Below are 72,089 nucleotides of genomic sequence, written 5' to 3' on the forward strand. Positions count from 1 at the left end.
CAAAGGGCTATACGAATGGGTTGCTGCTGTAGAAAGCGGATTATATCAAGCCAAACAGACGAGCGTAAGGCAGGCTGAATGTTTGGAATGTAAGGGAAAATCTGCAAAACTACAAACAAAACAAGATAGAATTATGGAACCCTTGCCAAATAGGAAAAAACTGAACCGAAATGCGCATTAAAAAATGCAAAATGAAGCAAGGAAAATTCAATCACAAATCGTCCCTCGGGATTTGGGCACTTTTTTCTGCTTTTCTGCTTATTAATTTATTTTATTTTATTCCTCTATTTTGCTTTAGCTTTGAAAAAGAGTAAACACGAGGCGCGCTTAAGTAAACATATATGAAAGCGTATATGTGGTTTTAGGATATTTGCGATATGCGAAACCCTTTATGGGCCATACGCGAACTGTGCAAATATGAGCCGGCATTAGGAAGTCACTGTGTAAGTGACCCAAAAGTAAATGAAGACGAGCAATGCTGGTAATCGTTCAGTCGCAGTTCAAGTGCTGTGCTAAAAATATTCAAAACAAACATAAATGCAAACAAGTGCACTCGATAATTGAAAGTGGTGGAAAGTCAAAAAAAAAATCAGCGCAAAAATTGCCTAAATCAAAAACAAACAATATCTCCATCGTTAGTTGGGACTAGTAAAAATAAATAAAAGTGAAAATTTCAAAGCAAAATTACCAGTTGCTAACGGTAAAATAAATATTTGGGGCTTATTACTACTCTTATTTATTTTTGCAAAGTAAAAGATTCAGTTACAGTTACAATCTCGCGAAAAATCTGCCTTGCGAACTTATATACACTTAGCAGTATACGGTTGTTCGACGATTTTTGTAGAGCGGCTCGCTTTATCGTATAATTTACTTCCCTTCACAAATTCGTTAGTATAAAGAAATTGTTTTCACGAAGCCTGGTTTTTTTGAATTACAAATTTCACAGATATTTTGTCAAGTATAGGAAAATTTATATATCAGACTCTAGTTTTTTAATATTATTAATTGATCTTTACAACTTGATCAAATTTGACTGGTTCTAATCACCTAAATATATTGTCCAAAATATTGCAGAAGTGTTTTGTAGTCTACTTTACTACAAACAAAAATATTTGAGCGACACAAAACCTTCAGTGAAGGTCGTGAAGTCAGTGAGAACAGTGTTTCAAAATCGTTATGTTGGCATCAGGGAGATAACAGAGGATCTCAACATCACTACCATTTTGGTTTATATTTTGGGTATGAAGTGTGTCGATGCTAGACTCGTAGAAAAGATCTCAATCTTTTGCAAAAACGAAGTTGAGTAGAGGTCGCAAAAGAGACGTTTGGCAATGTAGCTGAAGACCCTACACTCATAAAATGCATTATTACTAATGACGAGACGTGGGTTTATGACGTCAAAATTCGTCCAAGAATTTTGTGAATGCTTCAAAATTTCGCGGAAACCGAATAAAACCAAAATTCTCTGAAGGCACTTAAGGCTATTCTATCCAAGGCTTATAAAAAGTTTTTGCATTAAGCATTGGCACACTTATATTTGCTCAGGAGCCTATTTGGTTAGCAATAATAAAATTTTTATAAAAATATGTAAAAATAAATTTTTTGATTAGTCCAAGTCATATTTGATCAAATGGTATATGTCTTTTCTTTGAACTTATATTCGAATAAAACGCAAAGTCCCTGAGGGTTTAAGGGTTTTAAGTCTCTAACTATTTTACTATTAATAAGAATTAATTCTAACGATTTATAAAACAAAACATACCAATTTTAAATAATTATTACTTACCTTCAATTTTTACCCAAACAATTTTAGAATTTCATCTTTCATCACTACGAATAGCAGACAATCTTTATTTGTCGTATATCAAAGCCAGCAGCGCTTCTCCCTTTAAGCGTGAATAAAAGTGGCAAAAAAAAACAAGACTTTCGTTTGCTTGACTACTACTTGTTAACATTATTAAAAATAAATTAGAGGCAACAGTTGCGTCCTCACTTAGTTGGTTACTACGACTGATTCCCGCTTTGTGAGCGCAGAGACCGAAAAAGTCAGCAGCATATCCTGCGGCAGCATTTTTTCGTTTGCCAAAATCTTATATACACGTATTACTATTATATTTGTTTTATTTTTTATTTTTTCGGATATATTTTTAAATTGCCGTGTGCTTTTATTTGTTTAACGTTTCCACTTTCAAGTGGTTTTACATTGCATGTGTACGTGCTTAAGTGACGCAATTTGTGGCCGCTGCACGACTACAAGCATACATATGTATATGTATGTGTGTGCTTTAATATCCTTTTGTGCGCTTATTTGTTTCCCATCCCTTTGCTGCTGGTTGTTATGTGTTTATTTTGAACAGATTTGCTTTGCCTTTGAGTGCACGCCACTAATGGTCATCGACGTGGGTTCAAGTTAGTGTATATATTTTTTTGTGAATTTATTGCATTAATCAAAAGCAAATATTGCTAGATAAAGTAAATATATCAAATAATATGTTGGACAATTTTAAGTGGTATTATGTTACAGAAATTTGAGGATTTCGGCTCCGAAGTGTGCAGTAAGTTACGCCCATGAGAGTGGTAAAAGGTTGCTTGGGCTCTTAAATACATTGATTGATATGAATAGGGTACCAATGATAAGGAAGGTAAAAAATGTAGTCATCCTAAAAATGTTCAATAAATATTTTTAAAAAATAAAAAGGAATATATTTAATTAGTGATACTCGTGCGAGTGTCCCAGAAAAAAAATGTAGAATTCTTCAAGGCTCACTTTTAACGTTTTATGAACAATTTTAGTCCACTAGAGTGTTGGTTATTCAATATAATTATTCAGCTTAAAATTATACTAGTGGTCATTTTATAAAAAATCTTTCTAGAGGCAACGCAAAAGTCGTAAGTGTATACAGATTAACCCCTTGAAATATCCAACAAATTTAAAAACATTAAATTTAATAAACAAAAATTAGTTTGAACTGTGGGGGAGTACTTTTGAATATCACAACAACTCAAGGTCACCTTTAAACTTACTAATTGTTTAGCGAATTCTCTGAATATATTCTTTCCAATTTCGCCCTTAATCTAAAATACGTATATATAAATATGTGTTTCCTTTGCTTAAAAGCTCATGCACACGCTTATTTTCTAAGAGTTGCAGTTCTAAGAGTTCTTGCAAATTAATTGGGTCAAGGTGAAGTCGCGTGGGGAGTTCATATTCATGTTAAAGACAATATATACCGCAGGCCTTTCATGAAATACATTCTCGTCTCCCTCTTGCAATTAGCTTTGCTGTGAATTTTCTGTAAAGTCACGCACAAAAATTCTAAATGACTGTAGCAAATGGGTTAGTAGAATAAAGAATAAAAATATGAGTATATGCCATACATATGTAGAATAAAATTAGTATTCTTAGAATCAAAACATTTATATGGAGACATGCAACCAAGGTTTTAATTCAATTAGTCAATAGTGAGATTCGTTGGTACATTCATGCCATCGCCAACCAATTGACTACTGTCGAAAGAAATGTTGGATCAGCAACAAAGTATGCATAGCCTCCCTTAATACACAGGCTCCTTCATATATGTAGGACTCTCGCTAATACCATATTATTAAGCAAATTTGCATTCATTTTAAAGTTAGGTGCAATCAAATAAATTCATTATATATCGAGTGAATGACTCAAGTCTATTTGACATAGGATCAAATATTCACTGGTTTAAGTATGCCGTCAGGAAATGTGCTTACAAGGATAGTGCAATCATAAAATATCTTATGGTCAATCTAACAGAAGTTAGTTTAAGATCGTTCGATAAAGTTTCATTCTTTTAGGTCTCATACGATCTTAAGTCTCAATGAAATCGATATTACATATACGTTTATGGTCAATAAAGTCGAGATTGTGAACATATGTGCCTCTTTTAAACTGCATGATAATATTTGTTAAATATATGAGCACTACCACATGTTGCAAAAAAATATTAAGCTATATTGACATCACACAGTACAAGAGCAAACAAAGTAATTGCTAAATTCAATTGTAATCGTTCTAATTACTTAAGCAAATAAAATCCTTGTATTCCAAGTAATATAAAGCTGTTGCAAAAGTAATTTAGCTTTGTGCCTATCTAAAAATGCCTCAAGTAAGATTTCCTTGTTCTTGAGCTCATAATTTTAAATGATACAACAAATATAGTACTGAATTTAGCGACTAAACGACAATCAAGCCAGTATAAGCAATGAAAATAACAACAAACTAGCAGAGAGCTGAAAAAATATTTAGTTCCAAAGCTGGTCACATGACAGGACATTTACATACACTGTTAAGACATATACATAAAGGAGTTACATGTACCGCACTTGGTTTGCAGGAAACATCTCAAATTAAATCCGCGCGTAAAACACGAAAAAGGACATGCCGCAAGCCGTAATACGACTAAGCTGGATAATATGCTGAAGAAAAGAAAATCACACAAATATGTTTGTATGTCTGTAAATGTGTGCTACCTTACAACATAGCTTCTTACCTCCCCCAACCAATAGCAAGCGCCACTTTTATACCGTTACTTTTCTGTTACTCACCCACTCCCCTCACCACTTTAGCCACTGGCTGCATAACGGCAATGATAATTTTAATGTTTATCGTCTTTTATTGTCAAACAAATTATTTTTGATATCCTGCTGCAGGATATTGATGTCGTCGGAGCTCAACAAAGCATGCCACCAATACACATACATATGCAAATCTATGAATTTGAATGCTGAAGTTCGCAATAACAGTTACTGAGAATCACTTCAGCTGCTACCGGGCAACCGCAGCTTGAGGGCAAAAGCGAATCTTGCCCGAAAATCTACAGACCAGCGTGGGTTTATTTAAGGTAATTTGATTAAAGCAGTGCGGGTGGGATGGCCTTAATAGGAAAGCACAAAAAAATCCGAGTGGTCCCCCTTCTCTGTTTTTTTTTTGACAATTTTTGCTTCGTTTCGCCTTTGCAGATGTATATCTTCAGGCGCATAAAGCTCATAAAATCTAAAGCAGGTGACTGCCGACGCACTTCATAACTGTACATGAAAGATTTGCGTATGTGTGTAAGTCAGACTAGCAGTCAAAACAATTTAATGCTTGAATAAGAAATAATTTCTTTCGAACAACATTTTTTTCTTTTGCTTCTTCTTCTAGTTGTAAATTTTAGCGACATAAATGCAAAGAATGCGAGAAAGCGTTTTTTTTTTTAGTCTTTGCTATATTACTTCTTTTCAAACGTTCTTGGCGACATAAGCATTCACGCACATAGATTTAAGGCAATCGGTATTTGCCTATATACCTATAGAACCATATATAAAATTCAATACACACACATATATACTTGAGTGCATACTTAATTTATTACATTTTATGGCATTATTTTTACTCTTGCTAGCTAACCTCCCCTTCTGCAATGCGCGCTTATCTTCATTTGATCGGAAAACCATCTTCATCAGGAAAAGCTGATAAGCAGGAGAAGCATACACACAGGCGCATACAGCGCATCAATACACTTTTCATTTCATTAGCTTAATTTTGCGTGCTTTGCTATATCGAATTAGTTCTGTAGAGACACATCCACGCATATTTCTGTATAACTATATGCATCCACATATATTTATATACATATATATATATGTGTGTGTATTAAGGACAACAGCATATTAGCCAGATTATTTGCATAATTCCATTTTTGCCTGCCATCCAAAGCTGCTCATTTGAACTCATAAAAGTGCCTACACAAACTCATCTGCATACTATTTTATATTTACATGAACATATATATACAGATACATACTCCCATAATTTGATTGCAGTAACTGATAACCATGTGGGCTTCATTAATTTTTCATTATTTGCGAAAAACATTAAAATTTGCATATGAATTAAAGCACAAGGCGAATATAGAAAAAAAACACATTTTCCAAATGCACTGTATCCTATAGATATGAGGCGAGTACGTCCTTTTTTTGAAAGATGAAAGGTAAGTGATTATTTGCTTACCTTTTAGTAGTGTTTATTTATTCAGCCTTGCGTAGGATAACTGGAAAGAATAAAATTATAAGCTGATCTGTTATTTATTATGTTTAATCAAAGACATAATGTATTTATGATCAATAAACGAATAAGGGACAGTTGAAAATAAGCAAAATAAATAATATATTGGAAAGCATTAAAAATGAGATGAGGAAATGCGAAAACATACAAGTAAATTTACAAGGACAAAGTTACATTTTAAGCTTCATACCATAGGAAGGAGATCAAGCGTACAAGATTCTGAAGAAATAAAAGTAGAAATATACTACAGGCAAGTAAAAAATTTCCAGATGTCCCCAAAGGTTTATTTAAAAACAAATAACTAATGATTTTCTGCTGGGGTAAATTTCGAAACGATTGCTGATTGTTAGTTTCTTGTATCATATTAACTTACATTATGGATGATGCGTTCACTTTACTTCATAAGAATATCTTGCAAAATACTCAATTTACGTACTTCGATGTCTATCTGTCAAATATTGGCTGGTGTAATCAATCGTCTTATTAATGATGAGAAAAGATGAAAAGAAAATATGGACCAAAAACACACGTTTTTGTACCGCAAGAAACTAAGCGAAGTCCATGGCCAGCTTCATTTTATGGATGTGTTGTGGAAATCATTATTATTAACATACTTGACTAGACTAAAGGTCTAGTTAACCACTATCCAGTTTTCAAATTAATTCATTATTTTTTCAATATATGTCTTTGGTAAACGCTGCTAAATCGCAACCAAATGGATAAATTTCTGAGATAAATGGTTAGTGGTGATGAAAAGTGTACATTTACGTTAACTTCCAGCGAAAACGGTTCTGGTCAGGATTGACGATCAGGAAGGTTTTGCTATGTGTTTGGATGAATTGAAAGGGAATCATCTACTTTGAGCTCTACCCCTACGGCCAAACGTTTCAGATTCCGACTGATCAGACATTTGAGCTTCTCCTAAGAATGAGACCTCTTAAATATATACTCGTATATATTTTTCCACGAGTACTTTGAAAGTCTTGATTTCGCTAGTGTAAGATAATCTTAGTAAGGCTTTTTACGCGTATTATAAAGTCAGCTGCTAAGTTTCGAAGCACAATACTTGGAGAAATTTTCAAATAAAAAAACCGAGTTATTTCACTTGTAACTTAATATTTATTCAATATATCATCACTTCTTATATATAAGTATAGTTCATAATAATTTTATTATTTACTTATATTGTATGTATGTATGTATATACTCCATTATTTATGTATAAATTATCGAAAATTCTATGTTGTCTATATTTGTAGTTAAGTGAAATTTCTACTTTATATTGTACTTTGTTCTGCTCGTTTAACAATCATTCCTTTGCATATGTTTGCAAATATTATACAGTTACATATTAAGACTCTTTTAGTATTTATGTATTTTATGTAAAATAAATCACACACACATTTAGACATTTTCTACTTCGCAAAATAAATACAAAAATATACCGAAGTATTGTAGATTACTACTTCGCTGTTTGCCATAATATTTTTTTATAAAAAGCATTTTGTGTATATAATATGGTAGTTAAAAATTTAATAGCTGCTTTGCTTTAATATCCAGTTTTTTTAGAAATTAAATTTTTTTATTAATTTTTTGTTTAGTTTTCGAAATCGTGATATATAGAGTATAGGTTTTTTGTATATATATATATGTATATATATTAAAATTAATATATATGTAAAGTTTATATAAATAGACATCGAGAGTTTGTAAAAGTTTGTTAAGTCTTATATAAATATAGTATATGTAAATATCGTTAGATTCCTTAAAGTTAATATTATTTTATTTCTGGTTAAAGATTTGGGAAGTTCTTAAGTTAAGACTATCAAGTGATTAAAGAAAAATACAAAATAAAAGTAGTTTTAAAAACTATGTTAAATTTTGAAAAAGGGTTAAAAACAAATATTATAAACTTTCCACAAAAATATTTGTTTTAAAACTTTGTTTTTGGCAAAATAATACCTAAAATTAAAATAATTAATTACACAACTAACTGATAAGGCAGAAAATATTTAAAAAATTTAGTTTGGAAAACTTTCGTAAATATTTATATTTTGTTATTTTATTTTGATTTAAAATAGAAAAATTTTTTTTTGTAGGTACAGATTAATTAAAAAAAAAATGCTTACATGATTTTTGAGTGCATTTCATATATATGTATATATATTTTTTTTTTTTCAAAACTTAATGCAACAAAACTTTTTATTTTGCAAAAAAAAAACAAAAGAATATACGCGTATAGAGCATTAATTTATATAAATTTTTTCATCAAATGTCAATAATGTTCTTTCTTTGAAAAGTAGAAGGTTTTGCAAGTAAAACAGAACACTAGTTACACAAAAATAGTTAATCACTCAAAAAATGATGTTATTTTGTCAAAAATTTAGAAAAACATTGTAATAATTATTATTGTGTCGAAATGAAATTGTTTTCTTAAGATTATGAAATGAAAATGAATATTTGGTATTTGCCGTGGCTGAAAATACATTTTACCGAATTTCGATAATTGGCTACATTAAGATATCTTTCAATATAATTTTCAAAACGCACAATTTGGATTGGTTTTTGTAAAAAAATCTGTGGTCTTTTCTAAACTTAGGTGGAACATATTATTCAAAAAAAGTATGGAATTTGTCCGAAAAAAACGAAATCCAAATTTCTTTCTAATAATGCTTTTTCTTAAAAATTGTATTCATTAATAGTTGAAATTAGAAAGAATAAAGAACAAAAATTTGAGATATTCGAAATTTTTTGAACAACTGTAATATTTTTTGGAAAATTTTGAAACTTTTGAAAAATGTTGCAATTTTTATTTTTATTTTCAAATATGTAATAAACGCCCAATTAAAATTAAAAGAATTTTTGAAACAAAAGTTAAATTTTCAATACTTTGTTTTTATTAAATTTGAAGTCATAAATAATCTTACTTATAAATAAATTTATGAATATTAATTATATATTTTTAAAATATTTTAGTATTTACATAGTATCTTAAAAATAATTCTTCAGTTCTTTTGAAATTATTGGCGCCAATTAAATGTCTAAAATTAATTATTTTTACATAAACCCAAGCTTTTAATGGCATGTGGAAAAATTTTTGAGACTACACTGTGATAAATTAAATAAACTTTCAAAAATAAAAATTAAAAATATATATTAGATTTCGAACATATTTGAAGTGTGAAAATTTTTTCTGTAAACCTCATCAAAAATTATGCTATTTCATAATTTAGTTACAAAAATCTATGCTAGCTTTATTTTAATTATTCTGCTTGGTTCTTAATTAAATCTAATGAAACTTTTCATTCTTAAAACATAAACGCTATCACAATTATGCTTATATCTCACAATTCATTGCAATAATTTGCTTTCTCATAAAATAGCTTCTGAGCTCCGCTAAATCAGCATTTTACCGACGGACATACAATATTACATAGTTTTTTCTCGGAATCCGTCAAATTTTCGGAGTTTCTCATAATCACAATTGCGCTTTTCCGGAGCTTTACCACACAGTACACTGGGCACATGAAATGCCTTTGACCCCTCGACCAGGAACGTAAAATTGTAGTAACTTCTTTTCGATTAGCAAATCTCTAATTGCCGGCAGCTGACGGTTGTTCTTGTGCACCACCAACAACACCGCTGGGCGATATCTCGATGACAGCGGTGGTGAAAACGTCTGCGGAACCAGTTTGTTGGTAATATTGTTTTAAAGCTTTGCACATAGCCACAGCAAGCAGCTTCCAAGGTAGCGGCTCCAACGTGGAAGCGGCTGAAGACGGATGTGAAGTTTCGGAGGAACTGTTAGAATGCGAATTAGACGACAAGGAAGCGGCGGTGGCTGGATTTGTAGATGAAATCGAAAAAGTTGCTGTGGCTGCGGTAGTGCCAGGAATTAAATTCGAAGACGCGCTTGAACTGGCATTTGCAGAAGTTGGAAGTGTTGCCGAAGCAGTTGTGAACGCACTGGAAAAAGCCGTTGGTGTAGCAGTGGCTACTAATATAGGCGCTGCTGTACTTCCGCTAGTCGACGCTTGATTTGTGGGCATTGGCGCACTAAGATTTGCCGTCGGCAATGGCACGGACTGACTGCTCGGTGCTGGCGGAAAATGTCCGTCAATTTGATCACACTCAGTTGAGGGCTGCTGCCGTGGCTCGTAGAAAGGTATAGCCATGTTTCGTTTATAATATTTCTATTTCTCAAAAAAAAAAGTTTAACTATCGAAAAAGTTTGTCGTAAAAAATTTCGTATTTTCTGCGCTTCGTTTGAAAATTCACAAAATTATACACACACGCACTTCCTATTGACTTCGATTCAAGCGCTAGATGCGTCCACTCAGCAGCGTAACGCTTGTCGTACTGAAGTACCGCTAGTAAAGGCACGCGTATTTATACTCGAAAATTTACGTGAAATAATAATATTGTACTCGAGGTGCTATCAAGTTTACTCTATACGCGCTACTTGGCGGTAATAGTGATTCGCAGCAGTGTACACGCACGACTGTGGCATGTAGCGCACGGCATGTGCTCTGTAACCCACAAAAATTTCTACTCAAAAACCCAACTCGCATGTAATCAGTAAGCCAAGCAATACGAGCCAATAAAATAAATAGACAGTGTGACTGTCAGGCAATGCGACAGTTGGTATTCGGGGTGTGTGTTCATCAATTCACAAAACCACCACCACCAGCTCCCAATCTTATTACCAATTGTAATGCTCATACCACTTACTCATAAGTACTTTCAATATCCAACACTGCTGTTCACGCGACCGCCGCATCTTCTCTCCGCCGCTCTCATTTAAGTAGTTCGCTCAGCTCGCAAACTCACGTGTCATGCGGTGTTATCCCTGTGATACTTCCGTAGCCACAAATAAACTCACCCCAATTCACCAATACCAACGCTGTCAGCAACACAAATACTATTACCACCATGACCATACCAACTACCACCGCCAATGGTACAAATCTTCTCCGGTATTGGCTCAACCACGGTTGCTCAATCTTTCAGCAGCTACTTATTTACCTTTCTACCTATGCCCATGAATCTGAATTGAGTGTAGTTTAACGTAAAAAGTATATTCGGCCTGAGCACGTTTTTGTGCAACACGTGCTGTCACTTTGAGAAAGTGATTTTGTTTTCATTCTCTGCGCTCTTTTCATATATTCATGAAAAATACTCAGATATATTTTTTGAGCCCCTTTTATAATTCGAAATTGTGTAAAAGTATTTTATATGTCTCTCCAGCAATATTTTACCCCTCAATTTAAGTTGGGCACATGTTCGAATTTTCGAACATTCGAAGTTTTTTCGAAATTGGTACATTTCTCCTTCGCACAGCAGTTGCATAGAATTTTTTTCCATTTTCCTCGAAATGTTAGACAATCAAATTTTCGAACATTATAATTTTTGTTCGAAATATGTGATTTTCTCCTTTGCAATAATACAACTACTGAACTTTAATTTGATATTGCTGCTCTTCATATATTTTGATATATTTTTTTCGAACGATAGTGACCCGTTTTCATGGCTTGCCTCTTTAATTTTCTAGTCAAATTTTTTAGTGGAAAATAAGAATTAAGTTTTTTCGAATTTTGGCACTTCATTATTCATCTTAATAAAGCTTTTCTACACCTTAGAAAAAAAGTTGGCTACCTTCGAGCTGATACAAAGGAAAACAAACTACAAGTATGAATGAATTAGAAAATTTTTGAATAAAACTTATAATTTTTCGGTCCTAGCATTTTCAAAAAATTACGGTCCAAATGTTTTCAAAAAAGCTTTCCACAAAAGTATATGCATATGTCGGAATCCCGCCATTTTTTATGATAAGACTCAAGTACTATAACTTTCTTCGAATGACATTAATTCGTTATTTTCTCCTCGTTATTCGTTTATATTTTCGACTATATGTAAAAATCCTTGACCAGTTTCTCTGCTTTCTCCTTTAGTGTTCGAAAAAGAACCTGTAGCTTCACATTTTTTCCCACACTCTACTTGTTGATGCTATATTGCAATGGAATGTGCTTGGAATTCATAAGCACATCCTTTGGGTTTTTTTGTACAACTAAATTGTCGCTTTCTTCTCTTGCTGGTATCCCAAATTCAGAATGTTTGCTTTTTACGGTATAAATTGAAGAAATTACTTATGTATAAAAAGATTTGATTTAGCTGCTTTGGGGGAGTTTCAAGGGCATATTAAGTGTTTTAGTATGTTGGAAGCTTCTGGAAATTATATTAAAGATAAGCGAATAAGAGAGATGTTAGTTAGCTAAGTTTTAAGATTTTTAAAGAGTTTTATATTGCAAAAGTGTATGTATGTAGGTGGCTCAGCATACTACTTTTCTTAAAAGTAAATAGTTCTAGTTTAAGAATATTTTTAATACAAACTGAACTGATCGTCTCATTGAATTTTCAGTCATAAATGACTAGTTCGAGCAAAAATTGTAATCCACCTATTCCCAAGAGAATAATATTCAATTCAATAAGAAATTTGATACTCAGGACTGAACTATTGGTTCTTGATAGTGGACTAAGTAAGTTTTATAACTTTTGATATGAACATAACTCCTGCTATCATCACCTGACAAAAATAAAAAATGTAGCCTGCTTTCCAGTAAAAGGAAAAATTGAACGTTCATTGGTTCATACTACTTAACAATAGAAAAACTTCACTGAGCGCATATAGGTATGATGTTTCTACGATATGCTTCGGAAATATCAAGTTTAAGGACCTTAAAGCGCATTGCAATGACATATTACGACAGGCACCTGAACCCTCTTAGAGTTACCAGAACATTGTGCATAAAACAATCTTTGAAAGCTTCCAGTTAAAAGCATAAATCTTTGCTTCTTCTTCGTTTATGTGAAAAACGGTTGATTGAACGGTTTCAGGATCAAAACCTGTTAGGGACGACTTACTGATTCAATGGGTTTAAAATCGAAACATATATCAAAACGAATTGTTCCAACAGATTCAATATCGGAACTTTTCTATTATATTATTACTTCAAAGAGAAAGCTTATACAAAAATTCTCACGATGAAGCTATGTCTTATAACAAAAATCTATTTCAAACTATTCCTTTACCTTGAACTTTACCTTTGAACTTGAACTTTTCTAAGTTATGTTATAGGTATTGCAAATTTAGAGACGTTGAACTCTGTTATGAGTCACAGCACGTCTCACCAACCATCAATTTATTTAGTTTTTTTATTATAATTTATTATTACTATGTTTTTGGTTTTTTTTTTTTTTTGGAAGGAAATAAAGTTTACCACACCCTTCCACTTATTTTTCATGATCATTTAAATATAAGAGAAATAAATAAAATTTAAAATAGCAAAGCTAGTGCACTGACATTATATAATAGTAAAAGCAAGCTGAAAACTAAAAATTCAAAAAAATCTTTACGACGAAATCATTGATATTCGTGATAGTGGCAGAGTAAAGCGGTACTAAACATTTTTATAGTCAAATTTATGGTGAAACCATATGCGAAAATGCATGTGAATAAACAATATGGGAATCTACATGTAATAGATGTGTGTATATACACAGTACATCAGGGTTTATATGTACTGTAGAAAGGACAAAAGTGCAATAGACTCGCTGGCAGTGCAAGCACCCACAGGAACTACAGGAAGCCAAAAACACAATGCCACGAGTCTCTGAGTGCACCTGAAGACTGAGTGTGCAACACATGCATACAAATATATTTCCTTACCGATAGCAACCGCCTTCAAATCAAGGCAATGCTCATATTAACCACACTCTCTCACTCACGCACAGTGTTAGCCTTGTCAATGCCTTCACAAATACATTTAAAAATTTATACACATTTGTGTGTTTTACAGTATCTTATAAAAGTCAACGTATTTGTACACTGTCGGCAGTCAAGCAAGGTTGCAACTTCTGCAAATATTTATATTTTTTTCCCTTAAATAAAAAAAAATAAATGAAAACAACAACACCATTGCTATAGACAATCGAAAAAGTGCATTGTTTGCATTAAACATTTTACAACAATTGCTGTTGTTATTACTTTTGTTTTGCACTTTTTCACTCGCCAATAAACCTGAAGCCATAACGGAGCACACGAGAGCGATACACTTGCACTTTTATATGCCGATTGAAGCATTTGAAGTGATTGTTTTGCTACCGTTACCTCTTGACTCAGTCTTTCACTCGCAGCCAACTTTGCGAAGTTCTTTTCATGTGTCTCCCCTTACTGAGTAAGCACCTTCAGCTACAATGATAGCTGGCATTATTTTTAGTATCCTTTGAGAAGCTTCGCATGCTTGAAAATGAAAATAAGTAGTATAATTTAATATCAATTTACAATCTCCGTAAGATGAAAATGCGGGAGAACAAAAATTTAAGATGGAAGCAGGAAGGAATTTGATTTTGCGGAATTTAAGAAATACATAGATATACTTCATGGTTTCTTGACTTTTTTGGGCATTTACCTACTCTTGATCAGAAAGAAATCATAATAATATAGTTAAGCCCTATAAACAAAACATCAGATTTTATTTGCGGCAATGTTTCATTTAATTGATACTAGGATAGAGCCGTTTAGTGTATTTTTAAATACCGAACAGAAAAACATAGCCTAATGACTACGCAGCGTCTCTCTGAAATAATTACAGTTTATTCAATCAAGAAACCGAAATATTCTTCTCTGAGTTCCGTAACCGCTCAAGAGAATAATTTTGAGTATATTCTCAAAGCCTATCATTTCTTATTGTCAAAAGTCGGTGTAGATTCGGAGTATAAAGGGAAGCCATTTTGACTTAGTAGTTTTAACCCAGAGAAAGTCTCCCTCCTCTACTACTACTACTGAAAGTAATCATCCGGTGACAGATTTTACAACTTCTGCTTAATAGCATTCTGATAGAGCCATATCTCACCTCTATCCACATCTTTGAAAACACAATCCACATATAAACCAAAATATATCGATTTTCATACATTTTTGGTAATAGTCGCCTCAGTAACAACACTGTAACGCATCTTTCCTTTCCCTTGCAGATACGATCAGTGTATACATAACTATACATATAATGTCATTTTGTTCAGACTTGATGAGAAGGTCAGCTATACTATGTCTAAGTAGAAAATATTTCAATGCTTTTGAAATCACATTGCCTGGAAAAGAAGCTAAGTTCCTCAAACTAGTTATTTCGGAAAAGTGTCTTTGTAATTATAATTTCCAGTGCGCTTGCGGAGGTAACCGATTGATGTGTTACTTGCAATTATTATTTAAGAAACTCTGCAGCAATTTTCTTAAGGATATTTCAACTAAATACTATTTACTAAGTATTTTTAAAGCATTTCTGCTACGTCTAACCTAGTTCGCTAGAAAATCTTAAACATGTTGTTTTTCTTCTTATGTTTCTAACTGGTTTAAATGATAAAAATCATCTGTTTAAGTAGCCCACCTCAGCAAAAGTTTCAAGTCACTGACCCCTTGCAGTCTTGCAAAGCGTTGTAAACATTTTTACATCGGCAATTTTACTCCTTTCTTGCTGACTCTGCTCTGCTTAGCGCTTTTTAAACAAGCGTATATTAAAATTTGCATTTATTTACTATTATTTCGTTTGCTCTTCAACATTTATGATTTTTGCAATTTTTTTAAGAATTTCTGCAATACTTCTTGCATTGTAAAACAGACACTTGTTTGCACAAAACAATGCTGCCGTTTTACAGTCAACCATAGCATGCTGCAACAACAACTTTTTACGCAAGTGGGAACCATGTTGCGCATGCCTCAAGTCTATTTACTTTTACTGCAATTTGTGCTTTGGGTTTTTCTTGTAATGAGCTCAGTAAAAAGTTTTTTACAACTTATTTGCTTATGTGTGTTTATACAGTGGAGTCCTTGTTATTTAGTTAGTGATTTCTTTGTATTTCTATATGTTTTTTTTTTCATTTCCGTTTATTATGATTTTTTGCATGCTGCAATTTGACTATTTCATTTTAATGCACTCTGCAACAATTCTGCTCAGTTTCAGTCTTTATTATGTTTGTTTACCAAATTGACTTAAGATTTGCAGAAAATTAACTCTTTTTTCGCTTGTTTTGAAATTTATTGTATGTAGTTCTTTTTGTTATCATTTATTTTTTGACCAAAAATTTGCTTGACTTTATATTTAGTGACAAAAAATAGCAAAGTATGATGGAACTCTTTAGTTTCCTGTATGAAATACGAGTTTTAGACGAGCACTTATAGTATTCTTTTAGTTCCGGTCCGGTTAAGATCTCATGAAAATGGTTCAATATGAATAATTTTTGAAGTTATATAATTTTTTACACATTTTTCGGGTCTGTTTAGAGGTAGGAAACTTTCTAAAGTAATTTTTGTTGGTTGAGTAAAGAGAAGAGTACAAAGTAAAGAGCTGATTAAAAGTTTTCAGTCGCTCTTAGAGGCCTTATCAATTTATTGAATTTATCAGGAGAGTTACTGACCTTTACTCCTGTACTATCATAAGTTACCTCACTTATATTTGGGTTTAAACTTTAATTGTTTCAAAAAGAGACTGATAGACTTTTTAGCTGAATATATTAGTAAGAGTATATTTTATGGCAGTACTGATTTTACTACCTGTAACTTTTAGAGCAGTATGACTTCAAATTTCTATAAACTCCAAACATATTACCATTTTGCAAACACACCTTTCATATTTCATGCAAATAGTATACCTAATCAATCTCGCAAAAGCTGACTTCATACTTCAACTCCCATCTAACTTTTAGTAATTTGAAAAGTTAATCTTCATGCAACCACTCATCTCCGTCATATTCCCACACACAACCTAACCTAACAATCACACACGAGTAGTGCCGCAATACATACGAGTATGTGTTATTTAAATGTGACCCAACTACCAATAATCACTGTAATCCTATACTCATACTACACCGCAAATATTTGCAAGTAATATGGCAACGCTGCGTTATTAGTGAATTATGTGGCAAATGCTTCGTTATTAATTAGACTCATTTGTGTGCCAAGTGAACGAACAAAAACCAACAAAACGGACATAGCGCGAGTACGCCGGGAGACAGTCGGTCCGGACTGCATGGGGAGTCGTACAACTGTACCGTAGCATGGCTGACTGAATTTGCATTGTGGCAGACTTACGCAACTCATGAGTCAACTGTTGTGAAAGCAGATGAGCCCATCACATCAGTGGAAAATTAGTATGAGGGTTGTTAGGGAGGTTATGGCGCTGTGTATTCTTTATAACGCTTGTAGTTAGCATTATTGTTTGTTGTTATTATGCTAGCTACTGATGGTTACTCCTGCCGCTGTTGTTAAGTCACCTTAATTAAATGTCAGTGTGGCTCGTTAAACTTTTTAGCCACTCAAACCATTGGAGGCAAGGAAAACGACTTCAGCTAGAAATTTGGGGTTATGGTGCTAATAGAGTCGAGGCTTCTTTTTGTATCTAATAACAAATCTCAGTTACTGTAACCGTTTTTTTCGTTATTTTTTGCAAACAAAACACACCAGGGACTTGCGTTAATAATTTTAATAAATCAATTTGTTAATTGAGATATTCAACGAGTTGGGTAATTAGTTCAAAAATATAGCCAGCTGGCGGAGAGATTAAAGTAATAGTGGACGGCTTAACTGAGCAAGTTATTTTGCATGTGCGAGAAGTTAATATTTAGACAAGTTTCAGGTAAAGAAATTACACTTCGTATTCGAATTAATATATATTTTTATTATGCTTCTCTGGATTAAGAATTTATTGAAGATGCAAAATGGAAGTTTCCAAGCTTAGCAGGACATCGCACTAACACAAGCTAAGCGTAGAGCTCTAAAAGCTCTAAACTACATTCGTTGGACTTACATTACCTTCCCAAAGGTCGAAAATCGAGTCCATTACACTACAGACCTCTGAAAATCGCATAAATGCTACCAACGAAAGAAAATCTTTACAACCGGAAATTATAGAAAGTTATTAGCCATCCCAAGCAAATTTAAACTCATTTACTTCACATATTTAATTTTCTTTGAAGTTTAAGCCAATAATCTCACACACACTGCCCAGTGCCTTTGTTCAATTATCTTAATATTTGCTACAATACACAATAACAACAATTACCATAGCAAACACCTATTAATTATGCACCAAAGCTGCTTTTAATATGGTTGTAAAATGAATATTTGGCACAATAAAATTTAGACAATACACCAGAGTACACGAAGGAGCTTTGCGATAAAGTGCATACCTACAACTACTAAGCGTCGTTTGGCTATTAAATGGACCTCGGCACACTGCTTGAACCCACATATTGTGCGCCATAATCGAATTTAGAGCGACAAAGCGCAGGTGGTTCGAGTTGCAGCAAAGGCAGCACCAGCAGACACCGAATTGGCCACATGTTCACTTCATTTGATGGCTTGATAGCCTGATAGCTGTTGCATTGGCGTAACCGATGTGTAACTATTATACCTTTGGCGGTATTATCTGCCAGAGAGGTAAGTAACTTGAAATTGCTATGTTGGTATATGTTTGCATGTTAACTGTAGACGAGCTTTCATGCTGAACGTGCATATAAATTTTCATGTCCTGCAGCTAAACTATACAATTTTATTACTTCAATTCACAATTTTTGGCACTTTCAACGCCAACACAATAAAAATAGATGCAACAACAGAGGAGAGCAGGCAACACTCGCTTCTAGCTTTAATCCTTTGTGAATGCAGGTGAAAGCCTTACAGCTGCAAGGGGACATCACTGGCTGCTGGTCCACCACCCATGCTGCTTGCCCATGTGCTTTGCTAAACTTCGGGTCGTAATTTATGGTTCGTTAGGTCAAATGTCTGCGCCACAGCGCCATGGCTTACCTTTGCTAGGACTCACGCTTGTGTTTGGATGAGTGGTGAACTTGTAAACAGCGAAACGCACAATCGCCCCAAAGGCGCTCGGTTGACTTGCCGAACTGCAGAGCGTTACAGAAAGTCTAAAGCAACACCATATACCATCATCCATGTATTTTACAACCGCTTCACTTCGAGCATTTCTTAAGTGCTTGTCATGCCTCCCAAGTGTCCTGTATGCTCTCGCCATAAGTGTATATTTCCTATTTTGCTAGTGTTGTCCATGCAATTCGCTCCATTATTCAGCCATTCATGTACGTTGTAACTGCCAATAAAATGCCAACATGCAAAAATAAATAGTTTGGTCAGCGTAATAAAATTTGAATTGGCAAAGACGAGCGCAAAGGATGTAGCTGGTTTTATAGCTTGCAGCTTTTGACTAAAACTTAAATATTTTAAAATCGAATTCATCACAGTCATCATTCTGTGTATGTGTGCAGCAACTGATGTATTCCTTACAATTTACTTGACAAATGCAAGTTCGAAGATGTACGATAGTAACTTGAAGGCTGCGCTGGAATAAGAACTTAAAGGATGTACTCGTAAGTATAAGGACTGAGATGCATAAGTGTTTGTTATTTGGTAACAGTGTGTTTGGGGGAAAATTAGTTATATGTGCCTGTGCTTAGATTGATCTTATTCAAAACTCGATTACCAATATTCGCACAGTGGGATCGTAAGGTTACATTACTGGACAAAGTTTAAATTGGCATATAATATAAAAAAATAATGATTGGTCAAACTAAGTTAAAGAACTCAAGGAAACCCAGGAAAGATGGGTATATGAAGAGGTCCAAACAGAAAGGGTCTAAAATTCTCAGCTTCTTCAACTGTATTCCTAAAAACTTGCTCCACTTCGTCGCAGAACCTACTCCTGGTGGCATTTTCAAGTGATATATGAGCGATATGAGGAATGGTCGAACTTCGAAGAGAAGATTGGAGGCGGATTTTTTTAAGAAAGATCTCCGTTTTAGACTACCGGATCACAGTAGTATTTTCATGTGAAATCAAAGTTAGTCAAGGCATGTCTGACCTCACTAACACCAACCTAATTCATTGTCAGACTAGTTTGGTTGCCAAAACATAGCAGAAGGATGAAGTTGGATTTCCGCTGTCCTCTTACGTTCCAGCACTGGACATTATTTAACCTAGCTAACCTCTTGATCGAATAGATTCTCGTATCTGCTCCGGTTACTTAGAATTTATCCAGTTTAGTTAAACAATAAGCCACTGTGTATCATCAAAATACAAGCTATAAAAGCTTAGTTGGCTTGCAATGGAAACTCTGCTCATTCACCCTTTAGTTGTATAATTTCTTTTGGATTTCTAGAATAGAAGCAAATATACAAACTTGAACCAAAGGATACTTGGTGTATGGCAACTTTGACCACAAATAAACAGTGTGGCAAACAAATCACATCTAAACCACATATATACAATACATGCATACATACATATAAAACAATTTCAAATGAATATGAATAGCAACTAATAATAAAAGCAAGATATTGAAATTGAAGACTATGACTTTTGAGAAGCATAAAAAGAAATGCTTAAATCGATATAAAATTTGTGTGGAATCCAAATTTTACTTGTCGAAGAATGAAGAATTTACGAAGGGTCAGTTTATGGATTAAGAAACGCGGTGATGGAGATAGAGATGAAGATGAAGAAAAAGCAAAGACAAACCTGAGAGTTCGGACAACTTCCAATAAGGGCATAATTTGCATATGTGGTTGAGTTAGCAAAGTTGGAAGGATAGAGTAGCTGTAAAAAGAAGCGGAGCTTGGGGTGTCAACGTACCGAAACGTATTAAATAAATGTGGTAGACAGAAAGTGTTAGGCAGAGAAGTTCGAAGTATAATTAGAAGATGTGCTTAGCACGTTGTTGATGTGGACATTGGTCAAGTCTACATTTATTTATCATAGAAAGGCGAGAGTATTAAAAGATTAAATAAGTGCTTACAATTTTGCTAACTGCAAAATAATGGCATAGCTGAGTTTCCCAAGGTTCAGTGTTGACCCAACTTCTCACTGAAGCACACCCTTTATTGTAGCTTTACAAATGATTCCAAAACTTAATCAGGACGAAGATGCTGGAAATTTTGAATTGAATGTGTAGAAAACATCTCCCTCTCACGCTCTCTTATTCCCTTATGGAAGTATACACTACTTTTAAGATCAATGGCTAGGTAGCAATTAACATATAAACTTGAAGAACATACTATGCTCTGAAAGTCAGTATGTTAGGAGGCTCCTGGTATGACGCTTTTGCTTTTGTTTATGACTGACTGTGAACCGGCTTTCGTTAACTTCTAATTTATTATTTTTCTTTCATCTTCAGAACTTAAAAATGATCTCTTTCATAGATGACTGACAACTGAAAAAAATTGTTCTCCATTTTGAACTATTGAATCTTCAAATAGCTTGTTGGATTGGTAGCTGGTATATTTATGATAATAAAAAAACAGTAATGAAAGGCAGAGCTTGAAATTCTATATGTCTTTCCTGAAGAAAATTAGGTAATGTATTGCTTTCTGTGTATCTTCTAAAATATTACTTTGTGAGCCGCACATCAGGGCAATTGAACTACAGACTTTTACTATTAACAGAAACAGAACAGAACAGAAGCGAACTCAACTCCGACTGAACAAACAGTTTCTTTTATGAAAAATGAACTTGTGAAACAGAAATCCGTACCTAAATGTATAAGAGCATACAAGTACAAAATTTCATCGTTATATAATTTTTAAAGTTCAACAATCAGTGAATACCACGTGACAGATATCAATAGTAGGACTCTTCTGGTAATAATAATCATATATCGAACAGTAAACGGCTGAACTCAGAAGTCAGAGATAGCGCTATACAATTTTTGTGGATTTTCCACCAATTTTATTATTGTTTAAGAAATGCTACATATTTTGCTAAGGAATCTCTTCCGATTTGATGGTAAAAACTTTTGGAAATGCTAAGAATTGTTACGGTTTTTGGTAAATAATAATAGTAGATGAATTTATGGACGCTCATACACAACTTTTTAAGGCAACATAACGAAAAAAGTCTGCGTGCTATTGAACTCGTGGAACACCTTTAAAATACGGCCTACACAAAACAAAAAATGTATTGAAGTTACAATATCCATTTCCTTTCTGCGGCTTGAAATTTCCTACAAACGTTTGATATTCAAGAACTCTGATTTGTCTGCATTATTTATTAACGCGTTATTGTTGTGCTTGATGACTTTCCAAAACGTTTTATTATCACAAACTAATAAAATGCATAGCTTTTCAAATTTGCTTAAATAGCATCCCTTATCTGCATCTATTATGCTGCTGTTGCTGTGTTGTACTTCTACACCTCACCCCCGAAGCGCACAACACACCTTAAATGCCAGAGTTCGCATCGCCCTTCCTTCGGCTGTCATAAAAAGCAACACTGTCGTGGAATTTTTATGATCACTTGGCGTACTTTTAATTTAAATTGCACAAGCAGCCAGCACACAATGTATGAAAATATAAATAAAGTGAAAAATTAAATGCGAAATCCATTTTAGATTAATTTTTTTCTTTTTATTCTCGCCGCTGTGCAATTTTCTCTTTCAACAATTTTCTTTTTTACAACTTTCTTTTTACAATTGCCATTTATCTTTTCTACAATTGGACTTTTATATTTTTGTTGTGAACATTGCACTGGAAAATGGTATAAAAGAAATTAATAAAAAAATCACATAAGAAAATTTATGTTGCAAGCACGCTTGCTGCAGACATTTAGCACCGCTCTCGTGTGAGATGCGCTCAAAGCGGCTATTTAAAGTAACGATTGCACATTAAAATTATATATTTTACAATTTTTATCGCATATTATAGCATTAGATATGGTATATTGTTGCATGCAATCAACTTGGTAAAAAGTTGTTCAATATAACCGCCGTTATGTTGCAAATAAAATCGTAAATGTTGTAAGAAATCGATTTGCGCAAAATACGAAAATTTTACAGTTAATATAATATATATTGAATTGGCAGCAATTGCTGGATGCTTTTTAATAGGCCAAGCAGATATAACATAACGGTTACAAATTACTTTTTTTTATTAGAAGACAACTTGAAGCAACTTTTCCTGTTTTTATTTTTAACCTAGTAGAAGACTAATATCCTAGGTAATTTAAAAACATTAAAACAGAAACAATTCATATTTTTATACGCTGAACAGGGTATATTAAGTTGGAGACGATGTTGGCATTAGCCAAAAAGGGAACGTCGAAGACCCTCTAAAGTATATACATATATTATATACAAATGATCAGCGTGGCGAGCTGAGTCGATTTAGTAATGTCCGTCTGTCTGTATATACCCTAACAAATCCCTCAAATATTGAGATATCGGTCTGAAATTGTGCACACGTCTTTTCCAGGTATTTCCTTGGAACTTTTTTAAATTTTTAAACTCCATGGCGGATATTCTATTCCAGCGTTTCAGGAAGTCTAAGATCGCAGTAGATGACTTAGTTCAGAATAATAGTATTGATTTAGAGATGTGTTTTAAGTCATTGCGAAAGTTTCAAAGCATTCTCTTGATCTTTAATGTTTAAGCTATATTTCAACTAAAGTATTAACTATATCATGCAGTTCAAGGTGAATGAATGCAGTAATGGAGTTCATTCAAATCGATAGAACTATCCTTAATATCTCTCTATCATATCGGCATTTCCGGTCTATTGAGTCTCAAGAAGGTCTCTCTCTTCAGTGGATAATATCAAATATGTCTCCGATCGGTAAAACCTGCTAAGAAAGGGCTAAGCTTTCAAATTTTTCATTCCCTGTGTTCTTGGGAACTTGTTTTTCTAATTGGAAAAAGAGTGCAAATTTACGTTTATATTTATTGAGAGTAAGATTCGTTCAATTATAAAAGTTTTATGAATTGATTTCCTCTGATTCCACAAAAAATCATATATCTCTTTGACTGAGCTATTCATGCCTTTCCTTTCATGGCTTACGCCTACTTTGCCTCCAGTAATGTAAGCATAATTTATTAATGCATTTTATTTAATATTTCTTATTGTTGTTTTTGTTTGCTCTTTCATTGTACTTATTATGATTATTTGCCTAATGGCATATTGTCACTGGTTTACCCGTAGCGGGCATTGAATTTCAACATATTATCCTTTCACATATGAAATTTGTTATTTGACCAGCGTGTGATGGGCTCTAGTTATTTCGGAGCTTTTGTGATTCTCAATATTACAAGATATATGCTTGTTTTTTTTTGGTTTTGTTTTCGTTTTTACATATGTAGATGCACTCCCGCTTATGAACTTACATTTGTTGGTCATTAAAAGGACACGTGCAAGTGTAACGCCACGTGACCAGCCAGTCAGCTAGCCAGAGAGTGTTGTTGTGTGCGTACAAACGCAGTTTGTTTGTTGTTATTTGTATGCGTTAAAGTATAAATTTCCGCGTAGAAAGCAAATACTTGCCCACCGCCGCAACGGATGTTGGCATCTTCAGTGGCTTGTGGCATTGTTTGTGCAGCCTACTCATGTGCGTCCGCTGCTTGTAGTTTTACCTTTGCTTTTCTTTGTTTTTCTACATATTTTCCCCTGCATTTATTTATTCATAATTTGTTCAATGCCTGCTGCTCGCCTCGCAGTCATTCACTTTGAGTGTCGCCGCAAGTGTCCTGCGGCCGTAAGGCGACCAGTCAAGTCATTCGGTCGGTCGTCGGACAGTCAATAAGTGCTGCAATTACCACTCGGCAAATAAATGAAAATAATAACGGTGACAACAATCGTGTAAACAAAAGCCAGAAAGTATCCATTCGCAGTGTGTTCATTTGTTAGATATTGAAAATTGTTTTGATTTTGATTTTCATTATTTTGGTTAATTTTTGTGTCAATGTTTATTTGCGGGGCTATGTGTCCGCTGCCCGGACGTCGGCTGGGTCGACGTGTGAACCATGTTAATTTGTTATTAATTGTACTATACTGCAATATGCTGGGATATGCTTGGCTAGATAAGATCGGCGCAAGTGCGCGTGGGAATGAAGGGAGTGAGTAGGTTATATTTTATAAGATATTGAGTGGATGAGTTCGTTATGATTTATGAACAAAGAAGGAAAGTGTACAGGCGGTAGTAGACTAACATGTGACATTAGACAAGGAAAATGCCGAGTAAAATAAATCGCTTTGATTAGCCACTTCTTAAGTTCTCTGCTCTTAACAAAAATTTACTTGTTAAAGAACATTTAAGTTAGTTTGATAAATAGAGAACATAGAGAATATGGTTTGTTCAATATCTTACTCTTAAAGACTTGCCAAATTGATTGCAGATAATGTTACTTTGCTAAATGTTAGTAAATTGATCATCTTCCCAAACTGCTGTAACAGAAATCATAAGAGCGATAATAAATAAATTCCTGATGTTGCCAATCTATCTTTGTTCCTCATATTTCGATTAATAACGTGTCAGAGACCTACATCTGCTTCCGAACTGATTTCCTCTGTTATCACCTTTAATCTTATACTTCCGTATTCATATAAAATATGAGCATCCAAACGTTATACTGGATATCTACACATGTTGTGGCACTATGGCAGCAGTATTACCCCATAAATTAGCGCAGACTAATAAAACATTTAGCCAAGTGACTGGATAATCACAAGAAGGTGACGAAATGCGTTAGCATATAGATAATATGCAGCTGTTTCTGTGCTTTCCCCTTTTCCGTGAGTCAAATATGCCAAATATTGCAATGATTGTGCTCACTGCGAGTTTCAATGTTGGATAATTCATCACACTTGCGACCTAATCCCATGATGCCTACTATAGCTTCTTATTTTACTTTTTATGGAAATGACAGTATATATATTTATATGGGTACAAAAGTATATAACTTGTCGCCATCCTGTCGACACATTTCGCGCATTCAAGGTGTTCTGAATTATTTTTATTGACTGCAAAATGCGATAAAGCTTAAATGATATAAAAAAGGATTGGAGCAGCCTCTGCAAAATCAAATTAAACAATGAAAATGGAGTTAGATGAAGTATTTTGTTTTAAGAATGTTTATATCAATTTAGTGTTGCCTTTATGAAATTTAAATAATCTTACAATTATAATTTATACTCTAGAAGGTTAAGGTTAAAAATTAGGAATTATGATTATCGAAACATCATTTCTAACTAAACGGTGACCGTGCTCTACATGCCTCATTGAATCAGCCCTTGATGGTTCTTATTTTATAATTTTGTCGCTGAGACCGTTTCCCATTAAGAAAACATTATACTTAAGCCAGAATGCAAAGCACGTTTTTTAGAAGAACTTTATGTAAAACAGCGATATTCCAACTCACCGAATAAGAATTGTTTATATACTCCGTAAAACATAAAAGAAAATGCTATCCCTCCGAGCAGCATTGCCAGCTCTCTCAGTAAGCAGTGTCGATTGTTGCCTTAATATTCATCGAAAACTCTCTCTTATATGACACAAATTATGAATCGTGCAAACAACAACTAAAACATCTGCGTTCAAAAATTTCTTTATGAAAATTCAAATATCCTACCATGACGAAACAAATTAAAATGGCAACTTACAAATTGCAACAAAATCAATTAGGAAATCAAGTTGCAAATTTGCGTGCGCTCCATTAAATTTCGCCAACTCATGGCAAGGGCAGCTAAACATAAACAAAACTACCACAGTAGCTTTCAATATGCATATTACGTGTGTACCTCCTCCAGCCTAACCGCATGGAACCCACCACTATTTTGGGTATAAATAAAATTTCGCCTCTTCAGCGCCGCTGCCGTCTGGCAGGTAAGCATATAGACTATTTTATATATTAATAGACAGAGGGTAACTGTGCTCTGCGCTTACACACCGTTAAATAGCGACAAAAAGGATATTTCCGCTTTATGCAAAAAGGTAGCACAAAAAAAAATATTTTGCACTTACCAAATAAATATGTTCAATATTCGTCGCGGAAAATTATTGAAATTGAAAAATCACAACAAAAACCAACAACATTGACTATAGTATCACAACAATTGTATGATCCTGGTATGCAAATATTAAGGACATTCATGCATAGCTACATTTAATGATGGAATTGGCATATTATGCAAATTTTCAATTTCACAGCAATTTTGTATTAATCTTTCACTTGTTCTGGAACAAGAGTAATTTCTGAAAATTTGTCAACAGCAAGTAGGCGTGGTCGGAAGGTTGATATTTGCATATTGCTTTGTTAGAAAGCGCGCATACTCTCCGAATATTGGCACCACAAATCAATTTCCAGGTCATTAGCTTTTTGCTTTAAGCGCATTTTTCGAATTAATAGCGTCCTTTGAGGGCATATAACAAGTGCAAGGCTCTCTTTTACAAAAGTCAATATGTTTTACAAGTTCTTGTGGAAAATTGATTGTGATTATTATTATTTTGCTTTTAGCGTTCGGTGTTCCACTTGTTCAGTCCTAGCTTTTGAAAGTAATATCCCACAAAACGAACTATTTCGAGTTGGCATTTCTAACATAGTATATTGAACTTTCTTTTTCTTATTCGTTTAATATCCCCTAGAATAACCTCATCCTATGCTCGACATATTAATCATGATAAATTTATATATTGGTTGAGATGTTCTTACTCATCTGAGAAAAAATGGAATACTTCCTTAAGTTGTCTATCAAAGCTAAAGTTTCAGAAGCAAAACAAACTTATTTGGTTCGTAACTCTAATGATAAAACTAAGAATCATGACTTTTGAAAAACTGAAAAATATTTAGATTGGACCACTATAGCATATAGCTGTCATACAAACTGAACGATCAATAGCAAATTCTGGTATGGAAAACTTTTTTTTATTTGTGAAGGCATATTTCTAAAATTTTGGGAACAATTTTCGCAGACAAAAAATATCATATTAAATTCTGTACATTTGATTTCATAATTGGCTTATAAATCCACCTATTTAATGCTCCATCTGTCAGCACAGTCCGCACGCGTCAAATGCTATTAATTAGCAATGAATTACGCAGCTAAAAAATAAAAAAAATATGCAAGCCAAAAAAGTATTAAATTTCCAACAACATGCGGGGATAACGAAAAATTTTAAATTTAAATAAAAAAAAAACTATAATATCATAAACAGCCAAAGGGTTGCAAAAAGCGGTGCTGTGGAAATTCAAGACTTTTTTCGAAAGCACAAAAAAACAGAAAAACAAAATCATAAATTTAAAAGCTTAAAAATTCCACTCCAAATTAAAAATATTTACAAGTGCAACTCAAATTACGCCAAATCGCGCCAGGAGCGTTTCATGAAAGCGGATTAATTGAATTATTTGAAAACGTAGTGAATTTGTAAGTGGTGGTACGAATTGTTGAATTTCATCTGCTTTTTATTTTTGAAAACTTTCTTTTTTTTTTTTAAAGCCGACTCCACCTGCGTTTGTTTGCACGTTTTTATTATTTTATTATTTTTATTAATGTGCACAAGTCTATTTTATTGTCTTAAGTAGCAGCAGTTAATCCTTTTCAATTGCCTACAGCGCCTGAGCATATGCTACACTTATAGAACAATGTTGACTCTTTGCTGCTTTCTTAATACTTTACTTCGGTGAAAGGTTAAAAGGCGTAAATTGTTGCATTGTAACTTGTAAATACGGCCATTTCACCTGCTTAAGACAAAAACAAGTAGGCAATTCAAAGGTATTAGCGCCGTACAAAATTTCGTAAATCGCCTGTAAGTATGCTATAAAATAATATCTGTCTTATTTTTAGTTTTTTTTCCCGAGACTACTGAAATTGAGTGCCAATTGTTCATGCTTAAGGCAATAAAGTGTTTTAAAATCCGGACATTAAAAGCAAATTGGTCGAGGCGAAAGGAGGGTATAACGCTAAAAAGTGCTAAGAAGTGGTGCTGGTAGCGCAAAGAACTAAGGTAAACTGCAAAAAAAAAAAATAAATATTGCAATGACAGAATGCGGCAATGACAATATGTTGTAGAGAATGAAGTTGTGTGCGAACACGTTTGTCTTGTAGTATAGTCTTTAAATGCGCCTTTACGAACAACCCCCATAAATTTTCCCACCTTAAACTCCACCACCACTTGCTTTGCGCGCTTTTGAGCTCAACTAAATTGACTAATAACAATTTTCGGCAACGATTATAATTTTTTACACTTTTATTTTCTTCTTTCTCTCTCTCTTCGTACACCTTTCTCAATTTCGTTTTTAAATATCCGCCATAAAAATTTCGCTGTCTACACCTGCGACCACAATTAAGTCACACTGAGGCCGCGAAAATATAAGTGGCAACAGGACCTTGGATAAATTGTTAGCAAGGGGCAGCGACTTGCTCTGCTGGCTATTTCAACTTTACCTTTGAGTTGTGAAATTTTTCAACTTCCGGCACGCCGAAAAGTTTAAATTGAGTTAAACACAGTTCGCGTGTTAAAAAATGTAAAAAAGTAACGGTCTGCTGTAACTTTTTTTTTCCAAATACTTGTATGTATTTTAGAATGTAGTTGGTAGCACTTCATGCATATATATTTGCTGCCCAGGTCTTTTTATATGAAAAAAATTAGTCCCATTTAAAATTCCTGCTACACATTAATTAATTAAACGCTTCAAGACGTGACGATGTTGTTAATTCAATTTTAAATCAGCGACAATTTTTTAATTTTTTTTGCGAGAAAATTATTTTCACACAATATATTTAGCAGCTGCCCTTAGTTGGTGCCCACAAAGCATATGTTGATTTATTTCAAAACTTTTTGAAAACGCGCTAATATAATTAAATGCAACTCTGTTGGTGATTCGCCCTCTTAGTGACAAGGGTCAACAATAATTGGTTGCTGAAAAATTGTTCTATACTGGTGTGCTAATAAAGCTTTTTAGCTCATATCTATGTTTTGAGATTTTAAATACATGAAATACAAATCTTAAAACAAGTTTTTCCTACTTAAGATTTATTTAATAATGAACCATAAATGAGAGTTAGTCGTAAACACTCTAAATACACTGCTTTATAAATAAAGTATGTAAACTACCTGAGGATTATTGTACATATTTTTGTTGACGGCATCTCACTCTAACTTAAAACAAATTTTAGTAAAATTTTTCATAAAAAATTCGTGTCCATATATTAGGCTATAGTTTTTGATTAATTTAGGCTGTTGAAATAAAGTGGGTTTCAATGAAACATTTCTATATAGAAGTTCTTTTACTTATTTTCTTTCTAAAAACTCACATTCTTCATCTCAAACCAGCTCTCTATTCGTCAACAACCCTTTCGCTACCTTACTGCAATCCATTGCCGACACATACACTCTCAAACCAAAATTTAAAGCGTGCACTCGTATTCATCACTTTCCACGTACAACTTTAATCTGCATGCCACAATTAATAGCCAACACGAAGATAAGACCGTTTCACATAATATTTAGAGTCACGTGACCACACGCCCTCAAAACAGATTGCCTTGATGAATTTACGAGCGATTTTGATGGCGTCGGCCATAATGCTTCGCTGGCTGATAGTGATGGTGATGAGTTGTTGAGCTGCTGTCAAAGTGTTAGTGGAATAACAAAACACAACACCAACAGCAGCAGCAACAACAATAGCAATGTACAGCAAATTAGTAAAAGACTAAAAATATGCCCGCATTGATGCGCTTTTCTACGCCAATACGAAAGCAGAAACAACAATGAGTGAAATTTTTTAATGAAAATATAAGCATAACAGCTTAACCCCTGAAATTTGAGTAGGTTGTAGGAAAGAAAAAAGGATTAAGCACGCCAACACGCTGCCGGACGCACGTTTAATGGAATTAGAAAGTAAAAAAATATCAAAAATAAAAAAAAGCAAAAAATTAAAGCAACGGCTTGAAAGCCAAAAGTAGTAGAACTGTGGTGGTTGGTGTGGGTGCTTTTTTCACAAAAAATAATATATATAAACAAAATGGCAAAGTGGTTGGGGCAAATTCGGCGCAAAGAAAAATACCACAACATAACATAAAATTGTATAATTTATGCATTTCTCACATGTAATGCAAAGAGCTGAGCGGCAGGAAGCGAGTGTGTTTGTTGTTGAATGAAATTATCAACGCCTGCGATGGCTGCAAAGCATAGCAAATGATGCGCACACGTCAACTCAAAGGGTTGCAGCGCTGACGAAAAAAAAGCATATTCCTGCGCTTAAATGTGTGTATTAAATTTGTTTAAAATATCTTGTTGCGTGAGTTTAAGCATAAGTCATGTTAAAGTCGCGTAACGCTGACAGACAACTTTTTGACAGTTGCTCATCAAGAGCAGCGCTGACGCTGATGACTGGTGCGTGCGCCGCTTTAAAGGTCTCCGGGGAGCCGAAGTATTTATTTCAATTGCTTGCGAAAGGGTTAATGCTTAGCTATTGAAACTACTACTAAGAAATTAATATGAAATTTTAGTGATTGCGTGCGCTTATATAATTTTTTTAAATAAAATTCGTCATACTACCAGTGTGAGGGAATTAAAGGAAATTCAGTATGCTTTTAATTTACGCTAATCAACATTTTCATTGAGAATAAGTAACTTTTTTTAAATATAAAAATAATTTTAAACCTTACCTTGTAGAATGTGATGAAATTGTAAAATTCTTCTTGAAAACCTTAGACGATCTACATAAAGAAGCTCACAGCTTCTGGTAACGATTTCTATATATGTGTGTGCGTTTCTGAGAGACTTTTATCTAGAACCTAAACCATAATCTCCATTGAAGTTATAAAAATTTTGAAAGACAGGACTCATGGATCCAGTAAATAGCATGAGCTTCCGCCACGCCATGGTCGAGTTTGTACAAGCGAGAGAAAAATTTATGAGCTACTCAAAAACCTTTATATTTCGAGAATGTTTGATTATGACAAAAAGAGAGGTGGGCCCCTTAAAAAAAGGAAATTATGTCAACGGAAATGGATATATCGACCAGAGATGACAGTATATCCGGGTCTTACAACTAATATAACAGTACCTTCACCAATATCTCTACCTAAATGGTTACTTGTACCACTCTTCTGCTATCATTACTTTTGGTTGCCGCCTGTAATTTGGCATAATCCCTAATAATAATCGTAAAATACTCAACTCAATGGCAGCTCTGCAACACCGTGAACTTACACACCATACATTTGTAGATATATGAATCGGTTTTACCACAACATGCCACATGCCACATGTGACAGACAGGCCACAAGCGACATGCATCGTTATGTTTACACTTTGTGCGCTAATTTCCGAAAGCAAACGAACGAAATATTCGTCAAACTGTTATCATGACGATGAGAAGCAGTGGGCACGCGGAAAAATCTGGCTTTCACTTTGCTAGTCCGCCTCTGCTATACACCACAGTTGTCAATTTACTTTTGAGCATTTGCACACTGCTGCCGTCGCCGTTGTCATCATAAAACTTTACGACTTTTAATACGCTTTCATCAAGCATTTCGTACTCACTCCCAGTATTTGTATTTGCGCTGTCTCTCACTTATTTCCTTTGCTTTTTCCACTTTGGTCGCTTCATTTAGTGGCCTCAGCTGCTTGTGCGGCATTTTGTGGCAAAAATTTAATTAAATGCGTGTTGCAACAGCAATCATTTCACTGCACTTTAGCAAATACCACAACCGCCCGCACTCTGCCTCAGCGCACTGCAGCCCAGCATATACTCTCACCACCCACAGTATTAAGCACTTATTCTGTTCTCTTACTCTACTGTTATGTGCCTTGTGCCTTTTGCATACTTTTTCGGTAGCAGGCCGTTAGTTTCAATCAAAGTTTGCCCTTTCAACAGTAAATTGCATAGACAACAACAACAGCAACAGTAAGCGTAGCCGTGCTGGCAGCAACAACAACTATGTAATTGAAACTCATTAGTGTGGCATGAACTGGCTGCGTCTCTTTGCTGCCGACTGCCAACAACCCTTTTGCTGTCAGGAAGCTGCTTTGATACGAAAAAATACTTGTGTTGCTGTTGCTATTTACCGGATTTGCCAAACATTGTGGCATGTTAACCCCTTCTTATCACTCGTGTTCGTCGCAACTCTCTAAGCGGTGATAAAATGTACGATTTATGTGACAGCCGACAAACTCACGCACTGGGCGGATAGCCAGTTCTGATGATAGCTGTTGTCAATCGCTGTGGCGTCATACAAAAAGGTTTGATTTTTTTGGAAGACTCAAAATTTTTTTACATACTTTCTATATATGTTATAGCTTTGTTGGATTATATATGCCAGTTTATACATCCATCCGTCTGCGTTGTTTGACTGAAGCTTAAATTGAACTTATGTAAACTCTAGCTTGATCTAGCTAGACACAATGATCGATAATCCATTCCGAAGTAAACGAAAACGAGCGACTTCAGTTAAGGGCACTGACTTCGCTCAAGGCTATTGACCTCTTGAAGAGTCAAAAATCAAAAATTTCATGTACATATACCTACATATGGTCTACCAACAAGAACGACGTGATGTTAAAATATAATAAAACACCCAAATTTGATCAAAACGCAAAAATTTTTGTTATGCGAATAATTGTATGCCAATTATGATTTGAAGACAACTAGCATCACGGCTCTGTTTGCATATCTCTACGCGTTTACACCGATTTCCGATAACTCGGTACAGCATTTTGGCTGAAAGTGCGCTGAATATTGTCTTCGCGCTCCGAGAGTTGCTTAGCGTAAAGCTTTGATTTAATATACCGCCAGAGAAAATAATCTAGCGGCATTAAATCGCATGATCTTGGCGGCCATTTGACTAAACAATTTCTCGAAATTAACAAGTCGCCAAACTTTGCACACAATGTGTCCATGGTTACACGTGAAACATTAGACGGTTATATAGTTCACGGATAGGTGACATCTTCTGAAAATCTTATTTTTTCCTAGCCTCCATATACCGAATGTTATACTTAAAAAAATGTAGATCGATATCAAAATTGCATATATGAGACACATTTTGTCTTACGAATGGAGCGAAATCATAAATATTTCTTAAATGATTGCCGATACGTGGTACATTTTCGGTAAGAGTTTAAGATATTTCTGAGTCACACAATTAGTTCACCGCATACGTATTGTGATCGAAAACTCCACTAAAACCGTTAATGTAACATTAGCATAAACCTTTGGACTAAATGTCAGTCATAGGTTATCGAAAAATCATTTCTCTTCCGAAATAAAAATAAAATTACTTTCGATAATTGCTCGAAAGATAGGTTGTAAGATTAAACTTCGATATTGCTCTTTGATTTTTTTTATTGACCCCAAAATACAGACCAAACTTTTCTCAAAACGAAGTGGGAACTTCTTAAGTACTTGACTAGTATTTGCGCCGTGCACTGCCCTACTGATTAAAACCTGGACGTAGCCTAGATTAAAGCCTCGGAATCATATAGAATTTTCTAATCAGGGTCTTCTCGCATTTTTCAGATGTAGACCACATTAAAGACACCATCAGATAATCGAATCAGTCCGTAGTACCACTAGAAATCTGTAGTAGTCTGTAGCAGTTATTTACCATAAATTTGATATCTATACATCCTCCTCCCTCACTGCATATTCACCTGACTGCTTTTGACAGCGTACTAAAAAAATCAAATGCAAATTATGAATAATATTATTAATTTCCAACATTTTAGCCGCAGGCTACAATTAATTTGGATTAAACAAAAATGCAAAAATTGCTAAAAATCAGTGCTCAAAAATGCAAGTGGCATGCAGCACATAAAAAATTAAAAAGGTTGGCTTTAAAATAATAATTATGAAAATAATAATTAAAAAAAAAAAAACTAGTTACACAACATTTGTATGCAATTATAGAAATGTAAAAATGCAATAGCGCCTTGAGCAAAATTAAATTGAGGGTGGCACTATTGCAATGACACATGTGCAGCATGTGGTATGCAATCGAATTATTATTACACGTTTGTGCCAATGAAAAAACCGCAAAAGATAACCAAAGGCAAAAACAATGATTGTTTGCCTAAAAGTAGACTACACACACATACATATGTGTGTTATTAAGTAAACAGGAAATCGAACTGGCAGCAGCAAGTATCCGTCAACACACGCACACATATCCGAATACCAAACAAATTGCTAGCGGCATTAATTACACTTAAATGTTGACCACATGCCAGGATTTGAGTGCAACGCTGCAATGCTGCACAAAAACGTGGTATAAGTGAATGCGCCTAAAAGTATGCAGCGCAACAGGATGTGCGAAATTAAAATAAAAAGCCCGTTGGGTGCGTCGAAAGCTCAAGGATGAGAGACTTGCCGAATATGTGCATTGCATCAATGCAACAAATCAATAGCTGGTTACCGCTATGGCTAGAGTATGGGCGTGGCACCCCAGGGGCATGCGACTGTCAACCCTTTGATTTTGCGGCTTTTGTCGCGAAAAATAAATATCATTGGAGAATTTTCTCAGCCGCATGCAACATGCAACGTGTGGCAAGCGCGAGTGCAATGTCAACACTTCAAACCGTTGTTTTTGTAATTTTTGTGTGTTTTTTCGGCATACCCAGTTTTGCTGTCGACGTTACTGCCTGCAATCGCCTTTTGTGATTAAATCATTAAATTCATACGGCTGAGCGATTGCTTACTGCGCGGCAGCATAACTTCTCATTTGTCGCCGTTTGTTGGGCATGTTGCAACATTAATGCTGCACATGCAATGTCAAGCCATTAACTTCGCACTGGTTTCTTTTTATCAAATTATTTTAAATATTTTCATTAATTTCTCTACTCTTTGTTCCTGCCACATTGACCGCTTTGCTCGCCACCGTCCATTTTGTACGCCTAACAGAGTTCGCGCTATTTTTAATTAAGCCGGTCACGTGCAGCATATTCTTGCATGCAAATTATCTGCATACTTATAGCTGGTTGACAGTAAATATTTGTTGTTTTTTAGGTTTGGTTTAGTGTCCAACTGCATTTTGTTTGCCCCAAAAGTGTGAATTCGCAAAAAACTGAGTTTATTAATAACGCAAATCCTCTAGAAACGCATCTACATATTCGCACTTAACTTAATTTGTATGCATGTTGCATAATTAATTTCATGCACACATGCCACATGCTCTAAAATATGTATCTGCGTATGGCGGTCAGCCATTATGTCCTTTCAACTATCGCGCTTTTCTGCCACCCTTTTGAACTGCATGCAACAAAGGCCCCGGAAATGTAATTTGCCGCCACATAAAATTCAATAAAGTGGAGCCATTCAGCTTTGGCTGTTGACGTTATCGGTGTTAGGCTTATGGCCGGTCTACATATCGGCTATTTGTTGCTGTAAGACCAAACATGCATTACACTCGATGAAATTGAAAATTATGCAATGCAAGTGCCCAAACAGCGCAAATAGTAATATACAAAACACCTGAAAGCATGCAACCAAATTATTTTTACCATAAAACAGTGTTTAAGAGCGACCAACGTATATCTTAAGTGCTTTTAAGGTTATAATTTTTATCGATATATCGACTTACTAATAATATAAAATTTAACGTGGAAAACTAAAAAAATAAATTATATTTCGAAAGTATCATCAATCTAGAATCTCGAGAAAAGTCTGGTTCAATACAACATTTCGGGTGATCTAACTACATTCAGAAAAGAAATATATTACCATCAATATTAGAACCTTCAGTAGAGACCTTAATAGCTACTCAAAAGCCAAAAATGTTACTCCGTTATATTGCTGACTTCCCAAGTAACTTATAAAAGTACATTTATGTTGAGCGTTTTTCCAAAAACCTGAGTTAATCGTTCTTCACACTCTAACTATATCTCAGGTTTGATTTTAAATTTCACTGGATCTCAAGATTCCACTTCAAATACAATTAAACGTTCTAAATTTGCTGACTGCATTTACGATCAATTACAATCGCTTTTTCTCTCCTTTTCTCTAACATGCACCATCTTGATACACCTAGCAATTCAAACCTGCAGTTGATTTCCCGAAATTTAACAGTATTGCCTTAGAAATATAATAAAACGCTTGAGAGGTATGTCCTTAGGTCTCCGTATGCCCGTAGAATATTAAAAATAAATTTTGTTAGAAAGCGATTTGTACCGGGACCGAATTCGCCATTAAGTTATAGCTAACAAACAGTTTAAACTATACTTTTATTTGATCGAAGTTTTTAATAACTTTCGGTGATCTAAAAAATATTTCAACAGGCTTTTTTTTTTGTTTGAAAGCGGTCGTTTCTTCTTTTCTTTCTGATATGAAAAATTTTTCGATAAATATTCCCTATTGGCGTAAGAAATTTCTTAAACTTGAAGGACCTTTCACACTCCTCCAAATTAAAAACTCAAACAAATATTTTGCTATGATAATAATACTGATTTAAATGACTACCTTCGTAATCCAACATATACAATGATTCACTCTCAATTCATTTTTTTCCAACACATATTAGTAATCTATATCACTGTCAAAATGAAATGTTTGCTGAAAATTTATGCATAAGCAAATATTAAGTCAATTTTAATTAACCGCATTTGCCGTGCACACACACACACACATCCGTGCATGGCAAAAGGACATGTAAACATGCAAATAACACAGCCTAAATGTAGGCAAAGATGTATATATTATGAATGCATTTATGTGTGCGTATTTAGTTACTATTCCATGAGCGACTGATTGCAAATGCAGCACGTTAATGCAATGTTAAACATTGTTGACCGCCATCAGCCGACCCAAGCACCCATATATTCCGAGACAGCAACCTGGTACCAACCGCCTTGCATTTGTATCATATAACATACATTTATGTAAATATAAAATATCACTGCTCTCAAAAACGCGCTGCCATTTAGGGATGCTGCTCGCTATCAACCCCTCACCACTGTTGTACTAATGATTGCATATATCATGGCTTTGTTGTTATTGCCAATGTTGCACTTCATCAATGTTTAGTGTTCTCTACACACTCATATCAGTTTCTGTTGTATTCCTACAAATGGTGTTGTTGTTGTTATTGCTGTCAGTGTCGGCTGAATAACCTTGTTAGCGATTTTAATTAAAGGTGTAAATATTGATATGCACTGCGGCAATGGCGCCATTGTTGGCACTCATAGCTAGTGATTATTGTACTATACATATTAGGAGTGCGCAGGTATAATTCGAGGTGTTATACTTATTTTAGCAATCGGTAATTTGTGACGAAATAAAATAGTTGCAAGAGTTTTGGAAATAATCACTATTTCATGTAAAATCGTATGTAATCATTTTTATATAGTCAGATTTTTATAAAGAAAACTCGATATGATTTAAAATGATTTTTACACTTAATACACTGCAAAAAGAAATAATATAGCTTGTTTTCTAATAAGAAAATGTCTTATAATACCACATATATTAGCCAAGATTCTATTCTAGATTCTACGCAAATATAAACAATTTGTGCAAAAATTTGTATGTTTTTTTCTTTTATAAAAAATTCAGCAACACTTTTGAAAATTATTCCTTATAAAAAACAAATTTAAAGTTGTTCAAAATAAAATCTAAACTAAATTTTTGCCGAAGCTATAATACCTTTCACAAGTACAAAGATTCCTTAAAGAACTTAATTAAAAATATGCTTTCTACATGGATATGCCGTCTAGTATATTTTTAAAGCTTGAAAAATAAGTTTATTTAAGGTATAAGTGGTAAAGGTGGATAGTAATATATTAGTTATCCGAGCCCAGTTTTCGTTTATTCAACGATTTTGTTTAACCATACATAGGTGGTGTTGTTAGATAAGCGTATTTGAGGCGGTATTCAAAGTTGGCATAAAAAAATTTTAAGATAATACCCTGCATATTTAACGATAAGATAATATCCTTAGTCGTTTATTTCTTTTTAAAGTTAGACTGAAGAAATGTTATTAGTATTTGATCGGCTGGTCTCGTTTAAATCTTTTAAGAAAATTATTCAATGAAAAGCTTTCTACTTTTCTCAAAGCTTTCTACTTCTATGAAAGCTTTAATAATTCTTTCATTTCCCTCTCATTTCTCATTTTTATATCTGGTAACACTATTATTATTATTACTTACTCAAACATTTTGAAATCACCTATCCTAGATAGAAAGAGCTTAATGCCCACCACTACAATCAATAAAGCGCACGCATACTTGAGTCTATAAATTAAATATCCATTAGCGAGCAAAACAAAGTGTCGGCGACTGACTGATGGACAGTCAGCTGCAGGCCATAAGTGCAACAAAAAAATAAAAGACAACAACAAAAATAAATATTACCAACCACATGCTGCATACACACACTGAAACGCTAGGTAAAACGTGTGCAATAACAAAGTTGCACTAACTGCCGCACATCAAACCTTTTGCAACACTGCAAAATTGAGTTAACTGCGCGTCCGGAGTGGCCATAAGTGGCTATCTAGTTTAGAGGCTATACATTATCCTTGCACTACTACATACACACATACATTTATGCACTTGTACTATAAGTGCATGTGTGTTGTTGACTTAACTGTTGAATGAAATTTTGAAAATTTTAATTATGTTGGCTATCAGTTGCACTTACGGCTGCATGCAACACAGTGTGGAGAGCAAGCTAATAACTGCAGGAAACATGTAATGAAAATATGTGTGTGTGCATATCAGCATTTTGGGGCATGCGATGTCAGAGTGCATTTATGCTGCATAATACCGTACATCCTATGGTCGAATGTTGCATGTGCAGTATGATATTGCCACAAATTATTTTTGGCCTTTGCTGTTGTTTTTGTAAATTACCTGTTTGTTGTTGTTGTACTCTTGTGGTGGTTTTGCCGGGTTCAAGCCATTCCCTTACTTTGTACATATTGTATAACGGAGCCACGCAAATCACAGTCTTCACCAGCACTCGCCGCTGTTGCAAATTCTTGTGGCATGCAACAACAGTGTAGAGTGCGATAATATGCATATCACTTAACATTAACTGCATTATTACGATGAGGCTTGTATAAAATAGGCGCATTGTGTTGTTGTTGTTGTTACCACAAAAAGTGGCATGCAACGTCATTTATGTACGTACAGCTATTATTATGCTTGCTGTCAACAAAATGTCACAACAAAGCCTACAAAAGTGTGTGGTGTAGTTGCCCATGCAACATGGTTCTGTAGTTATTTTTGTTTTTACGGCATGGCAATTTGTTGCATTCAACGCGTGCGTTAATTGTATTTACATTCTCACTTTTTATGTATGTGCTTTCAACGTTCATATCAGTACGGCCAAATGGCTTTTCGTAGGTTGTTATAATATGGGCACACATAGCATGTTGCATGCCACACCGTCACTACGAAACGCGTTAATGAACTGGCCAAAGTGGTGACAAGCATATTAAAATCTCATAAATTTTCGCCAACGCCACAATGTGGTACACACACACACACATACTTACTAATGTGCAACATAAATGTTTTCGCGTTGACACTAGCATGTGGCAAGCAGGTGTTGACACTTTTTTTTCACACCATCACAACGCTTATCAGCGCATTTTCACTCGCTAATGAGTGTCCTTTGAGGGTTACTTAAAAATTTAAATTACAGCAAAATGAAGCTGCCACATTTTGTGGCATGTTATATATATATTTGTATGTGTTTATATTTGGAGAGTTATTTCGTTTTAATATTTAACGCGCTGTGACACCACACTTTCCAATGCTCGCCGTTGCACACTTTCCATTTTGTATGTATGTCGATGTGTCCTGTGTCCCGCCACCCGTTTTGTTAGCCACGTTTTATTGAAAAGCAATTAAAATCATGCGTGCTGTGCATTATTGAATTATGCCATGCGAAAGCGTATTGCATTCGCTCTTCCAGTATCTGGCAGGTGCTGTGGCATGCCACATATTCGTATAGCCTTCATGGCATGCACTCCAGCTTTTGGTTTCAACTCTACCTGCAATTGATTGTATTATTTGTTGTTGCCTCTCACAGGTTTCCTGAAATTTGTTATGTCTATTCGATTGTGGCGGATATTCTCTGTGCTGTTGATAAGCTAATAAATATTTATTGTTTTTACATTTAAAAGTTAGCGTGGCGTGTGAGAAAAATGTTGCATTTCATTTTTTTTTCGATTTTTTATTAAGATTGATATTATGTTAAGGTGACATTAATTCGTGGCGGCATTCCATATAAAGGTATATCCCGCAAAATTAATCTCACTTGGAGCAACCCTGTCCAATGTCGATCAATAAAAATTTACTACATTCATTCATACATAATTATCGACGTATGTCCAAAGGTCATGTCATCTGGTAGCAGACAGTACTTGTGTCATCGGTCATTCAGTATCATATTACGTGGCATTAAAATTTTTTTTTTGCTTAGCCTGAGGGTAAATTTTGTAGATTATAAAAAAATAAAATTTTTGGGAATTTTTTTTTTTAATCTATAGGCTTTTACTCTTTTACTTTTAAAGTAAATTTGGTCAAAAAAAAATTGTTTTGGTTTAAACTCTTCACATTTATATAAAAATTACCGAATTTGACGGTTTTTGGCTCAAAATTTATTTTAACGCTTGAGGAAAGTATGTTGTCGTTTAAGACTTTTTTTTAAAACTCCAATAATGACCACAAAGTTTTTTTTTAAGTCATAAGTTTTAATTGGCCTGTAAGAGGACTCTCCACAGCTGCTAGAACACTTATCAAAAATATTTCTCTATTAATCTCCTCTAGATGTTAAAATATTTCTCTAGATGTTTAAAAAAAAAAATTCTTATTTGATAATCTACAAAATTCAGCCGCAGGCTAAGTAAAAAAATATTTTTTTTTCGCTTCACCCTAATATAATATATACATATATTTCTATATCTTTTATTTAGTAAATATACATATATTTCTACTAAATTTGAGTATTCATATGCGAGTCTTTGAGTCATAATTCTTTCAATTAAGCAGTAATATTGTTAAATACCACAAATACAAGTAGAAGAGACCATTAAAAAATTTTAATGTATTACCACTCTTGCTCCCTTGTCATCTCTGCCTGAGAAAACAGTCTCATTACAAGCGCTAGACAGCAATATTTTCTCGTTTCTCATTAGGTTTTTATCCATTTCCTCAAACTGCTTCAAATTGTATTTCAATGATAAGACTATACCTTCTAAGTGCGCGACAAATAAGAAAATTGTTGTTTTTTTAAAAACTAAAACATAAAACACTTTTCGCTTACCACACGACAATCTAAAAATCAACCACTAACTTTATAAATTATAACACTTTGAAACGCAACGTCAATTTCTCTAAATTTAATGTCTATAATTAATGCGTCTGTAAATGGCAAGTTTGATGGAAATAGTGTGGCATGCAACCCTTACGAAACCTATTACGGAAACTATCAAAAAGTGGTAAGAAATTTAATTGGCGTTAAGAAAACGTGAAGCATAAGTATGTGGAAGTAAAGCACAAACATACTTAACATACATATGTAGCTTTATAGAAATACACGGTTGTGAGTCATTAACTACAAATTAGCTGGCAGTGAACTTAAAAGCTACGCTATTTTGAAGTAAAACATTTATTAATAATTTTTTTTTCTTAAAGAATATAAGAGAAATTCTGGAATACAACCTCCATTTGCAGTCGGTTTGAACGCAGCAATGCCTTCAACATATGGGAATTCAAATAAATGGTTATTGTGCATAGTTTCCTCACACTAATGTCATATATAGCTTTCCATTGAAGCTTATTTTCTCAACCCATATCATTTGCATATTTTTACCATATATGTTTGTATGTGAAATTCCTTCAATTGCAAAAGATCAAAGCCAAACTTTCTGCGTCTTAACACTTTCTTATAGCACTGTATTCGTCCATGTGGCTCGCAACGGTTTTCTTAAGTAAATTGAAATTTGTGGTCGACAAGTAATTAATAGTTTGTTCACACAACTTTGGGAAATGCCACACATTCTCGTTAGCAAATTGACATTTCCCATGCGATTTCAAGACTAAGCTTGTTTGAAACTTCTGGCAAATTTGAAGAAATTCTAAATATATTTGTGTATACAATATACCGATAAGCAATATGTATATTGCATACTCGTATAAAAGCAGACCAGTTCAAGAAGCGGTTGTATTTTAGTGTGTGTTAAGAAGAAACTTTAAGCTTTCACTTGTCCCCGCAAAATATCAAACTTTCGTTTATATGTCTAGTGTGACAAAGCTCTTCAACAATTCCTTTAGATTTTTGCAGTTGGCTCGCAACTGGCAGATCTATAAATTTCTCGAATAAACTTAGCCCGTCAAGAAGAATTAAAGAAGAACTCGTACAAGTCTGCTTGTGAAATATGGACTGCTAAATTGCAAAGTGACAACTGTTTAATTAGAATAACTAAGTATAACAACATTTCACCTAATTCATTGAATCCCAAGGTAAGCAGTGAATCTCGTAAAGTTCTTCGACCTTAAAATAACTCTAGTGGGATATAACATAATGTGATATAAGCTAACAATTCACGATAGAACTAGGGTTCACGATAGTGAATACCTTGTGATTTGAAAAATATCTTTGCTTACCCTAACCCCTCTTATTTCCCGACTTCAAATTTCTTGGAAGATATATATGTATGTACAAGATTTCAAGATTCATTACGCTGCGAAAGAGATATTCGAAATTAAAGAAGAAAGAGCAGGGAAAAGTTTCCATGACAATCGGGCCTGCATATTCATAACGATCTCAGATTATTCGGCCCTATTGACATCCTCTTTCTTACTATTAGTCTACTACTTCTATTTTTCCTGTTTCAAAATTTAAGAAAGTAGAATAAGGATGGAAGGAAGAAAGTTTTGTTTTATAGAACTTGAAAGGCATAATACAAGTATTTAGAACTGGCAAAAAAACTAAAATTAGTTGTTTTGAGTGCTTCTTCTTGTTTGACTCACTAGTTCAAAAGAAAACTAGTGTCAAGTCCTCTTTATACCCTGAATAGGGTATATCAAGTTTGCAACGAAGCTTATAACACCCAGAGAGAAGCGTCGGAGGCCCGATCAAATGTGTATGTAAATGATCAGCGTGACGACCTGAATCGATTTATATTATATTATACATGTACGTCTGCCTCTCCGTCTGTCTGTCTGCAACGCGAACTACCTCTTTATTTTTTTAAATATCGATCTGAAATTTTTGCACACCTTTTTTTTTCTTCATAAAATCGATTATTTGTTGGAACCGCCGATATCGGCCCATTAAAGGGTATAGCTGCCATGTAAACTGGTCAGTCAAAATCAAGTTCTTTTATGAAAATCTTTTTTATTTGACAAGACATCTTAATGAAATGATAAGTGGAATATTGTCAAAGGTGCCGCTCCAAATTCGAAAGAAATGACTCAGATTGGACTACTATACAATATAGCTGATATACAAACTGATCGGTCAAACGCAAGTCCTTTTGTGGTACATTTTTTGACAAGATATCTTCACGAAATTTGGTTAAGATTAATGTCTAATACCATGTTCCGGCCAACACTTAATCACGAAATTGTGGGTGTTGAGTAGATTATCTCACTAATCTACTAGATTTAACAAGATTTTTCCAAACAAAATTCCCAGCGTATCGCTGTACTAAGGCTCAGGTGAGTTTTCAATATATTACCATCAACATCTGCTCCCCGCTACATTCTTTTTTATCACACGAAAATTTACAATCAGCCGCATAAAGGATATTATATCTGCTTCTAACTACTTAAGCTCTCTCTCAAAATGTAGTCATGCAGTTGTCTCTTTTTAGTTCCCCTTGGTCTCCCGACACTTTCAAGTAACTTGATTACCAAAAATGGTTACTGAAGTCAAGTTTAATTATTTTTAATCACTTATTTATGATGATTACCAATTTGGCCAATGCAAAAAACGACTTACCAACGTATTTTTGCAAAATTTCGTTTGACGAAGAAACCGAAAACTGAATGCTTAGCATCTTGTCGACTAACAGCAAACCATTGACCATTTTCTGTGTTACTTCGAACAAAACTTTGCGCCAAAGCGCTTTTGAAAAGTTTCTTAGCGCCCTTAAAGTACAATTAAAATGCAATTTACTGCGAACTTGAGAGCAGGCGTTTGTTTTCTGAATGAAAAAGGAAGAGAAACAAGGCAGCTGAGCACATCAGCCGGTTTGGAAAATTTTGAAAATTTCACTAAGCGCTGGACAGCAAGTCTCATGCACAACCATTGTAGCTTGGTGCTACAATTTACTTTTGCATTTTCGCACTGCGATTTCCACACTATCTCTCTCCTCAAGCACCCTATACCTTTGCTAAACTTCATTCTTATTAATTTAAATTTCAACCACTCTCTCTCTATGTGTTTTGGCACTAATTTGCATAACCCAAAGTAAACCCTTTCACGTTGAGTGGCTGCTAGCCGCCTCTTAACTTGGCCAATTTCCATAATTTACCATTTTATGTATTAGCCATTGCGAGTCTTAACAGCTAATATCCGTTTGCTAACTTTTGTAAGAGAAAAATACAATACAATAAAGTGAAGAAAAAAATACTCTTTGCAGCATTTCATTAACACCCAATGTAGCTTATAGTGCCAAGGCGCTCATTTGCAAAACGAAAACTCGCCACTTTGCATTTGCAATATTTGTTGTTGCTCGCCAGCGCACTTAAGTTGCAATTCTACATTTACTGTTACGTGTGTATGTGTGTGTCGTGAAAATTTGAAAATGGCAAACTATACTGTAAACTTTGTCGGGGATTAAAGTGCAAATATTGCCCCTCAGTGTGTGACTCGCCATGGCGTATGCGTAACATAGCTGAAATACCAAATGCCAGTTACCGATTGCCAACTGCACTTGATGGCCTCAAATAGCTGCCTTTACACTACATTTCTTGCATTGCAACCCACACTAGTTCCTAAGAAATGTTTACAATAGCCGCATTGTGTTTGAAATGAAATTTTTGTTACTCCCCCCTGGACTGTAGTTTGTAGAAATTCATATCAAGCTCTATATTTGTTTGTTACTTATTGGCGCTCTTTGCTGCATTGTATTTGTTTACCAGTTAGTTTGTAAAGGTACTTTTGGGTGTTTGAAAAGTTTCAGCTCGTATTTGCATAAATTTCTGTTTGGCACTTTTTATAATCACCTTTGGTCTCACACAGTAACTTGATATTGAAATAAACTTTTTGCACTCTGCTCTTGGCACTTGGACGTTCTTTCACGGTTGGTTGTTGGTGGTTATATATACCTTCTTTAGGTTGTTGAATACATGCAAGAAAGGTGTCTAATAATCTTTGTTGAAACTGAATATTCTGTGGAGGCATTTAGAGTAAAGACTGTTGCCATGTAAGACAGTAGAGATATAGGTATGTTACATACCTGGTTGAAATATATAATTCCCAAGAATCTCATTTTTGCTTGTCTATTATTTTAGCTATTGGAGTACATTCTGCATTTCATCGCTCTTATACACAAAAACTTCCAAATCTATGGTTACGAACCCCATTTGTTATTTTGACCTGAGAAAATGGTACGCCATTTTTGGACTTTACCATATACAGCGAGACAATTATTCACACTTCTAAGAACTTGAATATAGAAGCAGTTAAGCCTAGAGAATATTTTAGCAGAGACACTAACAAGTGGATAATATTATCTATGTTTAAAAAGCACTCTAACCACATATCTTAAAGACTAGGTAGCACGGAAACTTAGCACGATCCTCAAAATTTTTCTTTGAAACACTATAAAATTAAAAGTCCGAAAAATCGTTTATAATAAATACAAATAATGTTATTATTGAACTTTCAACAACTTTTTTCACAATGAGTTGTATGAACTAATTTTATTAATAAGAACTTCTTGGTTCCTATCTAAATGCTTATCTTTCTCTGTTTTGTGATTCAGTAAACGCTTTAACTTTCACTCTGCTGTCAAAGTTTTTTTTATACTCCACTGCCCTTATAAGTTAACATCTTGCAACTCCAATTTCTTTTCCAACGCATCGACCATCTTGCCGTTATGCTTGATGGTTCGCAGCCATTGCACGTACTCCGCGGGCAAACATGTCTCCAAAGCACCTTTCACAATAGTTTTCAAATACGTTTTTGATGGCTGACGATCGTAGGGTATCTCTTCGGGTTTCAAACATCTTACATCACCTGTTGGTTGATTTGTTAAATGATAGGCGCGACACTCTATAAACTTGCCGCTATTAAGCTCCAGTACTGGCATTGTGATCGGCACATAAATGCCATAGGAAACACCCTCTTGACTGTAAGATAGTATGAGTTTAGAATCGGTTTGTTAAAAAAAAACTATACTCACTCATCTAAATCTTTTAAATTGCTATTATCAATCTCCCAAATGGCGCCAAAAACACAGGCACCCGGTTTGGGTACTATGGTAGCGGGCGCGCCGTACCAAGTACGGGAACTGGTATAGAAGTCGAGTTGGTAATTCTGTAAAATTAAGCATTAGGTTACTAATGAGGTTATTAAAGTTCTATATATTTTACTTCCAGCTTCCCAGGTCCTATGCGCACTGCCGTAGGATTTTGTATGTGTATTCTCTTAGATAGAAGATTGCTGCCAAAACCAAAGTAGTAAAACTTGGAAGACATCTGGAAAGCGAAAGATTTTTTGCTTTCATTTAAATTGTGTTATCATGTTATTATTGAGTTGGAATTTGTTATAAAGTTAGTTTAGTTATAAAATTAGTTATAAAATTAGTTATAAAAACTTATGGCGGATGCCACAAGTTCGAGCTTGAAGAAGGAAATTATGAAAAAAATATTTTTTGAACACAAAATAATTTTAGGTTAGTAACTGAGTATTTTGCTGTAGCTAGTAGGAAGTTGTGGATCAGGTAGTAAACAAAACCATTTCACATTAGTGCTTTAGACTTCTGAGAACCGATTAAACAAGTATTATTTTTTTTTCTCAGAACAATTAAATTTTTTTAAATTCGAAGTGAAAAATTTTTTAAATTTAATTTCATCATTTAGCCACTTTGTAATTTTAAGCTTTCTGGATTGTAATAGATTTCAAAAAGCTTCGATTAGAAACAGCTGTTCACTGAAGTTTATTTATTTGTCACTGCTAACGCAGCTGTCAATATATTTCCCCTTTAACATATCATCCTGTTATTAGACAGCTGTAGCAGAGAACTTAAAACAATGAGAAGGTGCAAATTGAATTTTGTATGATGCTCGATTGGTTGGCTGAAAATTTGAGATCAAGGAGTTCACCACTTTCTGTATAGTTTTGCTGTTATTTAACAGAAATGAGAATTTTTAACAACGTTCTCTGACAAAATACGTATCTACCAATATAAAGAGAAAAATGAAATGAAATGAATGAGAAAACAAGAAATACAAATGCCACTTCACATATGCATGATTATTTTTTGCCATATAAACGATTTTTATGATGAAAAATTGATAAATTATTATTTTTTTGCACAAATGCTACATTGATAAAATGTGAAAGATTATGCAAAAAATGATATTTTACTGTTTTCATAATTTTCTAATTTCAATATTTACAGAATTAATAATTTATGTATGTACATCAATATGTTATATTATATAATATAATAATATATTATCAATTATCAATAAATACATGTGAGCGCACTGCTCTATATGTAAGTATGTATGTACAAATATGCATATGACCGCGCAAAATAAGTAATGCATACACAAATCTACATACATTTAAGCGTACAAATGTAAGTACGTCAGCCAATATGAAAAATACAAACATTGTTGTACAAAAACAACAATTGTCTCAAATAGCATCAGCACCAGAAATCAATATGGCAGCCAAATTGACAAATCCTAAATTTGTAGTAAATCACACACCAACAACATTTTCATTCATGAACGCTGGCGCACAAGCAATAAGCTAAGTCGTTTCATTCATAAAAGCAAACGCCTTACACATCTCCCCGAGCATGCGTTTGCCGACAAGCGTCTTTTCGCGACGATGGCAAAAGCTAAAAATCATAAATTGAACAAATTTCTGATATTCCCTCTAGAAGGGAAAAGTGACAACCCCTCAAATATGAGTATTAAAATATTTTAGAATAAAAGTGACAACATAGTAAATTTGTCGATTTACAATTCAAGAAACTTTTTAAGAAAAATATTCAATATTCCTCTGATTTATGTATACAGTAAACCCCGGTTAAGTATCACTCCTCCAATCCCTCTTATCTGCCGGTGTCTTGCTGCATCTCACTTTTTTTTCTTAATTTTTTAAAGAAAACGGTAATTTTTTTTAAATACATAGAAATAATTTTTTTTGGTACCACTCGCTTAAGTACCACAATCGCTTATGTACTACAAAGCACAAAAAATCTGCATCTTTGGTTTTGGCACTTAACCGGGATTGACTGTATTTGTCAAAGAATTTACGTAAGTACGTTCGAATTTTTTGTACACACATTGACTTTGCACTTGCCTATATGCGATGTATGTTTGTAAGAGTGTGTATGGCACATCTCGGATTTTCTACCAACAACACAATGTTGTGACGCTTTGTCGTCGCGTCAGTTCTTCGACAGATTGACTCTTTGACATAAAAGCAAAAAATGTGTCAACGGAGATTTCACAAGAAGTAATGAGTGTACATATCTACATAAAAATATATACAAATGTGTAAACGACATAATAAATGTATGTCCTGTTACATATGTTTACACATGCATTTGAAAAGAAAAATTGAAGCATGAATGTGAAATACCGACGGCAAAACACAATTCTGTACTTTTATGACTCCATAATGGTGTCAAGTACAATTAATGAATTATTTTAAGAAATATATCAAAATACTTTATTAGTAATAATTTAAAAGTATTTTGATATATTTCTCATAATAAAGTAAAAATGAATTAACATAAAATAATTTAAAAAATAATAAATAATAGTTCAATAAAAGGAATATGTTTCAAATAGCATATCAATATTCCCAGTTTGGCATGAATATAATATCTCTTCAATATTCGCCGTTTGGTTATGTTAAGAGAGCGTATGTTTACAGATTCACCGCTGTTATAAAAGCGAAAAATGTTATTTGTTTCTCGTGCATCTGTGGTGAACTCCTTGATAAATTCCTACAAATTGTTCGCTGTCGAACCTGCACCTTCTCATTGTTTTAAGTTCTCTGGCTGTAGCGTCAGCGCGTTCATATATTTCCTATTTCACTTTGCACACTTATATTTATTACATATTTTTTCACTTACTTTGCGTTAAACACTGGAAACTATCCTAAAAATATTTTTTTTTTTTTAATTAATAGAGTACGAATAAAATATGTGTTGCCAAGCTTTTACTTGTTGTGTCAAGTTCAATGTTTTATCGGCGAATGTCAAATGCACAGAAGTGTAAAAGTTTTGTTTATCTCCTGATTTGAAGCAGAGAAGTATTGACAGAGAACGTCTCTGGTATTGAGAACCTTGTGACGCTTGTAAAAAGCTTTGTTCATGTTAAATGTGCTTTTTGCGAAAATAAAAGCTACAAAAGCTTAGCTGTGTGTTGTGAGTGAGAGAGCAAAAGAAAAAAAAAGTTATAATTATAAATGCATATTAGACAAAATTGCAAGGGAAGTAATTAAAATAATTGCATACACTGTAAAAAAAAATATATAGCTTTAGAATAATTAAAATGATTGTCCGGATTATATTGATGTGAGAAATTTCGCTCAAATAGTCATTTGAATTCTTAGTTCTAGTAAATTATTCATTCTTAGCAAAATAAACAAATCTTAAAAATTGTTTCATAAAACTTATTATTATATTTATTATAAGAAAAATACAATATTGACCATTAAGTATTATATTAAATAGAATAGATATATGTAGTTCAAATAATTAAAAATATTTTCAGATATACATATTTGATTATATTGAAAGCAAAATTGTTTTTGTTTTTATTTGTTTGAAAATAAGCTATTCATTTGAATGGAATATATTTCAGATATACTATACGTATATGTATGTACAAATTATTTTGTAAATTAAGTTTAAATATTTTTAAATTTTAATTTATTAACAAAAAATATGCTTTAAATATTTTTTTTTTAAAAACAAAATTGATTTAGAATAATTTTTTTGTTTAAATATTTTTTTGTGTTACGTAAGCAAATTTGAATATTTCGAGACAAATTTTTGAAAAATATAAAGAATTTTTAAACAAGGAAAGTGTTGTGATAGTAAAAAATGTATATTCCACACCAGTATTTTTTAAATATAAATATATAAAACAAAATGTGCACAAGCAATGGAAGACATTTTATTTTATAAAAAAAAATTTTGTTTGCCATCAACTTTAAAAAATAAATTGATTTAGCAATTTTTTTTTAACTTTCATTAATTTTATTAAACTTTACTGTAATTATACAATAGTATAATATATATTATATATAATATAATAACGTATAATATATAGTTTTTTATTTGTAAATATAATTTTTGAAATTTCCACATTTCTATAAACATTTATCACAGTCATTAACAACACTAATGGTGGGCTTTCTTTAAGAATTCAATTGCACATCTTTCAAGTCCAAAATTTGCTCCAAATCCGGCGCTACATGGCCATTATGCTTCACAGATTTTAACCACTCAACATACCACGGTACAATGCCAGTCTCTGCTGCACCCTTCACCAAGCATTGCAAATAAGTTTTCGAAGGTTGGCGGCTAAGTGGCAGCTTATCGGTGCTGGAGAAATCGTTCAACGGTATTTTCGGTTGATCGGCCAGTAAATAAGCACGTGCAATGGCTAACGTATTATTCGACAGCATTACGGGCAAGCTGGCGGCATAGTAAATACCCTCGTGAACGCCTTCCTGGCTGTAAGGAAAAACAGTAAAAGTTAGTTTTATTGCTTAGTTAATAAAAATTAATTTTTTTAATTGATTTAAAATATGATTTAGAAAAATTAAAAAATTGTAAAGAAAATTCCGTTCCTATTTACTAATTTCAAAAATTAATTTCTTAAAAAATATAATTAAATAATTAACTTTTTATAATATTTTTAAAAAGATTTAGTTTTTTAATTCAAAAATATATATTTTTTTTTAAATTGAAATATATTGTTTTTTTTAATAATAATATTGTATTTAATTTTTGTGTTGTTAATTTTAACAAAAACAGCACATATTTTCTACTCACTCATCAATATCATCCAAATTGCTTAGTGATATCTCCCACAATGTGCCATAAACGTAAGCGCCAGGGGTAGGCACAATAGTCGCTGGTGCACCACCCCAACGTTCCGTGTAGGTATTAAAATCCAACCGGTAATCCTTCAATATGCCCATACCGATTTTCACCGCGGTCGGATTTTGTATATGTATGCGTTTAGTCAACATATTACTACCATAACCGAAGTAGATGAACCAGAGAACTTAAAACAATGAGAAGGTGCAGGTTCGACAGCGAACAATTTGTAGGAATTTATCAAGGAGTTCACCACAGATGCACGAGAAACAAATAACATTTTTCGCTTTTATAACAGCGGTGAATCTGTAAACATACGCTCTCTTAACATAACCAAACGGCGAATATTGAAGAGATATTATATTCATGCCAAACTGGGAATATTGATATGCTATTTGAAACATATTCCTTTTATTGAACTATTATTTATTATTTTTTAAATTATTTTATGTTAATTCATTTTTACTTTATTATGAGAAATATATCAAAATACTTTTAAATTATTACTAATAAAGTATTTTGATATATTTCTTAAAATAATTCATTAATTGTACTTGACACCATTATGGAGTCATAAAAGTACAGAATTGTGTTTTGCCGTCGGTATTTCACATTCATGCTTCAATTTTTCTTTTCAAATGCATGTGTAAACATATGTAACAGGACATACATTTATTATGTCGTTTACACATTTGTATATATTTTTATGTAGATATGTACACTCATTACTTCTTGTGAAATCTCCGTTGACACATTTTTTGCTTTTATGTCAAAGAGTCAATCTGTCGAAGAACTGACGCGACGACAAAGCGTCACAACATTGTGTTGTTGGTAGAAAATCCGAGATGTGCCATACACACTCTTACAAACATACATCGCATATAGGCAAGTGCAAAGTCAATGTGTGTACAAAAAATTCGAACGTACTTACGTAAATTCTTTGACAAATACAGTCAATCCCGGTTAAGTGCCAAAACCAAAGATGCAGATTTTTTGTGCTTTGTAGTACATAAGCGATTGTGGTACTTAAGCGAGTGGTACCAAAAAAAATTATTTCTATGTATTTAAAAAAAATTACCGTTTTCTTTAAAAAATTAAGAAAAAAAAGTGAGATGCAGCAAGACACCGGCAGATAAGAGGGATTGGAGGAGTGATACTTAACCGGGGTTTACTGTATACATAAATCAGAGGAATATTGAATATTTTTCTTAAAAAGTTTCTTGAATTGTAAATCGACAAATTTACTATGTTGTCACTTTTATTCTAAAATATTTTAATACTCATATTTGAGGGGTTGTCACTTTTCCCTTCTAGAGGGAATATCAGAAATTTGTTCAATTTATGATTTTTAGCTTTTGCCATCGTCGCGAAAAGACGCTTGTCGGCAAACGCATGCTCGGGGAGATGTGTAAGGCGTTTGCTTTTATGAATGAAACGACTTAGCTTATTGCTTGTGCGCCAGCGTTCATGAATGAAAATGTTGTTGGTGTGTGATTTACTACAAATTTAGGATTTGTCAATTTGGCTGCCATATTGATTTCTGGTGCTGATGCTATTTGAGACAATTGTTGTTTTTGTACAACAATGTTTGTATTTTTCATATTGGCTGACGTACTTACATTTGTACGCTTAAATGTATGTAGATTTGTGTATGCATTACTTATTTTGCGCGGTCATATGCATATTTGTACATACATACTTACATATAGAGCAGTGCGCTCACATGTATTTATTGATAATTGATAATATATTATTATATTATATAATATAACATATTGATGTACATACATAAATTATTAATTCTGTAAATATTGAAATTAGAAAATTATGAAAACAGTAAAATATCATTTTTTGCATAATCTTTCACATTTTATCAATGTAGCATTTGTGCAAAAAAATAATAATTTATCAATTTTTCATCATAAAAATCGTTTATATGGCAAAAAATAATCATGCATATGTGAAGTGGCATTTGTATTTCTTGTTTTCTCATTCATTTCATTTCATTTTTCTCTTTATATTGGTAGATACGTATTTTGTCAGAGAACGTTGTTAAAAATTCTCATTTCTGTTAAATAACAGCAAAACTATACAGAAAGTGGTGAACTCCTTGATCTCAAATTTTCAGCCAACCAATCGAGCATCATACAAAATTCAATTTGCACCTTCTCATTGTTTTAAGTTCTCTGGATGAACTTATCTCCCACGCGCTCGGGTAAATCGGTTGGTATAACGTAAGCACTCGCGCAGGACCATAATGATAATGAAAATATTAGGAGTAAACTATAGTAAAGCATTTCTTTAGGTTTTAAGTTTTCAAACTACTACAGTATATCACAATTTATTTAGGTAAATATTTTGACTGCTTTACGTCTACACACTTGGTATGTCTAATTTCGACTGTCAACACTTGAGTGACTTACAGCCGTAGGTAGCTTCGGTATAGCGTTTGAAATTAATGCTAAACTTGTAGATACATATGTACGATGTCGTTGCTTTTTTTTTTTGCTTCTTTTTCATCTTTTATTTTATTCTACTTTTTTGTCATCTTGTATTTTATAATTAATATAAGTTCGACTTAGAAAAATGACCCTAGATTGATAGAATTGCTGATTTTTGCGCTACACTTGAGAAACGCTTATTGAGCTTTTGCAATATAATTTTGTATCTCATATATTTTCCCTCAGATATTACCATTTATTATAATAATTTTCTTCCGAGTTTGCTAAGTCTTTTCCAGTTTTCAGATATAAGTATTCGAACGAAAATATTACATAGAGATTATTCGAACTATATTTTTAGTAGGCTTATGAAGTACAGACAGCCGATAAGCGCTACAGAATTGACAAGTAATGTACGTTCGAAAATCAAATTGAATCGAAAAATATTTTCTTACTCCTCTCTTAACATTCCTTTCGGCTTAAATCCAAGCGCAGAAATTCGTTACGCTTTTACCTTTTTATAATTTAACCTGTATTTAATTGCTTTTCTGTTGGCCATACTTATATTATAAATGTAGGCGTAACTTGGAAATGAAAGTTAGTCTTATTTGAAAAGTAAATTATAGCTGTTCCCTATTCTCGAAAATGATATTGGCAATTTTTGCAAACTTATATAATTAGATCATTCAAATAATTTGGGAGAAACAGTTAGAGTATTCATAATATATACATATGTACAATAAGTAAAAGTTAGTAAGACGCTTACGTTTCAAAATATTTTTTTGAAGAGAAGTTGTTCATACCCAACCCCATTAGAAATATTTTTAATATCAGAAAACAGTATATAACGGGAAAAAGCTCGTCTAGAAAAGCTCAAATCAACTAATTATTCCAAACCTTCATTAGTATGAGAAGCAAATATAGTTATATATTTAAAATATAAAGCAGTGTGCTAAAACTATTTTTAAAACATATTTTCAACTCATTAACATAAAATGTAAATCATCTCTATATTTAATATTTTTTTTTATTGAAACCCAATACATTTTATTGAAGCGAAATACATAAGTAGTTCAGGAGCAGGTTAAACAAATGTATTAACATAAATTAATATTGATTAAATTTCTTTTAGGAAGCTAATAAATTATATATTTTACAAGGTAAATAGATATTAGTGCATACAGGAAATTAAAGAGATAGGAAGGTGAAAGCTGCGGAAGTCAAATTAGTTTATTTTAATTAAGTATTGATAATATTTTTTAAAATATTATTTAAGTAGCATTCTCTTACTTTGTATCATAACAGTTGTACAATTATTTTACACAAATTAAATTATTAAATAAATATTTAAAGAGCGGATTTTGCACAACAAATTTCGAAGGTGATATCTACATACCTATATATCAATATATGTAGGTATAATAACTAATAAAAATTAAAACTATATTTTTAAAAATTTGCTCTATATAAAATGTTTTAAGAAAAGTAAAGAGAGTATTTAACAAAAAAAAAAATTATCGCCCTCTCGCTAAAATTTCAGCAATTTAATAATATTTTTGTTTGTTATTGTTTTGTACTTTGTTGTTTAGATTATCTCGCATCACTTTCGAATGATGCCATTAATGAGGCTACAGACTGCGCACTTACTTTTTAATAGTAAATCCCCTTGATTTTTTTTAAATTTAAATTTGTGGGAGAGGTCGTCACCTATTCACGTCCAATAAAACCATATTAGATTTAATTTTATTCCGTTTGCGCGCAACATAAATATAATGGCTGATTTAAATTTGATAAGGTGAATTTTATAAAAGATATGAATAGTTGTATGCAAGCATATTTGTATACATATAAGGTTGTCTATTCATCTCAAACGAGCATTACAGGGCAACAATATTGAATAATGAATATTTTGAATCAATATAATTTATAATATTCTCTTAAATCAAAATATCAAGCCAAGCTAAAAACTATAAAATCAAATAAAATGAAACAAAAGGAAAAAATAAAGAAAAGCTATAAAAAACGTAATAAATAAAATAAAATAGACTAAAATTTAGCGAAAATAATAAAAACTAGTATATAATTAAATTAAATTAAATTAATTTTTTATGATTTATTTTTTCGCTGATAATAAATATGATAAGAATAATAACGAAAAATATTGTTATCGATAATTACATCGACATAATTTTTTCTAATATTAAGAGCTTAAAAGCAAAATATAACAAATATCGGTTGAAAGTGGGCCCCAATCGTATATACAATTGTTCTTTAACGCAGCACCCTGTATATGCCAAATTATAGTATTTATTAGTGTTTCACACATATTCGACGTGTTCGATGCTTTTGCCACGCGAATCAGATTAAAATAGCGTTTAAATCCAATGCGTAGTTTCTTAATTGTTAATTGGTGGAAATTTTCAATACGTAATATAATTATTAAAATATTAATTTATATACAATTTATTTGCACTTTTGCAGTATTTGAGTGATAAGAATTTCACTGATTTTACTTTTTAAATATGCGAAATACATATGTGGATGTGTCTGTATAAAATTGTGCCTAAAATACGTGTTTAATATTTGGCATTAAAACATTAAGGTTTTTGGACTAGACTTACTTACTATTGAAGGACGTTTTGAATTTTATCGATTGATTGACTTTGTAATAGATTTCTGAAGCATTCAGCAATAAGTTAAGGAAAAACTTAGTTCACATGATGATAGATATTCTTCCATTCATGATCACTCTAGTTAATTCTCTTCCGTATATATTGGTCAACACTACGTATATCTCATATACATCGATTATTTTCAGTTATATATGAATAAGTCGGTTAACAAACAAAATGAAATAATGTCATGACAATTTTGGCATAGAACAAATTTAGTCAAAATAAGTGCAGGCGATCCATAGCTTCATCCAAAGCGAAACAAATTTACGAGCTCAAATAAATATATTTAGATAAATTTCTCGAAATATTGTGCACTCTTCACATGCACATCCAGAGCCCGCCCGAACTTAGCTTTTCTTTATAAGTGCTGTTAGTATTTATTTAAAGAATTTTTTTTCTTAAATTTATATCTTTATTTTTAAAATTCTCCTCACAGGGTGCTGAGTAAGTTTTTTTTTTTTGGAATAGCTCCTACCAGAGAACTTAAAACAATGAGAAGGTGCAGGTTCGACAGCGAACAATTTGTAGGAATTTATCAAGGAGTTCACCACAGATGCACGAGAAACAAATAACATTTTTCGCTTTTATAACAGCGGTGAATCTGTAAACATACGCTCTCTTAACATAACCAAACGGCGAATATTGAAGAGATATTATATTCATGCCAAACTGGGAATATTGATATGCTATTTGAAACATATTCCTTTTATTGAACTATTATTTATTATTTTTTAAATTATTTTATGTTAATTCATTTTTACTTTATTATGAGAAATATATCAAAATACTTTTAAATTATTACTAATAAAGTATTTTGATATATTTCTTAAAATAATTCATTAATTGTACTTGACACCATTATGGAGTCATAAAAGTACAGAATTGTGTTTTGCCGTCGGTATTTCACATTCATGCTTCAATTTTTCTTTTCAAATGCATGTGTAAACATATGTAACAGGACATACATTTATTATGTCGTTTACACATTTGTATATATTTTTATGTAGATATGTACACTCATTACTTCTTGTGAAATCTCCGTTGACACATTTTTTGCTTTTATGTCAAAGAGTCAATCTGTCGAAGAACTGACGCGACGACAAAGCGTCACAACATTGTGTTGTTGGTAGAAAATCCGAGATGTGCCATACACACTCTTACAAACATACATCGCATATAGGCAAGTGCAAAGTCAATGTGTGTACAAAAAATTCGAACGTACTTACGTAAATTCTTTGACAAATACAGTCAATCCCGGTTAAGTGCCAAAACCAAAGATGCAGATTTTTTGTGCTTTGTAGTACATAAGCGATTGTGGTACTTAAGCGAGTGGTACCAAAAAAAATTATTTCTATGTATTTAAAAAAAATTACCGTTTTCTTTAAAAAATTAAGAAAAAAAAGTGAGATGCAGCAAGACACCGGCAGATAAGAGGGATTGGAGGAGTGATACTTAACCGGGGTTTACTGTATACATAAATCAGAGGAATATTGAATATTTTTCTTAAAAAGTTTCTTGAATTGTAAATCGACAAATTTACTATGTTGTCACTTTTATTCTAAAATATTTTAATACTCATATTTGAGGGGTTGTCACTTTTCCCTTCTAGAGGGAATATCAGAAATTTGTTCAATTTATGATTTTTAGCTTTTGCCATCGTCGCGAAAAGACGCTTGTCGGCAAACGCATGCTCGGGGAGATGTGTAAGGCGTTTGCTTTTATGAATGAAACGACTTAGCTTATTGCTTGTGCGCCAGCGTTCATGAATGAAAATGTTGTTGGTGTGTGATTTACTACAAATTTAGGATTTGTCAATTTGGCTGCCATATTGATTTCTGGTGCTGATGCTATTTGAGACAATTGTTGTTTTTGTACAACAATGTTTGTATTTTTCATATTGGCTGACGTACTTACATTTGTACGCTTAAATGTATGTAGATTTGTGTATGCATTACTTATTTTGCGCGGTCATATGCATATTTGTACATACATACTTACATATAGAGCAGTGCGCTCACATGTATTTATTGATAATTGATAATATATTATTATATTATATAATATAACATATTGATGTACATACATAAATTATTAATTCTGTAAATATTGAAATTAGAAAATTATGAAAACAGTAAAATATCATTTTTTGCATAATCTTTCACATTTTATCAATGTAGCATTTGTGCAAAAAAATAATAATTTATCAATTTTTCATCATAAAAATCGTTTATATGGCAAAAAATAATCATGCATATGTGAAGTGGCATTTGTATTTCTTGTTTTCTCATTCATTTCATTTCATTTTTCTCTTTATATTGGTAGATACGTATTTTGTCAGAGAACGTTGTTAAAAATTCTCATTTCTGTTAAATAACAGCAAAACTATACAGAAAGTGGTGAACTCCTTGATCTCAAATTTTCAGCCAACCAATCGAGCATCATACAAAATTCAATTTGCACCTTCTCATTGTTTTAAGTTCTCTGCTCCTACAGTGTGATAAAGTAAAATGTTTTTGTTTTTAATAAAACGGGTATATATTTTATTCGTACTGTACCTCACATATCTCATTTCATTGAAAAATTTTTAGCAACTCTAGCTGCAACACAATTATACAACCGGTTTTGGTATATGCTAAGCGTTTTCTGTTCCTCTGACACAATCTGTGTTGTGTCAGCAGTTTTAACTTAGCAAATACATACTCCCTTACGTTTTCTCAATTTCCCGTTAGACATAGGTGGTTGACTTAGCTGACTGCAGTTTCTGTTAGATATTTGTGTGTGTAAATAACAGTACTGTAAGAAAATGCTTCTCAAATTAACTGGCTTGAATTAAAAGTTACAGGGCGTATGAGTGATATTAATTTCCAAAGTAGAGCGGTAATTGTTAAAATTGGTAAATTGACAAAGATTTGATGCGAAATTTAATGATTTCAATTTAAAATAACTGCAGCAGTATGAAATACCTACACAAAATTGAATAAAATATTTAATATATTTAGTTCTACTAAAATTCTAAGCTATTAGTAGCAGCTCGAACAAATTTTACGCCACTCAAGCCCACTGTGCGCGCATATGAGGCTTATATATTGTAAATAACTCTAACTTATATGGGTTCAATACTAAATAAAATTTCGAAATATGTACCTATTTATATGTTTATATTTTATGTAATACCTATAAAGACACATGCGTTCAACATGCCCAAATAAATCACTACCCTCTTGTACACTTTAAGTCACTTATCTTATTTTTTTGCTGAACTCTCGAAACGAAAAAAATTACAACATAATGATAAATGGATTCTTGCGGTGTCACTAACGAAATTTACACTGCCAACTTTTGTCACCAAATGTCATTCGCTGGTGTAAACATTACCCTCGTGCCATTGCGGTGAAGCAATTCGGAGTCTGTTGACAAATATTTCCGATTATAAAATCACAGGCAACTGTCAGATATGTACATATACACACACATATATACATATATCTATATATTTATTATGTGTAAGCAGCACATATGGTAGGGGCACGCCGGTATTAGTAGGTGTGTAGCTTGGGGCTGGCACATATGATTGAAAGTCGGTATGTTTAAGCCGACATAATTTGGATTAGACGAGGGTTCGCAAACGTTTTTTGACTTCTTGGCACAAATTGGGTTTACTACACTGTATATATTTCATATATTTATACAATTGCGTGCTAATATATGAGTATAAAAATTTATTCTACGATTTAAATTTAAATTTTTTTTGGTTCCATATTAACGTAAATAAACAGGAAAATTAATATAAAATGATATATGTGTGTATATGGGTCCTTCTTTAGTGAAATTTATATTGTTTGAATTTTTTATTAAAAAAAAAATTATTTTGGCTCAAATAACATATAAATATTTATTAGTATACAAAATAAAGTATATTTAATTTATTTAAGTGTCTTCTTTGCCGTATTGATTGATGTTAACGCCTTAAAATATGCTTAAATAACGCACAAGTGCGTGCTTAGCTAAATTTGTCCAGAAGCAGTCATATTTCATAAACTACATATACCAAACGGCATATAAATCATACGCTAAGGAACAATGTGGTGAATAAAATTTGTTGGTAGCGTAAAGCAGTGGCAAAAAAGAGTTACACTGTAATCAATCATCGCATGCGAGTTAGTATAATACAAATATGTACATATATTTTTTTTATATGTGTATGAAAACCTCTTAATCTATATCTATATTTACGAAAAGTCGTTAATGTGTTCTGAAATGGTATTTAAAAAGAAGAAAAATCTTTATTAAGGTGTTTAGCGGTTTTAGTCACCATTAGTGGTCTACTTGTAGACAACAAAAATTTTTCATCAAAATTAGATTACATTTAAATTAGATTTAATCAACCGATTTTTCTTGCTTAAAAAATTTGAAATATATTTTTTTTATTTAACATTACTTGGCAACACCTTACTTAATATTTTTCTTATATTCCCATTTTTTATTACCATATAATTTTTTTTAACTTCTACCTTAATGTCAATTTAAAACCTAAAAGAAGGTGGCGAGCTAATTTTAATTTTATGTTTTAGAAAGAGCGTCTGAAGAAATTTAAAGTATTGAACAATCATTTTATTGACAAACAGTTAAATTAAAATAATATTTTTCAAATAATTATGTGTTTTTTTTTAAGATTAGGTGGTAACTACTTTTTTTATCATTCTATATTATACTCATTTTTTATGAACTTTTAGTATATTTTTAATCTTTAGCTAAATGTTTATTAAAAAATTTATTTACGGTGGCAACTTTATTTAAAATTTATCTTTGAACAGAAAATTGAAGAAATTAAATGAATTTAATACTCAAGTTTTATAGAACTTTCCAAATGGTAACCAAATTATTTTTTTAATCAAGTGGCAACTCTAATAAAAGGTAAAAGTGTATGTTGAGGAATCGTTTATTGTTTAAATTTTGCAGTTGAAAAATTGTATTAATAAAATAACATAACCTTAATGAAAAACACATGTATATACATGTCTTATGTGTGTGATGATAATTATCATATTAGATTCTCTTGTAATGTCACATGTGAGCTCAACTGTCACAACAGGTCCGAGTCACATTCGCTTGATCACATTCCAAAAAGCCACAGAATTTCTATTTTTGCACCTAAATAGGTATATAAATGAATACACACATATACATAGAAAACGAACTACATAAATATATGAAATGTTTCGATTGTAAACCACAATGCCGTATTTATTCGCTTCGTGGCTATGCAATACTGCTATCCCTTTTCGAATTTTACTCTCAACAGGAAGTTATGCATGACTACATGACTCTGTGGGCGCGTGTCCTGTTTGCCATCAATATGCTGACACGTGATAAATGCGCATTTAAAATGCAAATTTGATCACTTACATACATGTACACACACGCAAGCGCACGTGATGGGCATACAAAATGCCGTTGATTAGTTCTAAGTGATAAGTGATGTGCAAACAGAGTTGGTGTGAAACGACAGCGTAACTAAGTCAATATATGAATATATATACAAATACATACACATGCACTTGTGTATACAATTTTTTTCTATTTTTCCAATTTATGAAATTCGTCATTTTTTGGTTTTTATTTTAGATTATCAGTGACCCTTGAAACTTGTCAACTGACAGCTGCATTTTAACTGGCTTTTGACAACCAATGAAGTCAGTCAAATAACAGCAATAGGCACTGATGAAATTGTGACAGATAAGCCAGTGCTGTATTAGGTTTGGTAAGCAAAATTGTGTGATGGTTTGATAAAGGCCATGTGACATGCGAAATAAACTGAATGCTGGAAAAATTAACATTTTTGTAAACAAGTTCTCTGAGAAGTAGATATTAGGGAGAATTTTTCATTCCAAGAATAAAATAAGACTTGCTGAATAAAGTAATAAGCCATAATTTATTTATAAATATTTCATAAGTTATAAAAAGTTATATATATATATAGCTTAAATCGTAGGTGCGCCTAAGATCATACTATACTATCCAATTTCGGCCACATAATATAATAACTTTATAAAAACGAGAAATTAAACTGTAAGATTTTAATTATAAAAAAATTTCGTCTGAAAAACCAAAACAGATATAAATTAACAATGTTTATCAGCTTATGATAGAGAATATGTTAATTGCTGCAATTTGACATGAAAAACTTACTTTAATAGCAATTAAAAAATAATTGAGGTTTTTCAACTCACTTTCGTTGAGAAATATGTTATGTAAATTAAATTAAATCATTTGAGAGTAAAACAGAGTGAGCCCTACAGTAAAAAATTTCTAGTACAAAAAATAATATTGAATACGTATTCAGAAATATTTGTTAAATAGATTTATTGTACATTTATGTGGAAAAATTTCCCTAGAAAAAGGTAAAAAAAATTTAACTGAAAATTATTCACAGTAACTTCTTAATGAAAATTGTTGCTTTAATTTTTTCCCGTTATTGGTCTCGCTGATATGTTGTGCGGCACATAAACATATTTATATATTGTATATATAGTTACAAATATTTACATACACTTGCTCTCGTTTAATTTTTATCAATTTACACTTTTTCAATTACCAAACCACAACTCAAAAGTTACATACATTTATACATTTATCATTTCCATTGCTCGGCACTATTTTTTTTATTTCCTTTATTTTGATTATAACTGTTTCACGTTAAATGGTTTTCCATTGATACATTATCGCGGTCTCTCTCTTGCGGCTGATTGACTATTTGAGTACTTTAGTTCAAGTGAAGCGAAATTGAAGGTGGAAGCGTGAATTGAAACAGTGGAATAAATGAAGAAGGATTAAATTAAATCGATACATTTTTTTTTATTATATATTTTTTTTTAACAATAAGAAAAGGCCTAGCCATTTCCGTCGGTCCATTTGCATATACGCTACTCCGGCAGTTTTTGCGATATTGCGCTGAAATTTCGCACACAATCTATGCTCTCCAAGAAGCTGCTCATCTGTTGGAATGCTATAAGAAATGCATTTTTGCAGGGTATTATAGCTTCTGTGCAACCGAAGTTAACGTTTTGACGTGTTTCAATTTGATTTTTCTTCCCTACAAACTCGTTTCGTGCTTTCTCCGTCTTGTACCACTGTAGCCTTCTTTTTGCAGCACTAATTAATTACCTTCCGCTTGCTGATTGCGCGACCATTAGTTATTGTGCATACACATCATATATTTATTTGTTTGACACACAACTTTTATTGCGGCTTGAAACAGTATGCTCTTGTGGGTTTTGGGTTTTGCATTTACCTCTTTACTTACTTTATTCATGATTCAGCATTTCTCATGACCAAACTGCATATGTTGCTAATGTAAGAAACATTAATTTAATATGGTGCACCAAAATTCTTGCGTTGAAAATTTATATATTGAAAGCTGGTTAAATAGTTAGCAGTATACACTGAAAATAATCGTCTCTCTCTCTCTCTCTCCTTTCAAGGCCACAACTCTTTTATGTTCTAAAATTTTGATTTCCTAAATACATAGCTGCTTGATATCCTTGAAATAATATGCAGATATGTATGAATACACAGGCTAATAGCCGTTTCTACGATAGTCGCGTCTTTGTAACCGAAACTGACACGGATTTATATTCCACTAAAAGTTGTAAACTCGACAGATTTTCGAAATTTTATTTGGAAAATATTTTCTGCAGCAAATTGGCAGTAATATTGACCGAAAAAGACTTGTATTATTGCGCGAAAAGCATGGGATGGTTTGTGTCATACTTTTGGTATATCGAGAGTCGAAATTTGGAGCGGACTACTCTAGTATTATACAATATATTCTGCATTCACCAGTACTTAACCAAAGAAAAGCTGTCAATAATAATATAAGAAAAATTTAATTGAAATTGCTGTCCTGACTGCTAAACAGCAAGCTCATTAAGTACGTATGTATGTGTGAGCATGGCGGCGTACCTAATAAACAAGCACGATACAATTGACAACTATCCAGCAGGATGACCGTATGGTGTTGTTGTTATGCTGATTATCTTCTTCTTATTTCCATGCATACAATCGATATGTATACTTGTATCAATATAATAGAATATGCAAATGACTAGTTATATTGCAGAGCATGTATGTAGGTGTGTGTGTCTTCAGCAGAATCTATACAGGCAAAATTAATGCATCGAACCGTTGAAATAGCTGGATACCATGACCTTGTGTGTCGGCTTCTTCCTTGTTATTGTTGTTAGTGTATACATCCGACAGGCAAACAGGAAGCTGTCCACGTCCAATAAAAGCTTACAATTTAGCTGACATATGTACGTATGAGAAAGAGACATTTTTCTATGCATCACACAAAGCTATATAAATATACATATTCATACATACATTCATTCCCATACATATACACACATACACACACATTCATATCAGTGCTAAACTGCTGATGTATTATTTAGAGTGTCTATCTTGCTGTCAGCAACTTAATTTACATACCCATATATACATTAAGGTTAGCCAAAATCTAACAAAAAAGAGAGAAATATATCTGCAAGACAGGACTTTTAACTTAGTTTTAAAAGATGTCACCTAACTCGTAAAAAAATATTTTTTCATTCAAAATATATTTTTATATCATATTTTTCTAGTAGATCATAAAATTTCAAAAAAAAAATAAAATACCCTCAGTGAGTTTTTTTTTCATATTTAAAAACATCGAAAAGTAAAGAAATTGTCAATGCTACTGCCCGCCAGATATATTTTTATCTCGGTATACACTTATACGTTATCCATAAATTTGAAAAGTTAGTATTTGGCTCACCTTAATATTCTTATATAAGAAATGTACCCGTATTGCGTCCCTGTTTTGCGCTTCGCTTCTTACTATGCTCGGCATTGAAAACGTTGTCTGCATGTTGCTGACCACCAGCACGAACGTAAGGCAATTTGCTCTGGGCATATCATGAGCTTATAAGATTTGTCGGGTAAATGTTTTTAAAGGCCGCTGACCCAAAGCGGTAATCAGGAAAGGCGAGCTACAAATAAACGAAATTACAGCTAAATCATATTCACCTCTATTACAACAGAGTTTGTGGAAAACCTTATATTTCGTCAGTTATGCAAATTTAGATATGACCAGAGTAGATAAGATGACTTTAATGCGAGATACGATGTAATTTATGTAAAAATATTTGTTCTTTTAAGGTATACTCAATATCTAGTTTACAGCAAGGTTCGCTCCATCAGCTCCACACAGTGACTTCTGGCTTGAAAATATTCTTATTCACTCCCAATACTTAGATTATGTCCAATATAGAACAGGGACATCCTTATCGCAGTTGCTCAGACAAAGTTATCAAGCTATGCAAAAGTATTTGCGGCAATAGCGGGGATAGGTTCCCTTTGCGTAACCGTGGGCTTCGCAGCTTCATATTGAAATCTTTTCCTCGCTATCTAAAACTTGTTTACCGTGATGGTTATTTCACAGACTGAAGGTATTTTAAATGATCAGCGGGGCGAGCTAAGTTTATTTAGCCATGCCCGTCTATCCTTCTGTATATAGGTGACCTAATCCCTCAGTTTTTAAATAATCGATCTGAGATTTTTCATACCTCATTACATAACAGGTAAGTTGAGTTAGAGAAATGCAACCAAAATTAATTGTAAAAAACAAAAAAAAAATGTGACAAATAAAAAAAAATATATATAAAAAGTTTAAAAAATAATTGCAAAAAACCCGCAATATGGTGAAAATCACAAATTGTGAATGACATCACTATTAACATCAACATCACTCACTTGAGTTGAGTTGTCAATACGAATTTCGCTCAACTGACAAGTGCTGCCAATTGCGAGAGGCGTAAGACAGCAAACTGTCATACACACGTACATTTAACTGTATAAATATATGACACTTGAAATGATATGTTAAGGAACGTAATATTATAAGGCGCCATACAGAAATTCATTCATCCGGCATACCAGAGCAAATTACTATAAAGAAAAGAACACAAAAATTTAGTGATTATAGCGTCTAACGAATGTGATGAGTATTATTAGATTTGCTTCGGCTTTGCACGTGCCGCTTAAATTGCGTTCATATGTAGGTGGTCGGTGAACATTTCTGGAAAGGCTATTTTTGTAATTGAAGAACATTCCTTTTAGTGCAGAAAACTCTTTTTGGTGCAGGCAACAACTGAGCAGCAGCATTTTGCACATGAATAGTATACGACACCGAAAAACTGAAGTATTTCACGTGCCATAATGTGGCGCATCTCGCGATTTTTTTCAGCAATTTTCATTCTGATTTTGTTTACTGGAGTTTGCGAAATAATTTATTAATTCAGATATCCGCGTAATCCGTGTTGTCAACACGCAACTTTTGCTTTGTTTCCAATGTTTTCGATTTAAATATATTCTACGTTTTTACCTTATCACGCTTAGATGGTTGCACGGGCGAAAAGTTCTCTTGCGACCACCGACAGTTGCGCTGAATAAAAATTTAAAAATATTTTGCGGATAACCAAGTTTACCACAAAATATTATGAAAATGAAATAATGCTTCCAAATTAATGCAATAGAAAACACTCGTAAGCCGTTTTAATCCGATAAAACCCACTATTGATTGTTTAAATAATAAAATACAGGGTGATATACCATATATGCTTTTTAATAATGATCCCAAGTTAACATGTCAAATGTCAACTTTATGTGAGATTTGAAGAAACACACACAATTGTTGAAGCAAATAGCATTGGCTTTGTTTTTGCCTGAAAACTAAACCCGAATAATAAGGAATTTGAAAATCGACTTTTATGAAATACTAGTGTCTCGAAATCTAATATACCATAAATCGCGCAGAGTTAAAGCGATTCAGTGATCAGTCTTTCTTTGAAAATACTGCTGAAACGCAGTTTAAATGAGATTTACAATACGCTAAACAGGGTATATTAAGTTTGCCACAAAGTTTGTGATATCCAGAAGAAACGTCGGCGACCTTACAAAATCTATATAATGGTGTAAATGATCTGCATGACGAGCTGTGTCCGCTTGTCCCATCTGTCTGAATATTTGCGAACTAGTCCCTCAGGTTCTGAAATACCTATAGCTCTAAAATTTCGTCCCCTTTCTGACCGATCAAAATCAGGTTCTGGTGTGGAAATTTTTTTATCTGTGCAGTGTATTATATATTGGGTGCAACCGAAGTGAACGTGTCTTTTTTTTTCTTTAATATTGCACTTCACAAGGGAATCAATATATGAACCACCCTATATTTTGTATAATTTACGCCAAACCGCTATTACACATTATATAGCGAACAGTTCCTCTCAACTATTTACAGCCATTTGCGAAAGACTGCAATTTTTAATGCCCGCTGGCAAGTGACAGTCAAAGATTATAGTTTCACCAGCACTGGCATCTTTATAGGTATGTACGAGTATGTATGTGGGAAATATTTGCGAATGATGTATCGTTGAAGCATACCCTGTAGGCATAATAACTGGGTAATAATTTTCAAATAATTTAGTATAGAATATCCTACAGGGACAGTTGTCTAACAAGCTGACAAAACATTTAGTGTCTTTTTACTACTAATATTTTTTTTACTACTAATATGTATAGCAGTATATTTAATTTATTTTTTCTTATTGACCTATTAGCCTTTGGTTTATAATAGCTGTTTTTGAGATTGCCATGTATTCTACAAAATTATTGATGCACATTATGCGATTAAATGTGAAGATCGATTGAACTCTGACAATCCATATTTATATATATTATTATTACAGTATATTAATTTATATTATTTTTTTTTTAATTTTTAATTGAAGCAGCGGAATATACACCATAAATATTGCTTCTGATTTTTTATTTCCCTTCAATATCTGCTTCGGACAATAATTACGCATGCATTTATTTATTCAACATATCTTCAAACAGCACTTATTTTTTTGCTAGTTTTTGCTGGCGGTTGACAGTTGTATGATAATAATGACATTAATTTCGGCTGACTGTTCGAACAGCTGTACGAAGAAAATATTAACTTATTTGCTCTTATATTTATTTTTAATATTTCAAAGGCGCATTTAAAATATAATGTAACAATATACGAATATATTTATTTATAGAAGGGCTAAGACTTAAAAAGTTATAAAAATATGGAAGTAAATGAATTAAATGGTCGAAATTTTCATTCAGGAATCTTTTTAGTCTCTGAATTTGGATAGAAAAAACGTTAACTTCGGTAGCACCGAAGCTCTAATACCCTTTACAAATACAAAAGATTCCAAAGGAATGCAACAACTTGATTCTCTTCGTTTAGTTTGTATTGCAGCTATATGCTATAGCGATACCAGCTGAGCAATTTTTTCGGAGATTGCATCATTGCTTTGAAGAATAATCAATGCCAAATTTCGTGAAGATAACTCGTCAAATAAAAAAGTTTTCCATGCAAGCACTTGTGGCAGCCATTTTTATAATTTAAAAATTTTAGCAAATGAAGTTTGGCCATTTTAACTAAAACGTCACCATAGAATTTAGATTTCATCATTCATAATTTCGCATGTCCTTAAATAAATCTAATGAAAGCCACAATTCCATTTTCCTATTCTTGCTGTCAGGTGCCTACCTACCGTCAACAGGTAGTAACCACAAATGCAAATATATTTACAGAAGTATATCTGTTATAATAATATTTATAAAATATAAGCAATACTAATGAACTGCAATCTTGGATTTGCTTGTTTAAACTCATAACTAGAAGTAGTACTTATAATACAAGTAGATATTTATTAACATAAGTAAGTGCTTACTGGTTGCCAGACAAGTGTGCGCTCATTTATGTTGGTATAGTAATACACTTGTAGACATTAGTAATTTTCAATTGTTCTCCTGTGGCTAGCAGGCGGACAAATAATCATAACTTATATAATATATCTATATACATATGTATGACAACTTTTGATTTGCTAAACGATAAGGTCAAAGATATGTCAGAATACTATGACATTGATAAGAAAATTTGATAGAAATATTTGTGCAAATAATTTATTTTCTTAGATTTTTTGGAAAACCGATTTTCAATTTGTCAATTTTGACGAATTGTGTAATCACTTTTAAAGCCACAAAATGCTGATCAAAATATACTTCAATATTGAAGTATATTGGTTGCTTATATGCATTATATACTTTTAGGCGCCTAGACTTGCGGCAGAGTTCTTGCAACAGTTTCTTAATTAAACTGAAATCAATAAGTAAACGTAAACAGATATGCGTATGTTTGCATAAATGAAACCAAAAATTAATTAAATAAACGATAATGAGTTTATATCAAAAACCTTGCTTTACGCAAGCAATCAGTACAGCACTTTAAAGTATGCAGCATTTATCCAATTATAAAAATTAATTATTTAGGTGCCTAAAAGCATGATTTGATTAATATATGAGGGCAATTTGGTATGAGTTGCTCAAGCTGGTGGCATGGACGTTGGGTTATATGCAGCTTAAAAGAAATATAATATTTTGTAGGTTCTGTTGAAGAGTTAATCGTATGTAGTATAACATAAGGCTCTACCACTTTCTTTTACATTGAATTACGAGTTAATTATTTTTGCAAGATTGTTTTCATTTTGATGCTTAAAAAAGGTTGAAGAGGAATATTATATTTTTCTAAAAGTGAAATGTTTTTTAACTCTCTAGAGTTCTTAAGAGCCTAAGAGTATGCAAAATATAAAAATATATAATTATTGTAGTTATATCCGTAGATGTGTTTTCTCTGACTCGTTCAGAATGATAATTTACTTGAATATTAATAGTTGCGGAGAAGGTTATAATCAGTCTAGATTGACTTTAGACTGAGGTACTTTGCTTTTCTACATCTTTTCGAATCGATCGTTCAATTCGTTAAAAAGTGCACACCTTTTTTACAATATAAACTTATGTTTAAACTTTATGAAATCGCAAGTAAATGCAATCAAAATTTTCATCAAAAGCAGATATTGAGTATACACAAACATTTACCATACTAAACGGCTCACAGTTTAGCTAACCTACTTGTAGGCGTTTAACCGCAACACATGAACTTTGCAGGCAAAGTAAATTTTTCATGAAACCAATAAAAGTGCACAGAATTGAATTGAGTAAGAAGCCATAATCGCATAATTATAATTCTACGAACAAACGTAGGCAGAGGAAATGAGCAGGAAATAATGCTGGGAGGAAGCCTAAATATATGCAACAATATTCACAAACTGTATGATTGCACAAATGAAGCATAGAGTGTAGTTAATATTTCCAAGAAAACTTTATATAACTAATCATATTGTAGAAGGTTGCTATAAAAGCATTAGTATATGCCACATCTATGCCCAGTTTAGTTTGCTAATGACTTATAGCTTGTAGGCATGCTTGGCTCACTAAAATATATACACCAGAGTCCAATTGTGCCGCACATTAATTAAACAAACGGGCGCTTGAAGCTACTCCGAAAATCAGATATGCCAATCAATTGCGCAATTTCTCTTGCCGGATGAGTGGGTGTTTGAAGGGGAAGCTGGGCAGACAGTGTAGACAGACAGTTGTGTGCCTAGCAATTCATTGCAACGACGCATCAGTTCGACACGTATATTTGGCCTACCGCAGGTAAGCGTCGTCGCCAGAACGGAAGACAAATGAAGTGCGCACAATAAATGCGTTAGCCTATAGCATGCAAGCAGGCGCACAAGCCTAATGTTATTATGTAAATTTTGGCATACATTAATGATGAGCGCTATGAAGCTGAGAGCAACAATTGAGTACAAAAAATTACAAAAATTCGAT

The 72,089-nt window shown here is 33.0% G+C and overlaps 3 protein-coding genes across 3 annotated transcripts; all 3 read right to left on the reverse strand.

Annotated features, from left to right (window-relative positions):
* Window positions 1–9,180: 9,180 nt before the first annotated feature.
* skl (sickle) lies at window positions 9,181–10,586 on the reverse strand. Its single transcript, XM_014238047.3, has one exon. The coding sequence runs from the start codon at window positions 10,249–10,251 to the stop codon at window positions 9,670–9,672; it is 582 nt and encodes a 193-aa protein (XP_014093522.2). The 5' UTR covers window positions 10,252–10,586; the 3' UTR covers window positions 9,181–9,669.
* Window positions 10,587–46,704: 36,118 nt separating this feature from the next.
* LOC106625523 (gamma-glutamylcyclotransferase) lies at window positions 46,705–50,339 on the reverse strand. Its single transcript, XM_070111329.1, has 4 exons — window positions 50,183–50,339; window positions 47,454–47,558; window positions 47,264–47,397; window positions 46,705–47,210 (listed from the first exon to the last, which is right to left on the reverse strand). Exons 2-4 carry the CDS (start codon window positions 47,556–47,558, stop codon window positions 46,898–46,900), a joined length of 552 nt encoding a protein of 183 aa, XP_069967430.1. The 5' UTR covers window positions 50,183–50,339; the 3' UTR covers window positions 46,705–46,897.
* A 921-nt stretch (window positions 50,340–51,260) lies between these two features.
* On the reverse strand, window positions 51,261–54,578 carry LOC138857715 (gamma-glutamylcyclotransferase-like). Its single transcript, XM_070111327.1, has 3 exons — window positions 54,352–54,578; window positions 52,115–52,335; window positions 51,261–51,793 (listed from the first exon to the last, which is right to left on the reverse strand). The coding sequence occupies exons 1-3, from the start codon at window positions 54,457–54,459 to the stop codon at window positions 51,475–51,477; spliced, it is 648 nt and encodes a 215-aa protein (XP_069967428.1). The 5' UTR covers window positions 54,460–54,578; the 3' UTR covers window positions 51,261–51,474.
* Window positions 54,579–72,089: the final 17,511 nt, after the last annotated feature.

The sequence above is a fragment of the Bactrocera oleae genome, chromosome 6 (genome assembly GCF_042242935.1).
Source record: "Bactrocera oleae isolate idBacOlea1 chromosome 6, idBacOlea1, whole genome shotgun sequence".
Classification (NCBI taxonomy): domain Eukaryota; kingdom Metazoa; phylum Arthropoda; class Insecta; order Diptera; family Tephritidae; genus Bactrocera; species Bactrocera oleae.

Excerpts from the sequence above, each read along its gene's own strand:
- skl (XM_014238047.3), bottom strand. The coding sequence starts at position 10,251 with ATGGCTATACCTTTCTACGAGCCACGGCAGCAGCCCTCAACTGAGTGT.
- LOC106625523 (XM_070111329.1), bottom strand. The coding sequence starts at position 47,558 with ATGTCTTCCAAGTTTTACTACTTTGGTTTTGGCAGCAATCTTCTATCT. Across the intron at positions 47,398-47,453 it reads TAGGACCTGGGAAGCTGGAA|AATTACCAACTCGACTTCTA; the intron begins GTAAAATATATA and ends TTAATTTTACAG. Across the intron at positions 47,211-47,263 it reads AATTTAAAAGATTTAGATGA|TCAAGAGGGTGTTTCCTATG; the intron begins GTGAGTATAGTT and ends ACTATCTTACAG.
- LOC138857715 (XM_070111327.1), bottom strand. The coding sequence starts at position 54,459 with ATGCTTTACTATAGTTTACTCCTAATATTTTCATTATCATTATGGTCC. Across the intron at positions 52,336-54,351 it reads GCGTGGGAGATAAGTTCATC|TACTTCGGTTATGGTAGTAA; the intron begins CAGAGAACTTAA and ends CTCTGGTTCATC. Across the intron at positions 51,794-52,114 it reads AATTTGGATGATATTGATGA|CCAGGAAGGCGTTCACGAGG; the intron begins GTGAGTAGAAAA and ends TTTTCCTTACAG.